At 45.4% G+C, this 71,854-nt stretch overlaps 1 protein-coding gene and 1 long non-coding RNA gene across 3 annotated transcripts; one reads left to right on the forward strand and one right to left on the reverse strand.

The window, feature by feature from the left end:
• Positions 1-30,650: 30,650 nt before the first annotated feature.
• Positions 30,651-39,390, reverse strand: KLF6 (KLF transcription factor 6). 2 transcript variants are annotated; one of them, XM_086331089.1, is made up of 5 exons: positions 37,649-37,687; positions 37,256-37,323; positions 35,687-36,263; positions 34,157-34,280; positions 30,651-33,688 (listed from the first exon to the last, which is right to left on the reverse strand). In XM_086331089.1, the coding sequence occupies exons 2-5, from the start codon at positions 37,304-37,306 to the stop codon at positions 33,637-33,639; spliced, it is 804 nt and encodes a 267-aa protein (XP_086187215.1). In that variant the 5' UTR covers positions 37,307-37,323; positions 37,649-37,687; the 3' UTR covers positions 30,651-33,636. The 2 variants fall into 2 exon arrangements, with proteins under 2 accessions (XP_086187215.1, XP_086187214.1); XM_086331088.1 differs by lacking the exons at positions 37,256-37,323; positions 37,649-37,687 and adding an exon at positions 39,080-39,390.
• Positions 39,391-56,184: 16,794 nt separating this feature from the next.
• Positions 56,185-60,361, forward strand: LOC147360773 (uncharacterized). The gene is made up of 2 exons (XR_015138713.1): positions 56,185-56,317; positions 58,945-60,361. It is a non-coding gene; the product is annotated as an uncharacterized LOC147360773 (long non-coding RNA).
• The last annotated feature ends 11,493 nt before the right edge of the window (positions 60,362-71,854 follow it).

A 71,854-nucleotide genomic window follows, 5' to 3' on the forward strand; every position in this document is an offset into this window, starting at 1 on the left:
CTGGACAAAACGGTTTCAATGTCAGAATCCATCCCTACATTCCAAAAGTAAAAGATAGTGAAGCCTCTGTCCTAAAATCTTTTACAACCTGTTTCAAACATGAGGTTATTTATAGCTACAGGGTCTTACTCTTGCTAAGACCATCAGTAATTTCTCTGTTGCAAAATACAACAAAAAATATTCTGTCCTTGTTTTTACTGGGTTGCCTCTGCAAGATTAGATGAATGTTAGCCTCCCTGTCTGGTATTCCAGTTTCATTCATTCTTGGCGCCTTTTCCTTTACCCAGCCCTGAGGGCTCAGAGTTCCCTGGGTGACCTCACTTTTTCGCCTCGGTGACCTTGGCCATTACTTCAGTGTTGTCACCAACTGTATGCAGATAGCACTCCATCTCCAACTCTCTCCAGGTCTCTCCTAGGAGTCTCCATGCATTTAACCTAATGGCATCTGTGCTTTTTCATCTGAATATTCCCCACCTGGGCTGAGTTATTCTTGCCTCTTTCTATCCCGAAGCCCTGTGTCCACCTGAGCACAGAAACCTGTCAAAATCCCCGTGCAGTATCTCTTTCATCTTTTCATGCCTCTTTCCTGATTTCATGATCCCTTCCTCCGTCTCTCCTGACCACCAGAGAAGCAGCCTTCTGATGTTCTTGCCTTCGATTTTGCCCCCATGTTAAATACTCACTGCAGTATCTTCCTAACGAACCACACACAGTATTACAACTCCCCTCCGCACTTTAGAACATGCCCCAACCATCTTCAAGATAAGGCCCAAACGAGCATGAGAGTCAAAGTATTAGTGACCTGATCCTGCTAGCTCTCTCCCCTTCCCCTTGTCTGCAGGTCCTCATGCTCTATAAACCCTTCCTCCTGCATCCTCACTTTGAATAGGATGCTTCTTCCTTTGTGCCCAAATTCCTTAGGAATTCAATTCCTTAGCCTCCTTTCAACCAGACATCTCCTTTTCTAAAAAAAATTCAAGACTTTGCTGCAATGTCCACACCCCCAGGAAGCTTTCTCTACTGTCTGTGCAGTTTGAAATAGGAGACTTATGAGTCTTTTAGCCCACTCGAGACTAGATCATAGCAGTTATCAACTTGGATTTTTAAAAAATGTTTATTTTTAATTGGCTGTGCTGGATCTTTATTGCCGAATGCAGGACCTTTAGCTGTGGCATGTGGGATCTAATTCCCTGACCAGTGGTGAAACGTGGGCCCTCTGCATGGGGAGCACAGAGTCTTAGCCACTGGACCTCCAGGGAAGTCTTCTCAACTTGGATTTTGATTACCTGTTTCCTTAGTTGTCTGTCACCAACTACCCACTCCTCGACTAGACTATAAGCTCTGTGAAGACAAAAAAAAAAAAAAAAAGGCAGTTTATTTGTTTTATACAACAATACAACAGTTACCTATCAGAGTGTATAATCTACAATAGTGAAAGTGAAAATGTTAGTCACTCAGTCTTGTCCAACTCTTTGGGACCCCATGGATTGTAGCCCACCAGGCTCCTCTGTCCATGGAATTCTCCAGGCAAGAATACTGGAGAGGGTAGCCATTCCCTACTCCAGGGGATCTTACTGAACCAGGAATCGAACCCAGGTCTCCTGCGCTGCAGATGGTCTCTTTACTATCTGAAAGAAAGAAAGAAAGCGAACTCGCTCAGTCGTGTCCGACTCTTTGCGACCCCATGGACTGTAGCCTACCAGGCTTCTCTGTCCATGGGATTTTCCAGGCAAGAATACTGGAGTGGGTTACCATTTCCTTCTCCAGGAGATCTTCCCGACCCAGGGATTGAACCCAAGTCTACTGCATTCCCACCGGGTATATCCTCAGTAAATGTTTGTGGAGTAAACACATGAATAAAAGGGTGAAAGTAGTTTAACTTGCAGAAAAGAAACCAAAAATCTGCAAAACTTTAAAGAAAACTATAAGTGGTTATATATGTCAACAGACAAAAGAAAGTTTGGCAAAGAAGAAAAAAAAAATCCAAGAGTGTGTGTTCTCTTTACCCAAACCAATTTCTGTTGATGTGAAATTTTAGGAAAAAACTAACATTATCATTTGCTTAGAATTTCTCTACTGGTGGCTCAAAATAGCTGAGATGAGCTGAATAGCAATAGTGTATCTAAATGTATTGGTTATATTTAAAAGAATAAATAGCAAACACATAAATATCTTCCTTAATGTAGGCACATAAGAAAAGACAGTAGCTGAATCTAACAAATAACATTTCAAAATAATTTTCGATCAGTAATTTGACAACTTTGCTTTACTGTTCTTTTCATTCAGTACTGCTAATGTAATCCTTTTAATTTTTTTTTCAGTGATTTTCTTTAGTCTTGAACTTTTTAGTAACGTCTTTTAATCTTGGTTACGTAAAAATCCGAAGCACATGTCTAGATGTGTGTCTTTTTTATTTGAGTTGTTTGGTACTTTGGGAATCCTTTTGGTCTAAAGGCTTGTGTTCTTTAGGTATGAGAAACATTTTTGCTTTGTTTCTTTTATTATTTCTTTCTATTCTCTTATTTTTCTTTGGCTGAAATTCCTGCTCTTTTTTTTAAAAATCTTTCCTGAATTGGTTGTCTATATATTTTACTTCTTCCTATCATCTTCATCTTTGTATTTTTCTCAAATTATTCCAGACTTATATAAATAGCTAATTGACATTTTGAAATTCTACTGTCAACACCAAGAGGAGAAAGAAGGTTGAAACAATGACAGTACCTCACAAAATATCTTTATTGATAATGCTGATTGAATTAACTGTGAACTAAGGAGAGCCATAAAGCCTTGAATATCAAGGACGGACGATGGAACTCATTGCTGGTTGGTTCACATTCAAGAAACATCAGGAGACATTGACTGGGCTCGCCAGCTCTGTGCTAGCTCTAGGTGTTGTTGATTTGTGATAAATAAGGCTTTGTCCTTGGCCTCCAGGGTCAAACATTTGACAGTTTCATTATCCTGCCATCTTTTATCATTGTGAAAAAAATCCCAGGCTTGGAATAAAGCTCCTCATTGAAATAAGATGTTAAAAGTATTGTTTTACTCCTAAAAATCTTACCGTCAATACCCATCTTTATAACCCATCAGAACATTACCAGCCAATCAGGGTTTGTGTTCTTTCCTTTCCTCCTGGTTCCCTTTACCATCCTGGGCAGACACATACCTGCATTCATTATCTACCTGTGATGAGAGCTGGCTGCACCTCATCGCTTTCTGCCCACACTTGAAATCAAAGCCCTTTCTTCTGTTGTCACTCAGTCACTCCTGAGAACCAACATTCTCTGTTAATTAGGACTCCATAAGCTGCCAAATTCTCAATCTTGGAAGAAAAGTTAAATTAGTTCCAGAATCTTTTGTTCCTCATGACGCTTTTGTCACTGTACATACATTTTTGACTCTACTTGCATTTTGGAGCAGGTGATGGGGGAGAGGATGAGGGGAGCACCCTCTCCCATCTCTCAGGAGCACTGTTCCCTTTGTCAGTTGTCACAAGAGCAGGAACGCTGGGCAATGAGGCAGGCACAGCTCACACTGAAGAGGTCACAGATATCAGCAAGAACTTAATTCCAAAATCACAAAAATGTATCACACCCCTTCTGAACAAACTCCTAGAGATAATAAAGGACAGGGGAGCCTGGCAGAGACTGCAGTCCATGGGGTTGCCAAGAGTCCAGACTGAGCATGAAATATTACATGTTTCATGTAATATTTCATGAACATGAACATGAAATTTTACAATGTTGCTACCAATCTCAGCAGGATATCCATGACCAAAAAAAAAAGTCTCAGGAAATCATCCACAGTAAGAGAAATACCAATATAAAATTGATGCAGAAAATATTTACCTTAAAAAGATGACGGCAATTGGAAACAGTCTAAATGCCCAACAACATGAAAGTGTTAAAATAAATGACATTATATCTATTTGGTCACAATTCAGACCTGTATGTTTGGGGCTGGGTGGGATTCCACACCCCCCACACACACACCCCTACACACGCAAACCACCACCACTTATAAGCAATTCTCTGTCATCAGCTAGAAGTCCTACAATTGAACTCAATTCTGACACTGTCTACCTGGAGATTCCACAGGTTGAGGACTCAGTCCCACGAGACTGCTTCCCTTCAGTTGTCAATCAGAAGTGTAGGTCATCTCCTGTGTTTCTGATCTACTGGCTATAAAGCACTGGATTCCACCATCCCCTCCTTGGGTTTGATGAATTTGCTAGCATTGCTCACAGAACTCAGAGAAACACTTTACTTAACTGGCTTGCTTGCTTATCATAAAAGGATATAACTCAGTAGCAGGCAAAGGGAAGGGATGTGGAAGGCAAGCTCTGGGGAAGGGCTGGGGCTTCCATGATCTCCAGCTGCCAAGCTCCCCAAACCGCCATGTGTTCAAAATCCTGGAGGCACCCCAAACCCCTCCTTTTGGGGTTTCCTGAAGTCTTCATTAGGGCTTCCCAGGTGGTGCTAGTGGTAATGAACCTGCCTGCCAATGCAGGAGATGTGAGAGACTCAGGTTCAACCCCTGGGTCCGGAAGATCCCCAGGAGGAGGAAATGGAAACCAACTCCAGAATTCTTGCCTGGGAAATTCCATGGACAGAGGAGCCTGGTGGACTACAGTCCATGGGATCACAAAGTGTCAGACAAGACTGAAGCAGCTTAGCACTTAACATGAAGGCTTCATTACAGAGGCAAGATTTTTTAAATCATCGGCCATTGGTGATTGATTCAACCACCAGCCCATCTCCTTCCCTGGAGGTCTGGGTGAGGGAAGACCCTTCCTGAAAGTTCCTCCCTGAAAGTTTTAACCCTTTAATCAAGGTCTCTCCTTTTCTCCTTTGCTTTTCGCTTCTTTTCTTTTCACAGCCATTTGTAAGGCCTCTTCAGAAAGCCATTTTACTTTTTTGCATTTCTTTTTCTTGGGGATGGTCTTGATCCCTGTCTCCTGTACAATGTCATGAACCTGTGTCCATAGTTCATCAGGCACTCTTTCTACCAGATCTAGTCCTTTAAATCTATTTCTCACTTCCACTGTATAATCATAAGGGGTTTGATTTAGGTCATACCTGAATGGTCTAGTGGTTTTCCCTACTTTCATCAATTTAAGTCTGAATTTGGCGATAAGGAGTTCATGATCTGAGCCACAGTCAGCTCCTTGTCTTGTTTTTGCTGACTATATAGAGCTTCTCCATCTTTGGCTGCAAAGAATATAATCAATCTGATTTTGGTGTCGACCATCTGGTGATGTCCATGTGTAGAGTCTTCTCTTGTGTTGTTGGAAGAGGGTGTTTGCTATGACCAGTGCGTTCTTTTGGCAAAACTCTATTAGCCTTTGCCCTGCTTCATTCTGTACTCCAAGGCCAAATTTGCCTGTTATTCCAGGTGTTTCTTGACTTCTTACTTTTGCATTCCAGTCCCCTATAATGAAAAGGACATCTTTTTTGGGTGTTAGTTCTAAAAGGTCTTGTAGGTCTTCATAGAACCGTTTAACTTCAGCTTCTTCAGCATTACTGGTTGGGGCATAGGCTTGGATTACTGTGATACTGAATGGTTTGCCTTGGAAATGAACCGAGATCATTCTGTTGTTTTTGAGATTGCATCCAAGTACTGCATTTCAGGCTCTTTTGTTGACCATGATGGCCACTCCATTTCTTCTAAGGGATTCCTGCCCACAGTAGTAGATATAATGGTCATCTGAGTTGAATTCACCCATTCCAGTCCATTTTAGTTCGCTGATTCCTAGAATGTCGATGTTCACTCTTGCCATCTCCTATTTGACCACTTCCAATTTGCCTTGATTCATGGACCTGACATTCCAGGTTCCTATGCAATATTGCTCTTTACAGCATCAGACCTTGCTTCTATCACCAGTCACATCCACAACTGGATATTGTTTTTGCTTTGGCCCCATCCCTTCATTCTTTCTGGAGTTATTTCTCCACTGATCTCCAAAGAAATAGAGGGAAAAACAGAATTGGAAAAACTAGAGATCTCGTCAAGAAAATTAGAGATACCAAGGGAACATTTCATGCAAAGATAGGCTCGATAAAGGACAGAAATGGTATGGACCTAACAGAAGCAGAAGATATTAAGAAGAGGTGGCAAGAATACACAGAAGAACTGTACAAAAAAGATCTTCATGACCCAGATAATCATGATGGTGTGATCACTCACCTAGAGCCAGACATCCTGAAATGTGAAGTCCAGTGGGCCTTAGAAAGCATCACTACAAACAAAGCTAGTGGAGGTGATGGAATTCCAGTTGAACTATTTCAAATCCTGAAAGATGATGCTGTGAAAGTGCTGCACTCAATATGCCAGCAAATTTGGAAAACTCAGCAGTGGCCACAGGACTGGAAAAGGTCAGTTTTCATTGCAATTCCAAAGAAAGGCAATGTCAAAGAATGCTCAAACTACTACACAATTGTACTCATCTCACACGCTAGTAAAGTAATGCTCAGAATTCTCCAAGCCAGGCTTCACTTATACATGAACTGTGAACTTCCAGATGTTCAAGCTGGTTTTAGAAAAGGCAGAGGAACAAGAGATCAAATTGCCAACACCCGCTGGATCATTGAAAAAGCAAGAGAGTTCCAGAAAAACATCTATTTCTGCTTGATTGACTATGCCAAAGCCTTTGACTGTGTGAATCACAATAAACTGTGGCAAATTCTGAAAGAGATGGGAATACCAGACCACCTGACCTGCCTCTTGAGAAACTTATATGCAGGTCAGGAAGCAACAGTTAGAACTGGACATGGAACAACAGACTGGTTCCAAATAGGAAAAGGAGTACGTCAAGGCTGTATATTGTCACCCTGTTTATTTAACTTCTATGCAGAGTACATGAGAAATGGAGGGCTGGAAGAAGCACAAGCTGGAATCAAGATTGCCGGGAGAAATATCAGTAACCTCAGATATGCAGATGACACCATCCTTATGGCAGAAAGTGAAGAGGAACTAAAGAGCCTCTTGATGAAAGTGAAAGAGGAGAGTGAAAAAGTTGGCTTAAAACTCAACATTAGAAAACTAAGATCATGGCATCTGGTCCCATCACTTCATGGGAAATAGATGGGAAAACAGTGGAAATGGTGTCAGACTTTATTTTTTTGGTCTCCAAAATCACTGCAGATGGTGATTGCAGCCATGAAATTAAAAGATGCTTACTCCTTAGAAGGAAAGTTATGACCAACTCAGGTAGCATATCGAAAAGCAGAGACATTATTTTGCCAACAAAGGTCCGTCTAGTCAAGGCTATGGTTTTTCCTGTGGTCATGTATGGATGTGAGAGTTGGACCATAAAGAAAGCTGAGCGCCTAAGAGTTGATGATTTTGAACTGTGGTGCTGGAGAAGACTCTTGAGAGTCCCTTGGACTGCAAGGAGATCCAACCAGTCCATCCTAAAGGAGATCAGTCCTGGGTGTTCATTGGAAGGACTGATGCTGAAGCTTAAACTCCAATACTTTGGCCACCTCATGTGAAGAGTTGATTCATTGGAAAAGACCCTGATGGTGGGAGGGATTGGGGGCAGGAGGAGAAGGGGATAACAGAGGATGAGATGGCTGGATGGCATCACTGACTCGATGGACATGGGTTTGGGTAGACTCCGGGAGTTGTTGATGGACAGAGAAGCCTGGCGTGCAGCAATTCATGGGGTCGTAAAGAGTTGGACACGACTGAGCCACTGAACGGAACTGACTGAATCAAGGTCAGCTCTCCTGGCCACTACCCTCCAGCCTTAGGTGGTAACTTAGGTGCATTCCAAAAGTCACTTTATTAGCATAACAAACAACATCTTTATCACTCTTATCACTTAGGAAATTCCAAAGGTTTTAGAGCTCTGTGCCAGAACAGGAGAGAAAACCAAGTAAATATTTCTTATTATAGATCACAATTTCACAATATCCATTCTGTAGCATAACATGTCAACCTGAAGTAGCTGTTTAGAGTCCTATCTATTAATGTGAAAAGATATCTGAATATTTGATGAAAAAGAGTCAGGCTTCAAGCAGTAAAATAGGATTCTGTTGTAAAACCAGCAAGAAAAAGAGAAAGACAAGGGACCAGACTCCGCTCAATTTCAGTTTCAGTTTAGTCGCTCAATTGTGTCCAACTCTTGGCGAGTCCGTGGGGTTGCAAAGAGTCGGACACAACTGAACAACTGAACGACAACAAGATTGAACCACATGAGCCTAAGTGTCCCTACCTTGAAAATGAAGAGGTCTTAAAATTCAGTAACACGGGCTTCCCTGGTTGGTCCAGTGGTTAAGAATCCACCTTGCAATGCAGGGGTCTCAGGTTTGATCCCTAGTCGAGGAAGTAAGATCCCACATGCCAAAGAGCTAGAGAGAAGCCTATGAAAGAAAGATCCAGCCCAGCCAAAAAAAAAAAATTCTATAACAACTATAAAATTTGGATTGATGGATTCTTTTTTTAAACTTCTGTATCTCACTATACTATCTATCTATACTATCCATATACTATCTATACTACTGAGCTACTGAACTGTCCATCCACCTAATACACACTGAGCACCCAGCAGAGCCGAGGGCACCACTGTCTCCCAGGCAATACAGCACTGAGCGAAAATGGAGGAAAGTAAGAGTGTTCAGCAAATCGGAATACGATTTTAATGACGTTTGATTTCAGGAGGGCCACTTAATTATATAAACTCAGAACTCTTTTACGTTCAATCCGGGGATGTAATAAAAAGTATCCAGTTCAACCAAGAGTCATGGAAATCGTGAAAATAGGAGCTCCTAACACGTCTGCAGAGAGCTGTGAGCTGAGTGCGCAGCTGGGAGAGATGAAAACACAGCCTTTTCCTGGGTATTGTTTCTCGGGACTGGATCACAGCTTCGAAATGTGTATGTCCCATTCTTAGCACAATGCTCTAACTTACACCCTAGTAAATATTTTTGCAAGATAATATTTAACGATAAAGGTATTTTGCTCACTAGACTTTCCCTGTCAACAACTGGAAATTGACCTCTAACTTGGCCAAAGCTGAACAAACAGTGGAGGTGGCTATTTGCATCTGTGGCTTCTAAAATGCCTTCCTTTTTAAAATCTGGTATGAAAGAGTTTCCTCTAGTAAAAAGAAAAAAAAAAAAAAAGAAGTACCAAAACAAAAGCCTCCTATTATTCTCTTTTTCTTCCTTTTCTTCCCCTCCTCCCATTTTTTTTAATGTGGGCCATTTTTATATCTTTATTGAATTTGTTACAACCTTGTTTCTGTTTCTGTTTTGGTTTTTATGATTGTGAGGTATGTGTGATCTTAGTTCACCCACCAAGGATGGAACCTGCACCCCCTGCATTGAAAGGTGAAGTCTTAACAGTTAGACCGCCAGCGAAGTCCTTCCACTCCTTCCAGTTTTGAAATGTCCCTTAGACCAGTAAAAGAGGAGTCTATTTTGGAAAGCCAAATAGTTAACATTGATGAGCAAAGTGCCATTTGCAACTCCTCACTCGCTTGCCTAATTAAAGATGAGATTATGATGTGTGGAATTATGCCATGTTATCACAGGGAATTTGAATTTTTTCCTCACTATCTTGTCTCCTTTCCTCTCCCTGAAACATCTAGGGAAGTGATGCTGGTAGGTGAATACGCCCACAACTGCGCTGAACTACGCAGAAAAGCCTCCATCTGTGTCAGGCAGAATGTTTTACTACCAAGATATCATTCACTCAGGGGTCCAGACTCTGATGTCGTGATTTTACCACAACTTTCCTAAAAGTCGCTTCCCTTCTCTAAGCCTCAGTTTCCTCTCAGTAAAATGAAGAGTCTAGAAAGACACGTTTTTGGCATTTGGCAATTTTATGAATGGTAAGAGTCAACAACTGGTGGCAGAAATTTTACAGAAGACCTTGCTTTTGCAGATTTAGAACATTCAGGCCAATTCTAAGAGGTCATGTTCTGTCCACATTTGACCTTGACCTTATGGAAGAAAATACAAAGCATATAGTCCAACACAGCATCCCTCTGTTGTGAGTTTGGTGCTGAATAGGGATCTAGGAGACTTAATTTTTTTTAAATTTATTTTTGGATTGTTTTCCAAGCACCTCGGAGCACCACTGAACACCCTACCCCCACCCCCAACTGGGGCAGTTTGGAAGCTTCACCTCAATCCAGAGACCATTAGCTGTGAGCAGCCTTGGAGGCGGGTTTCACTGTGTTTATGGGGATTGAACTGTGTAGGTGGTGGGATGTAGATCCAAGTCCATATGCTGTGGAGAAATACTTCTTCCCAAAGCAGCTCAGGACTATTTTAAAGTCACAGCTAATGATTTACTGTCTGACGCCCTGGGGCTCGCCCGAGTCTAAAAATAGTTGCCCCTCCCCTCCCCTGCTTGGGCAGGGAGAATGGCTGAGAACAGTGAGAAGTAAAACCTGAACCCCCAGGAAACACACAACAAAGTCACATCCAGCCCCTGAGATCTGACTGTCAAAGCGTGGCTGTGACAGTTGATTTCCCATCAGTTACATTTGTAAAGGTGTTTTGAGGGTGGAAATAAAATGAGAGCCAACTGGACACATCCTTTGGGCTTAAGACCAAGTCAAAAATTGTATTACATCACCTCTGTAACAGCAGCTTAGTGACATCTGAGAAACGACTGGAGCAAATGGCCCGCTGAGGGCTGACGATTGCCCCTTGACCCAGCTGGGGTCAGCCCTCAATTCCAAAAGATGGACTTAACGCTGGTGACAAAGAAGCCAGCCTTTCTCTCCCCAGAGCAGACCACAGATTATTTGGCCCTTGTCCAGGGACTGAAAACAACACTTTGTCCTGGAATTTCTGGGAGCTCGTACTTGTGTAAAGGAACTGACACTGCTTTGTGTGTGCGTGTGTGTGCGTGGGGGAAATCTTTAAGGAATATTTGATTAATATACCTATGCTGAGACTTCCCTATGATAACTTAAGTACTGGGAAAGGAAAATTCAGGCCAAATGTTTCTATTATTTTTGCTATTGTTTGGCTTCCCTCTGGCCATTTCCTACTTACCTTACTATACTTCTTTATCCATCCGGCTGTCCATCTATCTGTCATAGGATGGAGAGATTAAACGGGGAAGTTTCAAGTTTCAGATGGACTGTTTCACTTGCATTCCTATTAACATATTGTACAGTGACTGTTTAATCTTTGGGCAAGATATTGAGAGGGGGGTGGGGGGGTGGGAGAGAGACAGAGACCGTACTTGGGTGCTTGACTGACCCAGCTGGACTCAATCCTTATTTCTGTGTGTCTATTATTTCCCTGCCTCAGACTGCAGATAAATTTAGAAAGCACATTTGAATACAGGAAATGGTTTCTGATAAAGAAAAACATGCCTCCCCTCCCCCCCGAAATACACACACACACACAGGAGGACCTCTCCACAACTCAGACATAGTCTGTGAGTCCTGTGTTGCAGGAGGCCCCCTAGTCCGGGAAGGACATGGTCCAGTGTGGCTTGTTTTGCTGCTTCAGTTGAAGTTCAATTCCTCGAGTTAGGTTTCTTTTACCCTTTGAGGTCATTCATGATAGATAGGCTGCAGAGTTCCAGATGGGAAATTCATGGATTCCAAGCATTTTAGTTTCTTTTCATTCAAATGGATAAAAACTAAGGGAACACATGACACTTGCATAGTCACATTGTATGGGAGCAAAAATATGATGCCATATTGTTTCATTTTGTACGAAAATCCTAAAACAGTCTTATGTTTAAGCAAGGTACCAAATGCTTTATGAGGTCTGTTCTATGGCATGATTTACTGTGTAAATATCATGTAGGTGACTAAGGAAAATATGCACTGTGAGTTGTTTAGTACTTAGAAGAGTTTTAAGTGGTGTAGCTGAAAAAGATATTACAGCAATCAATTATCGATGTAGGGGAAAATGCCACATAGTATTGATTGTTTTGCACAAGTGCAAGCTTTTCCATTGCAGTGTATTCCAGTGGCAATATTCCTTGATTTTTATTAATAATAAATTCAGTACAGAATGTTAAGAGAATATTAGGAGCTATTTTAGAATACATATTTTCCCATTAAATTTGCTCATAGTCTTTTCCATAAGAAGAAATACGTTCTTCTGTAAGAAAATACATAGTTGATGATAGAAACTTTTCCTCACCTCACTTAAAAATAAGAATATCTTATTTCAGATTAGTCCTCACTCTAAAAGAGTTTAGAAATCTTAGAAATGTGTAAATCTTTTAGAAATACATCCTGTATCCCCTTTAATTCAATCTCATCTTTTTACCTTAACGTGATTAGACTTCTAAATAGTGGCCTCTCAGCAAACCAAAGACAAGAACAAGAAAGCACTCAGGCTGAGTTCAGGTCTCAGAAATTTGAATCAACTTTCTCAAGGATGTATCAGTGTAGACTCAGAAATGCACTCATTTGGAAGGAGGCAGAAGTTAGCTCAAAAAGTTATATATTAAGGCAGGATCCAGAAGGGAAATTCCTGTACTGTGACTCTACATTATTTGGAAACAGTGATAGGAGTGAAGGAGAAACAGTAGCCAAAGGGGAACAGGTGTTGGAGAAATTCCTGCTCAACCGCCAGGCCTTGGAACGGACCCAGGGGACTCTGCTCCCTGCTGGGCCGAGGTTCTCAGGTCAGTGCCAGTTTTCGGTGGACGCCTGCTGCCCAGAGAGCTGATACAGGACCATTTACCCCGGACTCAACAACAGGGGTTTTTTCTTTTACTTTGGCTACACCACGGGGCTTGCAGGATCTTGGAATTAGAGCTGGAACCTCAGTGAAAGCACCGAGTCCTAACCGTCGGACCACCAGGGAATTCCCAAGCATCGTTTTTAAAGGTGCCATTATGTACTATTACACTGTACTTCCATCATTTATTCAGTAGGTCTCATGACCTATTTATACAGGTGGTCTGTGTGATAAAAACCACATAAGGACTTGAGGAAACCGCCCTATTTCATAGTCAATTTCTTGTGAGAAATTTTTTCAGATATTCTGGAGGAAGAAGCCTGCTTGTATGGCCCAGGAATGATTGGCAAACCAATAATCATACTCTGTTGTTGTTTTTCCAAAGAGAAGAAAAACATCTCATCAGAGAGAAATCTGAAGGCTTAGAACCCAGGTCATGTGGTATTATCAGATGCTGTGTCAGAAGTGACCGTCAAGGAACAGGGACCTGAGGAACACAGGGCAGGGTCAGAGCTGGAGCTGGGCCGCCGATAGGAGGGGCTCCTGCCTGGTCTCAGTGACCAGGGGTGAAAGCCTGGGAAGATCCTCAGGCCCCGGGGTGATGGGGTGAAGGTCGGAGAGAGAGGCCGATTTCCTCCAATCTAATCAGCGACTGTTGGGATATTTGCCAACAACACACTCTATGTTTCAGATTGAGAAGTAGAACCTTGAGGGTAAAACTGTCCTAAAGCATCTAAGCCAGTGGTTCTCAGCTAGGGGTGATTTGGCCCTTCCTCTCGCTGCCTTTGCCAGGGGCCACTGGGCGGTGTCTGGACACATCTTGGGGGTCATAACTGGGGGTGCAGATGCTACTAGTGGATGGGGGCCAGAAGTGTGGCTGGTCTTCCCCCCGTGCTCAAGGTGGCCCCACTCATGGGAATATCTGGGCTGAGATGTCAGTGGAGATGTGGAGACATAGTCTAAAGTGGTTGGAAGGAAGTAGATTTTAATGTGTGTATATACACAATTATTAGCATGTTTCTCATATAACGCAAATTATATATAATCTATGTAGTATATAAGTACATAGTATATATAATTTATATAATAAAATGTAACATGTATTTATATATTTTATTATTTATATATAATAATATATTAAGTGTATTATATATTGTATTTTCACATATTATAATTCATGGGCTTCCCTGGTGGCTCAGATGGTTAAGAATCTGCCTGCAGTGCTGAAGTGAAGTGAAGTACATTCAGTCGTGTCCAACTCTTTGCAGCCCCGTGGACTGTAGCCTACCAGGCTCCTCCGTTCATGGGATTTTCCAGGCAAGAATACTGGAGTGGGTTGCCATTTCCTTCCCCAGGGGATCTTCCCAACCCAGGGATAGAATCCAGGTCTCCCGCATTGTAGGCAGACGCTTTACTGTCTGAGCCACCAGGGAAGTGCTGAAGACCTGGGTTCAATTCCTGGGTTGGGAAGATCCCCTGGAGAAGAAAATGGCAACCACTTCAGTATTCTTGCCTGGAGAATCCCATGGACAGAAGACCCTGGTGGCCTACAGTCCATGAGGTAGCATAGAGTCAGACAAGACTGAGTGACTAACACTTTCACATTATAATATATATATTATATATAATTATAATATATAGTCATATATAACTATATATTATAATTATAGTTATATAATATAATTATAATATACAGTTATATAATATATATTGTATATAATATATAGTATGAGTATATTATAAATGTATTTATGTAGATATATATTATTAATGATATAGCATTGTATGATTGATCATAAATTTTACATAAATTATGATTATAATTTGGTTCTACATGAAAAAATATTAATAGTTATATATGCATGTATTTATAAGTCTATACATACATACATGTGCATAGGCATATGAAACAGAAAGAAAGTGCTGGGTTAGAAAGCTAAACTTGTTGCTTACAGGGGACAATAACAACAGTGTGGTCCATGTGCCTGGCCCCCCATGACCTCACATAGCCCGACAAGCCTCAGTTTCCTCATCTGTAACAGTGTGATAAAAATAATGTCTACTCCAGTGGGCTCAAGAATGTAATTGTATAACACAGGGAACATAACCAATATTTAGTAATAACTGTAAATGGGAAGTAACCTTTAAAAACTGTAAAAAAAAATTTAAAAATAATGTCTACTGCAGAGTTTCCAAGAGTATTAAATAATATAAAACACTTACGTTGGTGTTTTGTGAGTAATAAACCCTGAATAGATATTTGCTCTAATTTTTCAGTTTTTAGCATTGCACCTGAGCCGTTACATGGAAATGAACCTAAGTTTGAGGTGACTCAGAAAAATCATGTATTAACATGGGATCCTTGGTGTTGATTAATAAAGAAATTAAATGTGATTCTCAATAAGAGCTCTTGTTTTCTATCCTTGCCACAGACTGTAAAAGGAGTGAAGTGGTATCTATTGGGAGAATCCCGACTGCAGCAGCAGGACAGGGCATGAACTTCAACCTTTCAACTGGTGGAAGGACCCATGTCCATCGTAACAGGCTCTGGGGCCTTCAGGGAGGAAGCCCGAGAGCCAGTGGTGAAGTGAAAGTCGCTCAATTGTGTCCTACTCTTTGTGACCCCCATGGACTATACAGTCCATGGAATCCTCCAGGCCAGGATACTGACGTGGGTAGCCTTTCCCTTCTCCAGGAGATCTTCCCAACCCAGGGATGGAACCCAGGTCTCCCACATTGCAGGCAATTTCTTTACCAGCTGAGCCACCAGGGAAGTCTGGGGACTAGCCAGCGGGATAGCCACGAAACCAGGGTTCACCATGAGCTCAGTCGCTTCTCGAGCACTTCCAAGGAAAAATTAACTCACTTGCACAGAGGTGTCCTTTCTCACCACTTCTAGTGAAGTGTAACATTTTTAAATGGCCTTGTGGAGCTTTCTGGGCAGTGGTTTATGCAAGAATGTTCCAAGAACCTAACCAGTCCAGGAGCCGCAGACGAGAAGGTGATGGGAGCTGCACACCCTCCCAACACTGTCTGCCTGTCTGGAAAGGGACTTGGGATAGCTGACCCCGAGGAGCCTCGCCGACAAACGTCCCGTGAGTGACTCAGCGGTGCACTGGCCACTGTCCTGTCTGAATTTTCCCACGGGAGGGGATTGGCGTGGAGCAGGGGCAGTGGGCTCCTCTTCTGTATTCACTGTGTCCAAGTACTTGAGGATCTTTACTTTCCCCAGGACCCCACAAGGCTCCCCAACTGGGGATGCTCCAGAAGAGGGAGGGCGAGTCCCGTCCCTTCCACACAGAATGGGGAAACATCCTTCTTTTTTCAATATAAATTATGAAGTTCCAGATTGAAAGAACAAGTGTTTTTTTTTTTAATTTTTCCTATGAGAGAAACAGCCCCTAAAAAGGAGCAAAGAATTCTCTAATATCTTGCATGAACATAACACCCATTTAACTAAGAGACATACCCTGCAGGGGCCACACACACCTTAAAGTAGGTTATAAAGTTCTTAGGGCAGAGTCCCAGAGGTGGGAGAAGGTGCCTGTGTTGCATACAGGCTGTGGTGCCTGGCTCAGCCTGGTGGGTTTGATGAGCTGGGCGTGTCCCCGCCTCCCCCCTACACCCCCTCTTCCCCTCCCCTCCCCGCACCCTCCTCCTTCCTCCACTTTATCCATCACAGCAGAGCTGCTCCCACAGCTGAGCACATTCAGGAACACAGCGCTGAGCTGGCTTTTTAAACCCAGGAACACGAGGACAGTAAAAGAGTGGCTTCAGGGATGCTCAGTTCTGGCTTCACTGAACTTATCTGTTTTCTTTATTCCAATTATTATTCAAGCAAATGGAATCACATGGAAGATCTGACAAGTGGGTGGAAGGGGATGGAGAGCAGAGGACACCGAGTTTTTCAGGCACAAGAACAACTGCAGAGACGTCAGCGGGACGGCTCCATCCTCGGCCACGCTGGCTTGTGCTGTGGAGGTGTCTGGTGGGACCATGATGCTGGGTCACCTGAGACAGGTGTCCTGTGAGGCTGGCCTCTGTCCTGCCCATCGACTTGGGGACAGCTGTGACTTGGGAGCCTGTTGTGCCTTCTTCCCCACCCTCGTGTCCCAGCTCCCCCGGGGTGGTGGGACTCTGTGTGTTGCCCTCCCACCCATCCTAGAAAGAGTTGGTTTGCTCTGGGGTCCTCTGGGTGCTGGGGCACCATGAACCCCCCTCTTTCCTTTCCCAAGATCAAACCCATGATGCACCATGTGGCCTCGAGATGGATTCAAGCTACAAACCTCAAGCCGAAAGGCCCAGAGAACACGTGGTGGACTTCCCCCGACCCCCTCCAAGGTGAGGTCATTGAGACAATGGGCTCCTAAAACAATCAAAGGGGCTTTTTGTTTTCTTCTTCAAATATGTTCCATGTTATCTTCAGAATGATGTAGAGTGACAAGTGTTCTTGAAACTTGGCCTGTGTTGCAGGCCAGGATATGGGGTGATCATGACAAGAACAGTAAGACTGACCAGCATGTTCAGGGGACACCTCTCAGGTCCCCATTTCTCCACCTCTGAGCTCACAGTACTTTTCTTTTAAAACAGTTTTATGCTTAGGAAGGATCCTTATGCTTTATCCTTAGAGAAACTTTAGCTTAACTTTCAGCACCAAGGAGAACACTGAACACTGGTAATGACCAGTCTCTTCTTTTACAAAGTGGCCCCAAAATATGCACACTTCTTTTCTCTCTCTCTCTTTTTTTTTTTTTTGTTTTTGGTACATGTTTAGGAGTGAGAATCTGCATAATATTTAAGATGAAGAGAAGCTGAGCTTTTAATTTCTAAGCATAAGTCCTCAGGTAACTTTCAAGTTCCTCTGAATCTTCTGATTTTTGCTCTGGTTCAAAAACCATAGCTCCACGTGCAGTTGAGAGGGCATTTTCTCCCATTTGTGACTTCTGCATTTGGTATCAAGTCCTTGGTTACGTGCCTGGCTTCGGGAATGAGGCCATGCTCTCTTTCCAAGAGTCCCAGCATCAGAGCACTTCTCTATGATGGGAAGAACAGCTCAGAGTGAGCCAGGGATCTCCAACCCATCCAGGCAGCAGATATCAGTGGGTCCTGGCTTGTCCAAATGCCCATCTGGACGATATAGGGGTGCAGAGAAGCTGTTCTTAGTGATACGCCTGATACAGGAAATGAAAGACGGAACCAATGGTTTCGACCAAGTGACAGCAGAACTGAAAGTCTGCAAATAAAAATTACAGATCCTTAATCACAACTTTCTCTCTGCTCAGACTGTATAAAAGCACACAATTCTATAGGAGACTTGTCTTTTATTTTTTGTCCAAAACCTCTTGAGTCATTTTGACTTCTGTCTCTTGATTTAGATTTGACTCTGAAAGCAAAGCAATAGTAAAAACCTCATTTCCCTGCTCTGCACATTCTGCACTTGGGGGTGTTCTCCACCCAGGGTCCTGCTCGAAGGACCGTCCTTCTGTCACAGCCTCACAGTGCTCAGCTAGATCTACTCTCTGGGCATCCTTGAGACAGCAGAGAAGCACCTCAAACCCTGACTCTTTGTGTCATTTCTAAGCCAAATATTTAGAACTTAGAAAAAAAGCGTATGGAGATAAAGCCATCACTGACTGTGGAAAGGCATGTTAATCCAAAAAAATAAGTTGGACACATCTATTAAAAACTGAAGACTAAATGAGCTGCAATTATAAGCCAAGGTAATCTTTTTGAGACCCCAGCCCCAACTGTGTAAGCTTTTCATCCTTGGGGTTCTTGCTTTTTACTTACTGAATCCGCAGTTAGAAAATGGGACTCATATGCAAACAATTTTGCAATTCTTTGAGCATCTACCTTTGGATCCAGACTCATTCTGCAAAGCGTTAAAAGACCAAATGTGTATGTTTTTTTGCATTTGGGGGGAAAGGGAACTGATCTGAAAGCAGCCTTCAGAATTCTCTTGTGGGCAAATAATGAAGCTCAGATTGCTGACGAGTGACACTGTCCTCCAGCATTTGCCCTCAGGAAACCTTCAGAGACCTGCAGCTCACGAGAACCCCCTCCCACCCATCTACTCATTGGAAGCGACAGTTGAATTAAAATTTGTTTTTCTCTCCGTAAGAACACAGCAAATAGATTCACATGGGAAGTGACTTGCAAACCCAAGCTCTTCTGTTGTGAATACACCACATCAATATATTTTAGTAAGCATGCATTACTTATTGGACCTGAGAGCCTTTAGGCAACACCTTAGAGTCTATTTTTTTTCAGTCTCTAGATTTTATTGTTTTAATGGGAGGTACCTAAGGGCGAGTGGATTCCTCCAAGCTTGTCCTAAGTGTCATTCTTGCTGAAGCAGGAGCATGTGGCAGACAGAAGCATGGAAGCCTGAGAATTCTTAGGCATGACACAAGCTATTTAGCAAATAAGGATAAAAACAGTTTCTTCATTGGGTTAACTATAGGGATAAAGTAACCTTCTATATCAATTAACACAAAATTACCCCAGAAACTAATTATTCTGGAAATAAATTTTTCTAAGCAATCGTCATCTGTAAGGTTAGAACATCCCCCATCTCTGAGTCTACAGCGTACTGCGCCACCTGACTCTACAGGCTGAATTGAACCCACAACCGTGAGGCCGTGAGCTGAGCTGGGCTATGCTTCACCGTCTACTCCCCAGCTTCCTGGACCATTCCTTTCTTGACCTCTAGAAAAGGTAAGTTCCCTTCATTTGAGAAGAAAGGGAATTAATATTTGCAAATGCCTGTTTCATATGATTCCTAGGGATCATATGATCCTTGTATGATTCCTAGAGAGTTTTGCAAGGAAGATGTTGTCCCTTTTTCACAGATGTCGCACTGAAGGCTCAGAGAGGTTGAGTGACTCACACATGGTCACACAGCTCAGGCATGGCAGAACTCAAATGGTTCTAAATCCCCCTGCATTCTATTGTCCCAGGCCTCCTCCCAGGGCACAAGTCACAACCCCACTATCCAGTTTTGTGAGGACACACCTCGAATCTCTTCAGGCATCTCACCCAGGTGCTTCCTTCTGGTCTGAGGCTGAGGGCGCGGTGTCTCTTGGACTCAGGCCCGGGAGATTAAGTCCTGGTGAAATGCGTCAGGCAACCTTCCTAAGCCTGACTGATTTTCCCAGAACAGGTACAGATGGGTGAGGAAAGTGCAGAATCTTGCTCGACAGCCCCACCCCCAGAGCCCCCTCCTGACTCACGGGCCATCTGGGGGCGAGTTGGAAGACCTGAGTCACTGCAGCTGCCAGAGGGCCGCACCCCATGAGCCTGAATAACACCCCAGTTACCCTGCAGTGCTGAGGGGTCACCAACAGTTTAGCCGAATAAAGGTTTGTAGGATGCTTGGGGCTCAGGGACACTGGCTGCTGCAGCCTTAGGGGCCCCTTTCTTAGACAGGGATGGGGGCGCCTGCTCTCATGGGTTTGGGGAGAGTGAAGTGAGACAGTATTCACCATGGATTCGTGGGCACACTCTCTCAGCCCCATGACAGATGTGCCATCTGAAGAGCAGCAGTGGAGTCCGAAAGCCCAGGCTGCAATGGGTGCTGCTGCAACCCATTCTCCATCCACCAGTTGTGGCCGGCCCACGACCTCCAAGGTCAAGGAAGCTGCCATGACTGTGACTCAGCAGGAAGCAGACGGAGTGGGGAGCCAGAAGGCCTGGGTTCTAACAGGCCTAACATTAAGGTCTTGCTACATGAGAGTTCATGGCATTTGTATTTCAGACTCAGGGAGCAACACACAGGGAATAACAGGCAGAGAACAGAAAGCTGCAGCTCTGAAATTGGTCTTGTTGAAGCTACATTCTGTGGGAGTTAGACGTGTGACATTTGAGGAGCCTGGGCTCTGTATCTACAAGACGTTTACAGAATTGAGCTCAAAGCTGAGGCAGATTATACTGTCTGTCATGTTTCAGTTGCTAAGACATATCCAACTCTTTGTGAGCCCATGGTCTGCAGCACGCCAGGCTTACCTGTCCTTCACTATCTCCCAGAGTTTGCTCAAACTCATGTCCATTGAGTCAATGATGCCATCCAACCATCTCATCCTCTCTCACCCCCTTCTCCTCCTGCCCTCAATCTTTCCCAGCATTAGAGTCTTTTCCAATGAGTCAGCTCTTCACATCAGGTGGCCGAAGTATTGGAGCTTCAGTTTTAGGAGCTTCATTCCTTACAATGAATATTCAGGGTTGATTTCCTTCAGGATTGATTGGTTTGATCACCTTGCTGTCCAGGGGACTCTCAAGAGTCCAAAGTATTGGAGCTTCAGTTTTAGGAGCTTCATTCCTTACAATGAATATTCAGGGTTGATTTCCTTCAGGATTGATTGGTTTGATCACCTTGCTGTCCAGGGGACTCTCAAGAGTCTTCTCCAACACCACAGTTAAAAAGCATAAGTTCTTCAGCACTCAGCCTTCTTTATGGTCTTACATCCACACATGACTACTGGAAAAACCATAGCTTTGACTATACAGAACTTTGTCAGCAAAGTGATGTCTCTGCTTTTTAATATGCTGCCTAAGTTTGTCATAGCTTTTATAGGTTTGTTGAGCCCTTGCCAGCAGGTAAATTCCTCCCATCTGGGCTCTGCTTCCTGGGATGGGGGGACCTGAAAGAGAGATGTCCCCCATTTCAGGAGGGGACACTCCAGAGTGTAAGAGACTCCAGGAGATCTCATCTTATGGTTAGAAACGTCCAAAGCTGCCCTTTGGCTCAGGTCTGCTGGATCCTAAAGCACTTCCACCTTCTGATCTAAGGTCTGTGCAGAGACTCGTCCCCAGTGGTTCCTCACTCACTTCATCGCGGTTGTAGAAAGGGGATGGATGGATGGGTTTGGCCATTGACCACTGCATTGTGAGGGGCCTCGGAAAGGATGTCGAGGAATTGAAGGGGAAATTTCACCAAGGTAGTGACCAGCCCGTCTGTTCTGTAGGTGCAAGCCTCAAGTGTGGTCTGTACCCACAGAGCCAATACTGTTTGTTTGTGGCTGTCACTGCTGTTACTTGCTAGGAGTCGGGGCGGGGGCTGAAGTCTGGTCACTGTTCTGTTGTCCTCCAGTCCTGAGCTGACCTTGCTCCCAAAGTTTTCTCTAACCTTGAAGCACAGCAAACGCGAGGCTTCAGGATGACAACGTCAAGTGTAGACAAAGCATGCTCTATCTGAGTTATGCAAATGAGGGTGATCTGACCATTTCATAACCAGGCGGCTGCTAGTTGGTTCAACCAGTGCTTAGCAACACCACCATCTCAGGAAACCTTCTCTCTACCAGCAACGCCTGTCCTCTTTATACAAAGAGAACTCTCAGTAGTGGGCCCATAGCAGAAACTGACTGATCGTTAGGCAAAGATGAATATTATGTACGTGACATGCGTATCCAGGACAGGAAACTACAGCAGCATCTCCTTGTAAGGCAGAAAGCAAGCAGCTGCAGTCTTGATTTCTGCCTTTCATTTAAGTAGCTTGCTGGAGCAGAGCTGGCAAAAGTGTAGGCATATTCAACAAACAGCCTTAACTGCTCAAGTCATACCGAGAATAGTAGCTGTATCTGTATGCGCTATTTTGAACTGACATTTTCCTATATCTGTGAATTTCAGGAGAGTATTTTAAAATTATTTTTCCCGGATGACAAAAAAGAAAGCACAGCGATCATCTGAATCTGAATCGAGCGAACTCTGATGGGAATCACCCCTCTTGGCACCAGGTCCCAAGCTGAGCTCATTCCATGGATCATTTCTAGTCCTAATGACAGTCAGCGTCTTGGCTATTTATTGTCATCCCCAGTGTTACAGGTGAGAAAATCAAAGCAGAAGGAGGTAAGAAAAAGGGAGGTGAGTGGGCTGCAGCATCCTAGTATTTGAGCCCAGTCTTCTAGGGATGCTGAAGCTCCAATACTTTGGTCACCTGATGAGAGGCAACAACTCATTGGAAAAGACCCTGATGCTGGGAAAGATTGAGGGCAGGAGCAGAAGGGGGGTTGCAGAGGATCATATGGTTGGATGGCATCATCAACTCAATGGACTGGAGTTTGAGCAAACTCTGGGAGATATTGAAGGACAGGGGAGCTTGGCATGCTGCAGCCCATCGGGTCTCAAAGAGTCAGACACGACTGAGAGACTGAACAACAACTCCATTTGGGATGTCTTTTCTGTGTGTTTGCTCCTGACGGCTGTGGCACCAGCCTCAGCGATCCAGGGAGACCGGCATCTCTGCCTTGAACACATGGAACATTTTGACTGAAGTGACAGAGCTGGGGTGGACCCTGGCCGGGGACCAACCTTCAGGCACCAGAGCATTTTGTTTGTTGCTGAGATGTCCTGAAAGGATGCTTCCCTGGGGTGGCTCATAAAAATCAATCGACTGGGAAAGTTGCTAAAAAAAATGATGGCATGTGAGAAAATTTTCTACCCAAGGGATGTGAGACAAAAACAGCCTTTTATCTAAGAGAAAAGTGGACGAGGCCTTGTTTCCTCTAGGTCTCCTGGGGCCGGGGACAGAATCAGGAATGTTGATGTGGGTCTTCTAGTCAATGCCTGCAGCCCATGTAGAAAGGGCCCCTTGCTCAGGTGACTAGTCAATACCTGTGGCCCCTGTAGCAGGGCTCCTTCCTCAGGTGAGAGCAGGCTCAGAGCTTCTGGAACTCGTCCTGGTTATACAGATGTTCGTGGGAGTGATTCAAAGTCAATTTTTTCACCTCAAAAGCTCACCGGATCATGTTACTTTCAGCAGGGAAAAAATTGCAAGCCCTTGTAGTGTGTGATCACATCCAACACATGATGAGTCACATGATGATGACAGCTTAGTCACCCACTTGACCTTGAAGGAAAGACGACCCCCCTGGACTGCAAGCAGCAAAACTGATATCCCATGGCAGGATGGAGGAGCAGGCTGTGAGAGAGGAACTTGTAGACATTTTAACTGGTCATCAGGGACTCTATGCCTATTGCTCAGTTGTGTCCAGCTCTTTGTGACCCCATGGATTGTAGCCTGCCAGGCTCCTCTGTCCATGGGGTCCTCTAGGCAAGAATTCTGGAGTGGGTTGCCATTTCCTTCTCTGGAGGATCTTCCCGACCCAAGGATTGAACCCATGTCTCCTGTGTTGGCAAGGGGATTCTTTACCCCTGAGCCATCCTGGAAGCCCACCCATTTATTCCTCCTGTGCCAAAGGCTCATATCCAGAATTAAAAATGCATTGCATTCAGTGTGGAAGTAATACGTCAAAACACTTGAATGTTTAAATTGTACTAACAAGTCCAGAAAGCCAGTTTTCCTACAGCTTTGCTTTCATTTCCCCGAGCAGCTCCAGAGGCATGAGGCTCCTTCTGGAGAGTTCAATGCGCCTCTATTCAATTCACATGAGCTGAAGGCAGGGGCACTTGCTAGGTGACGCCCACTGGCCACAGATCCAGCTGGTGTCATTTACACAGAGCCACGCCCACTGGTGCGTGGATTTCCCCAATGGTTTTCCTCTAATCTTCAGCTACTTCCTCTTCTTGAATAACTTTTCCATCTAAGGCGACAGAGGAGAAGAATGGGCTGAACATAAGGCATGCTCAGCCTTTCTGGCCACTGATGGATAGACATCTATCTAGGGATAGACATCCAGGAATAGATGTACCATAGACACAACTGAAGCGACTTAGCAGCAGCAGCAGCAGCAGAGGCCTCATACAGTGGATAAGTTGGGCAGCTGGATTTTGTTAAGCACTTATCCTAGGAATTAAGGTCTCTGTGCTTTGGACACAGGAAAAAGTCGTGGTAGGGTCATCTTTTCATTCATTCGTTGAAGAGGCATTACTAGAGTACCCTCACCAGGGGCTGGGCTCTCAGAAATGTAAAACTGTGGGTACACAGTCTTGGCCGAAAGGAACTCCTACTCACGGGGAGGGTGGGAGAGAGGGAGGGAAGCAGAGAGAGAGAAAGAGAGGAAAGGGAGACTAAGGAAGCCCAGAGGAAAGGGACACTAAGGAAGCCCAGAGCAGAGGCAGGTGATGGATCCAGATTCTGGAGAGCAGACAAGGCCTGGGGGGTGGGGACACTTTCCTCCCTTTCTGACGATTACCCCTTGGGGAGGATGTGCCAGGTACTCATGCTCTGCAGCACAGATGGAAACAAATACGTCTGCGTCCTGATTGGGAGTTCCCAGGCTGTCAGGTGTACAGGCTCCAGCAGTATTGCAGAAGTCAGGGGGGCATCAGGCGTGACTCCCAACCTCGAGGCTGGGCTGTGTGGTCAGATGGGGGCCCCTGGGGACTGCTTAGCAGGTCTAATGGATCCCTAGTCGAGGGCTGTGAGCTGATGGCGAAGGACCGTGGGTGCAGAGAGCGCACTGTCATCAGCACGGCTTGGTACACACACAGCCAGCTTTGCTCTGAAAGGCTCAGCTCTCTAGCCGAGCATCATGAACGAGAAACCAGGTACCTCTCACTGGTATCAGAGGAGGCAAGCAGGAGGCAAGGGACAGGAGCTTCAGGAAGGGGACCCTCCGTGGCTGGCGTGGCCTGGGAGGCTGGGGGCTAGGTTGGTGTATAAGCTACAGTTTGAAGAGAAGGCTTGGGACTCAGTCTTCTGCTCTGGCAGCCAGAGGGGCTTGTTGCAAGGTGCCCGACAGCCCGTCGACACTCCCCAGTTGAGTGAGTGAATGAATGAATGAATAAATGGGCTTTGCTCCCGATGCTCCATCACTGACTCCTGAGGACTATGGAGGATGCAGACGTGGTCTGCCCCATACTTTACACAGAGGTGGGCACCTGTGATGTCTACAGCATCTAAAAATTGGAGACGTCAACAGGTAGCAAAGCAGAACCTATTATGACAGTGGAGAGAGATGGGCTGGCTTATCTCTCAGGCTGCCTCCCACTGACCATATGGCTTGGTCGACTGGGCCTTGGGTTCATTCCCTGCAAGAGGAGAATGTGGGTTCTGTGTCATTCGTCAAAAGCAATGTAAGTTCAGCTCACTGAGCCTGTTGGTCAGTTCAGTGGTCAGAGTGTTCACAGCTTTTAGCAGGAAAGTGCGTCTCCCTTCCTGCAAGATTGCAGTGCAGCAAGCATTTCAGGAAGAAGCTGCTTTATTGATCATAAAATGCAACGTAAACATGGGCTTGTCCTTCACTGAATTCACTGCAAAATTATGTTGTGGAAATTAAATGTGGCTGACTTTTTCCTAATGCTGTGTGTTAAATTCCACTGCTAGACAAATTCGACAGGAAGACAAAAATTATTTTCCTAATTGAGAGATAAATATCCACCATGGGATATGATCATGACTACTATTGATCCCTATATCCCTTGTCTCTACTCTTTCAATGATCTGAAAAGGGTCTCACTATTCTCATTTCAGAGATGGGGAAAAACAAAGCTGAAAGGGTTTCGAGTAACCATCTCCAAGCCAGGGATTAGCGATTCATTTTGAGAGCAGCAGGTGAGAGCGGTCATCGCTGCCTCCGCGGAACACAATAGGGTAATACCTGCCCAGTCTTTGCAAAATACAATTAATAGAATTCCCTTAAAAACACACACACAATTAGCATAGGATACTGTTAAGGATTTCCAAGGAAAGTCACCATAAAGAAAGGTGAATGACGTTCCCTGAATGACTTTCCCCATCCTTGTCCTGTCTTCATTTCCAGGGGCCATTTGGACTGCTTGCTGGAATTCTCACCTCCTTAAAAGGCGAGTTCCTTGTTACCTACGGGAAGTGCCCAGTGGGTGGGTCATGACTGATTAACGATGAACCAGAAGCTGCCAGTAAGCCTTCCTCTCTCAAACGCCATAAACATTTCTGGCCAAAATGGGACTGAACCTGCTCCCTTGGTCCCCTCCTCCTGACTCACACCAAGTGCGCCCTGCAGCAGGGGCTGGAGAAACCCAGGAGGTGGGTGGTGATCCCCTGGGCCGTCCTTACGGGCTACTCTTCACCTAGCAGAGGCTCCTGTCCCGGCTTTACTGGGGCTCATTCAGGTCGCAGGGGCAGCCTCACCCACACCGGACTCTCAGAGGTCTCAGCTCCAGTCACCTCCTCTCCATCATCTGATGTAGCTGGACGACAGACAGACATTCCAAATCGTTATCATCACAGTTCAGTCCTTAGGAAACAGTGAGGTTCTCTTCCATTTTCTTCAACTAAATATTTTATCTATCTGAATGTTGCCCAAAGGCAAGTTTACCACAAAGAGTTAAATTTTTACAGTTAAAACACTCACACATGTATACATATACGTCTCTTGGGAAGTCAGCACAGCTTTTGAACTTTCAAGTAAATGACCTATTTTGGGGAGGATGGTAAACTGAGTGAACATAGGGGTGACAATCAGTGAAGATTTTGTCAAATTCCTGCTGAAAGGGAAGACAGGGCCCAGTTCACTTATGGCCACTTCACCTGCCCCCACAGGGTCACCACTCTGCCATCTCCGCGGCCATGCAATCGGCAAACGACACCAGGCAGGGCCGCCTGCTTTTACGGTGAGTTAGTTGATAAAGCCCATGCTTGTCATCACCTATCTTGTGCATCTGGAAGCAAGTCTTGCACAACCACAGTGAAATGTGGTAACGTGAAGCTTAAGAAATCGAGGGGAACAGAGCTAGGCTCAATCCATACATGCAAGTCACCGGCATGGGTGCTTGGAAATCAAGCAAGTACAAAGCTTCCCAGATGTGATTTCTGCATCACGGGGAACACCATCCACTGTCAGCAGCTAAGCCTTGTAAAAAGTTACTAATTGTTTGTTCACGTCACCTTTGGATGGGGGCTGTGAATTTAAGGAAGAGTTCTAGATCATGTGACATTTTTTTTTTCTTTTAGTACAATTATGTAAAGGGAAGTCAGCACAAGGTTTAGCAACATGAATGTGAAGGAACTCACAGTGACAAAGGGCATTCTAGTTAAATCTGACTTTTATTGAAAATTCTGTGCTTACTGCTCAGTCCAGCACGGCTCCTGTGAGGACATGTGGTACCCAGACTCCATCTCGTCTTTGTCTCTTACCATTCATAGACATTTAGGGAATTCTCATTAAAATTACTTAGAGTGAAACAGAGAGACCATGTTATAAAATAAATCTGGTTAAATACACTTTGTTGTATTGCCTCATTTATGTGATGCATGGACCTAATTTTCTTCTCTTTGTCTCTTAACTATGTACATTAGGTGATGCTTGCCAATTAATGCAGGATGTCACATCCCCGATTGCTTTCTCAAGCTTCTTAAACATTAAAAATAAATATGTGCCATCTGTCTCATTTCTTGAAAGCAATTCAAAATGGTTACTTTTGTTTGCTTAGGATTACAGCACAGTTTATAGCTTCAGTGCTTCTGAATTATAAAAAAGTTCTGTCTCCCTTTCTTAAACGTAACTTCATTTTAAGGTGAATCCATCAGAAGAGTGGAAGGCTCTGGTGAGACAGAAACTAGTGCCAGATGGTGATTAAACCTTTGGTCTTTGGCATTTGAGAGACGTGGCCTGGATGCCAGGCCTGATGCATCCTACTGAGCCACCTAGAAAAAGCAAGTTCATCTAGTGGTGCCTGAGTAGTCCTCACCTGTGAAATGGGGATAATGTCTGCCATGTGCAGTACACTGGGAAATATGAATAAAGTCACACACAGACACACATATATAACATATTCCCTCCTCAGTTCGTAGTTAAGACACAACAAATGGTAGATACTATCGCTTTCATCATCACCCAGTTTGAGGAGGGGAATATTTCAAGTTGGGAAGGAAAGTTGTTAAAAAAAAAAAAAGCCTAGCTTACCACAAGCCGCAACTACTGAAGCCTGTGTGTCTGAGAGCCTGTGCTCTGTAACAGGAGAAGCCGCCGCAGCGAGGAACTGCAGCGCCACAACTAGAGAAAAGCCTTTGCTGCAGTGAAGACCCAGCGCAGCCAAAGATAAAAAAATAAAATAATACATAAATGCAATTTTTAAAAACTTAGAGAAAAAGAAAAAAAATATCTCATGGGGGCATGAGGTTAAAAACTAAGAAGGAAGTTACATAGGAAAGCTACGTTCTTTCTCTACAGCAATTAAAATGTAAAAGTAAACAACCTGACTCCATCACCTCCCCCACCCTCTGGGAACGCAGGTCAGCTGGGAACCTGTGCCACGGGATTGGTGAGCTGGGAGAACTTAGAGGCTTTGGGTCTGCAGTGGCTACAATGGCTGTTTTCAAAGAGTTGTTTTTTGTTTTTGTTTTTAATTTAAAAAATGGTATGTATTATGGCACCAAATGTCTAAATAACTTAACTATAATTAAAGGGGCAAGGGGATATTTGAGAACATTCCCCTTTCCATTCTAAGTCAGAGCAATTTTCTCAACAATACCGTCTACTGTGGCATGAGAGAACTTTCTAGATCTGAGCGGAGCATTCCGAGGAGGGTGGACATGTAATTTGAAGTCCACCCTATACTCACAGACCACAGAATTGCAGTGCTCTACAAAATGCTAGATACATGTGACCAAGCCCAAAATATTTCAGCAATAAGAAAGCTGAGGTCCAGTGTGGCTCAGCAAATTGTCCAAAAGCACACAGAACAGATCTTTTCTTTTAGCTAAGTTTCAACACTTCTGTTAAGTAGAGTGAAAATTTTTGTCCTTCTATAAATATCCTGGGTTTACAGCTGATTCCTTGCATGGCAGTTCTCCTAGCAGCCTTATTTGAACATAACTGGGCTGTTCGGCATAGTCCTCGCATGACAAAGTGGTCAAGTCTCACTAGTAGCCGAGAATGCATTATCAAGCCTTTATTTAGCGCTACAGTCGGGGCAATCCAACTATTAGTCATCCTGACATGTGCTTTGAACACAACACACCCAAGAGTCCTGGCAAAAACTGCATCTGCTTCCTTCACCCTCCCACACCACACTCCTTTCGAATGGCTGATATTTTTACCGCAGTTCTAGAAAGAAAATTACTTAACATTCCTAATCTGGGGATGCACTTCAGCTTCTCCTCCTCAATTATCAAATTAAAAGGCAGCTCGTGTAAACCCTGCTCACGAGGCAAAATGTAGAACCAGAACCGCTACAGACACAGGGAGCCCTTCCAGCAACAACTAGAGAACTTCCTTAAATTAAGAACGAGCTTAAGAAGCTCAGTCTCTCAGAAATTTCCACCATCCCACTGCCCCCTCCAGCAGGCACATACCAGTTCTACCCTGTCCCCACTAAGGAGCTTAATATGATCTGAACACAAACTCGTTTGCCACTCATCACACAGCAGGACTATGATCTCACGCTGGGAAACATTTCTAGAAAACCAAAAGCTACCCTATTTTCAAAAAAAAAATTTACATTGAATGAATCCCATCTGCCTTAAGGGGAAAAAAAAAAAATTGGGCGATCAGGTAACTAATCTTTCACCTCCTGCCCTATTTTGCTGGTCTGACCAGAGAAGGTGGTGGTGGGGGAGGAGAGGTAAGGGAGGGTGTCCTGAAGGCCAGAGGGATGGTTCTGGGGCCTGCTGTCCCCACTGTGTCTGCCCTCTTGGGTGACAACCCAGCCAGGTGTTCAGGCCAGGTTGGAGGTGGCCCCCAGCTCTGACGGCCTTGGTAACAGGTGCCCAGGAGCATGTGACCTTGAACAGGTCCCCAGGAACATCGGAAGTGAACAGGAGGTGCTTGTTCCACCACGTTCCTCGGATGCCTCTGCAGTTTATTCCCAGGCTGGAGTGACAGCGAAAGCACAGCCAGAGTTTCCTCCTGGGCCCCAAAGCCTAGTGGCCAGGCCCTGGAGGAGAACCCAGTGCGCATCAGGGGACCAACCCCAGGCTCCTATTTCCACCTTTGCTGCCAGGACGGTGAGTGGGAGGGAGACAGGCAAGTGGCTGCTGGGGTTGCATAAGGAAGATTTCCCAAGGAGGAGCCCAGTGATTAATCTGGCAGGAATTTATTTCAACACTCCCTCCCTCCACCTCCACCCCCCACCCCCCCACAAAAACAGCCAGACTCAAGATGCTGATAAGAATTCTTTTATGTTATTCCAATAAAAAATACATTCATACAGAAATATAACAATCTTGCAAAAAACAATTTCAAATAAAATCTTGTAAAACAAAATTTTACAAAAATCTTACAAAGATTTTTTAGATAACAGGGTGCTTCAAAATAAAAAGAAAGAAATTTCACTAATAGAAATTTTCTTTTAATGTCAAGCAAAAAGTTTCTGCTTGATTGAGGCTCAGTTATCACCTGAACAGAATTGTAATTCTTTATGTACTTGCTTATTATGAAAATTACAGGCATTGACATACATGGCACCCAGCCCCACCCAATCAAACCACTCCACGGTGTTTCATAAGTGAGACAAGCCAGTGCAAGTTTTTTATTTTTTGTCTTTTGTTTACCTTCTTGCTTAATGGAACTATTATGGCTAAGCACACAGCAGGGCCAAAAAAGGAATTTTTTCCCCCCAAAATCCAGCAAATCAAGTGTCTGGATTTGGAACTGCCAAAAGAAAAAAGTGCATTTTCCCCCTCAGCAAAATAATTTCTTTAGGTAAGTGTATCCATCAGCCCAGATTTAAAAAAAAAAAAAAAAAAAAACCAGTTATATGAGCTTTTACCATTGCTCATTTTCAGGAAGATCAAACAAAATACCAGCCCAGCCAGACTTATGTGTATATATATATGTATATATATATATATAAATAAATATATATAAAGAGAAGATCCACACCCTTGACCAGCAGCTGCATGGAGGATCAGTTGTCCATGCTGCAGTATGCCAATTCGGGGAAATTACTTGTTGGAAAAACTGGAAGAATCTATGTGCTGGAAAAAAAGTAGCTTCATCTGCATAAAAAATGCTCTCAAAAAGAATCTCTGTGATTAGCTTTCTTTTAGGTTAGATCTTCAATAAGGCTGACGTTTGAAATCAAAACCTTAGTGTGTCTGAGACCAAACAACCAGCGGGCTAGTATTCCGTTCATGGCAGTTCTGAATGGCCAAGGGACCCTATCCCAGACCCACCTATGATGATGAGTGACTTGGCAGTCTGGAAGAGATCTGATGCCAAAGGCCTGTGGCAAATTGTTAAATGAAAGATAAAGCCTTTATAAAAGTTACAGTTTTCATTTTTACCTCCTTTATGGCCATTTTGAAATAGGTCTTCACAGGCTGTGGAATTTTCTAGCTATACATTCTAATTTCTCCTTAAAAAAATATTTATATATTATTCATATATATGTATATATATATACACACACACATACACATATTATACACACAAATGTACATACACAAGAATTTCGCCCACTTTTTAAAAAAGTAATATACCTTCTGTGTTACCAACAGATAGCTAGATAGATACGCGAGAAACTTGTGCCTTTTAAGCAAATACATTGTTTTTTAATACTTCTGTATCTTTAATACGTGTGAAAATGTTACATATTAAACACAGCCGGTGTATGATCTGTACAAGTGTTGTGCAAAGTCTATATTGAAGTCTCACCCTCACGGTGGCAGAAATGGTCTGATTTTCCAATTATCATGTGTTTCCCACTTGAACACTGACAGTCAAGTTGTCTAAGCTATTGAGTAAATACTGACTTGTTTGGGGAGTTTTCATCTATTTGACTTGTGAAGTAGGACCTTAAAGAGTTTTGTTTTTTTTTCTGTATTAAATATTGATACAGTACAAAGCCAGGTGAAAAAAGAGCCTTAATAAAGCATGCATCACCCATTCCCCTGTATGAGACCCCCACAGGAGGGGCCACTTGCGTAAGGCACCATTATTAAGATCTACAGTGCATTAACAGCTAGAAAACCAGAAATGAGTCCTCAAGGCATAAATAAGAGAAACTTAGCTGCATGAGAAAACAGTTTCTAAGCTTTAGTGGTTTCATCCACCCAACTGAGAAAAATTTTAGGTTCTGAGTCTAGTGGGACGTTAGACCAGCGATTCCCAGCCTTGGTGTCCCGGATACCCAACTCGTGCCCAATGTCTCCCAAGGGCAACTTGAAATTCTCCAAAAAGGTAATACGAATTCGGAACCACTGACAAAATAGTCCTACACTGCACAACGCCTCTCTAGAAGGGGAGTGTTACGAATAAATCCAAGGGGCGGGAGTTGGGGGGGGTGGAGCATCATGTATTGCCAGGCCCAGATGGCTAGGGGGTCACCTGATTCGACCAATTGTTATCTTAGCTGCTCAGTGAACTTGGAACCAAAACGGTAGTCCTGATTTAAAAATGGAAAAGCAGATAATTCCCCAGACCATGCATTACTTTTGTCTTAGAAGGAAAAGTTATCCACGTGTTATGTTTGTAGGTACACAGCGTATACAACAGGTAACAAATGAACTCTGTCACAGCAAGCAGCGCCAGCTACTCACTTCACACAGCTGAACCGAACACCGAACGCTCCCGTCACACACCACGGGGGAAGGGGCTCTCCCCACCAACACCCACTCGTCACTCGGGGTCCTGACTCCCACGCCTGCCCTCCACATCTTCCCTTCTTCTTGTCTTTTTTTTTTTCTCTCCTCTAAGGCGCAGACACCCCCTCAGGAAATGAAGGATGGTCATCTCGTCTCACGGAACACGCCTCACACACAGAACATTCAAACTCTGTTTTTTTTTTTCTGTCTCTTGCAGTCTCGCCAGGGAAAGGATGTGCCTCGTTACCCAGTCCGTAGGAGACCCTCCACATACAGCCCACCCACCACTAACATTCTCAGTGCACATGCTCACGGCAAAGGCTTAGGGACCACTCAGAGGACAGGTAACCAGTGGCGAGCCAGGGCCACCCAGACACCACACACCCCGGGTGCCCTGCCGCTTCGGACGTGACTGTTCTCGCCCTCGAAAGACCTTCCCAGTAGGTCCTGGAGGTGACCGGGCAGGGTGCAAAATGGCTTTGGCTGGAACACGCACCCTCCTTCCGCGGCCGTCTCAGCCTGGAAGCCTTTTTAGCCCGCAGGAGTTGTCGCTCTGCCCCCTCAGAGGTGTCTCTTCATGTGCAGGGCCAGGTGGTCGGACCTGGAGAAACACCTGTGGAGAGAATCGGGGTCCCAGACATCAGTTCTCCTGCCCTGCAGGTCACAGACCTCTGCCCCGAGCTCCCCAACCTCAGCCTCTCCCCAGGAGGGTGCACTCCCCCAGCTGAGTCACCCCATCCTCATTTGGGGCAGGAAATTCCAACTGACAGAAGTATCTACATCAAAGAGGCCACCAGTGAGTTCTTGGGAATGTCACTAGACTTTACTACCTGGCCTTCAAATCTGAAAACTGATCAAGGGTTGTTCCTCGGAAAGTATGAACGAAATCACCCGATTCTCAGGCACTCAAATACCTGGGGCTACCTAACCCGGAGGACTGGCAAACAAGAGCCTTTTTAAAAAAGTCCTGGGCTGAAAAGAGAAATGCCACTACAGGCCCGGAGGATGGCTGCCCGCTGCGGGGTGACGGCATGCCTGCTCCCGGGGATGGCACCCCCGCCCCTGTGGTTCATGCACGTACCTGTCACAGTGAGAACATTTAAAAGGCTTGGCACCAGTGTGCTTTCTGAAGTGTCTGGTTAACTCATCGCTTCTTGCAAAACGCCACTCACACCCTTCCCATGAGCATCTGTAAGGCTTTTCTCCTGGGAAGAGAGCACATGACAGGCACGCCATTACTTCACTGAGCAGTGAGGGAGGGGCCCCGCGACCCCAGCACACGGCCGGGGAGTCCTCTCAGGAGCAGGCTAGGGGGTCACTGCCCTCAGGAACTCAGAACACACACCCGTTAGGGCTGGGAGCCGGTCCTCCCGAGGTACCAGGCAGGGGCTCTTTTCTGACCTAGCCTGGGGACTCCCAGTGCTGGGGGACGGACCCAGGCTTGGCAGGGCCGCATGACCGTGACCAGAGCCAACATGGAAGAATGACAATTACTCAGACCGGAGAAATACTTCCGAGGTGATGTGTCAGGCCACTGGACCCACAGCCTTGGCCAGGGCTGGGTTTTTACTGCTTTCTCCATGGAAACGGTTTCTCTCAAGCACTTATTTTGTTCCTTACTCACTTCCCCGTGGAATGAGGCTCTGTAGTTTCCTCCGGGAAACTACATTTCTCCAAAACCGAGGTCATGAGTTTCTGGGAAGCCCCATTCCAAAGCCTTCAAAGCACTTTCTAAAGGACCAGCAAGACACCCAGTTGACTTCATCCCTTGGCCATTTTACAAATAGGATTTCACTAAAGGTGCTATCTGAGAAATTAAAAAATTCCCACAGCTAGTCCTGAGTGTGCTGCTGGGACCACTGGGAGCCGGTCCGGGGCACCCGGGTCCTGATTCCAGCTCTGCCGTGAGCTGCTTCAGGGATCCCCGTCTCCTCTCATTACTGGCAGCATGAGATTCTGTGTGACGTGACCCTTAAGACTCCTCTCAGGTCTAAGATGTCTGTGACGTTCCAGCAGTTATCCTAGGCTGTCATGGTAACTTGAAACCAAACTATTCTCCAGATTGTGATATTTCATTAGGAAGATATTGTGTTAAAAACTGGCATCAGAAAGCAAAGGCAGCATGACATGCAGAGAAATCCTTACTAGGCACCCGCCGACGATACCGCTTCAGTCGATAGGGTCAGCTAAGAAGACCCCCCCATGGTGACTGACACCCATGTGTGCCACACGGCCGGGCCACCCCCTCTCAACCCTCGAACTCCGTGCCCACAAGTCAGAGGCAACTCCATGTAACATGATGCATGGACACTGCCAGCTGGGCACAGTGGGGTCTCTGTAACCCGGGTGCTTGGGAGTGGGCAGGGGACTGGGTGTAGACAAAGAATGTGATTTACCTCTTGTGTGTTTAATCAGAAAGCGATAGACCATTCATCGGGCACATAAGTCCAGTCTTTCAGCGACTACTCTGTCCTCCCCAGAGACCCAACTTTTTCGGGGGGGAAGAAAGGAGGTGAGGATGTGTCTGCTCCGAGAGCCTCCTGCCCAGCCCCCTCCCAGGGCGGGTGAAATTCAGCAGCGCCCCACCGCCCAGGTCGCAGGAGGGACTGACCTGTGTGGGTGCGCTGGTGTGCTTTCAAGTGGGAGCTTTTGGTGTAAACTTTCCTGCAGCCATTAAAGTGGCAGCGATGCACCCGCCTGCGGCCGTCGGGGGAGGCGTCCCCGCTGCCCTTGTCGCCCGGCTTCCCTGAGGTCCCGCCCCGCGCCTTCCCGGGGGGGTGCAGCTCGCCAGGCACACAGCCCCACAGGTGCGAGGGCTCCCTGCTCAGTTCTGGGGAGGACGGAGGCGTGGAGGTGACCGAGGAACTCAGATTCCCCGAATTGACCAAGACTTCGCTGATGGGGTCGGAGGTAAACTTGGTGGTGGGCGAGAGCTCCTCGGAGCTGTCAGAGGACTCGCTGCTCACATCCGAGTTCAGGCTGTTGGTCTCCAGGTTGTAGCTGAAGCCAGGGCTGTGGAGCGCGTCCTCGGGCGGGCCAGAGGAGGACACCTTCAGGTCCGCGTCCTCCTTTTTCTCCCGAGCCAAGATGATTTTGGTCCACAGATCTTCCTGGCTGTCGAATTTGATCTCGGAGGCTGACACGTAGCAGGGCTCGCTCTGCAGGTAACGTTCCAACTCCAGGCAGGTCTGTGCGAAAGAATCACAGGGAGGCACGTGATTGTGACCACACTGAAAACGGAACCGAAAGCACAATTCCAAAAAAAACCACCAAAACATGCAGGAGCCAAGGGCAGATCAACTGTGGCCTTGCCTCTATAGGACTCCGTGTCTGCAGCAGAGCAAGAGGAGAGCTATCTCTAAGAACGGGACACGTTCAGAAGGAAAACCAGGGCGAAGCCTCTCCCCGCTTCCCCGAGGTGGACCACAATGGCCACAAATGGCTGATGGCCACAGAGGAGCTAGTTTCTGTTAAGAGTTACAGTGTTGACGTTTCTAATGAGTTTCTGTTAGCCACACAAAGGACACCAGCCTCCGACACCCCCACCCCCACCCCCACCCGACAGGTTTAACCAGATTATCAGACAGCCTCCAGAACCCTGTGCATGAAGGACACCCAGGCAGCCTGCTGCTGCGGGCCTGCTGCCCGCAGCACGGTGAGCTCTGACATGGCCATGCGTCCCCTCTGGAGAACCGCTGACAGCACAGGCCGCGCCCAGCCGGGGCAGACGCAGCCAGGGGGACGTCTAGGGTCAGGAACATCAACCGAGCTGCCCAGAAGCTACCCGTTTCCTGTGGAGGAGCCCAGACCTTAGTAGGCTTTCAAAGAATGCCATTCCCAAGTGCAGGGCCATGTGCGCACACAACTTAAATGACTTCCACAGTGGTCAGAGGAAAACAACAACAGGAGTGGAAAAATGGTTCCAGAATGGCCATCTGCTTTTGTAAAGGATGCGGGAGGGGAAATTCCTTTCCCGGCCCTGCTGGGAGTCCCACAATGGACTAGAACTTTATCTGCTGGCCAAGAGTACAACTGTATGAGTCATCACTCTATTTCTTTCACGCAATGCCAAAGGAGACTTCCTTTTGAAATTCTGACCAGCGGCCAAAAAAAGGACCCGGTTCAAATATACATGCAGTGTGTCAGGGACAGAGTGCCCCCCCCCAGCCCCACAACCAACCTTTCCAGAAGCTACAACTGCCGAGACACCAGCATCCCCTCTCCCCACCATCTCAAACTTTCTAGCCACTGGAAAAGAAAAACGGTAGGAAACATTTTAGGATTAAATTATGTCTGCCTTATCTTCACTAGGATCAACTGCCTACATGTCCATATAAGGCTGTCTATACAACTGCAAGTCTACAGATTTACATTGCTACAGCAAACGCCGCTCTCTTTTTTTAAGCAAATCATTTTCAGGGCTAGCCAAGCCCACCCAAAGGGCTCAGGCTTGCTTATTTAGCACAGTGCCTGCTATCAGAATATATCCTTCCCCCTCCCCGCCACCAGACTCTTCACACCGCAAGCAGGAGCAAGCAGAGGGGGAAAAAAACAATCATTGTTTTCTTGTTACCCCTAAAATTAGACGTCTAGGTTACAAAGCACCCTCCAGTGTTCTGAGGAGAGACTGGCGAGATAGCTTATGGATGTTCCAAAGAAAAAGGAAAGCATGTTTACTGAGACCTTGTTAAACTTTAATAATCTGGCTAATTTAAAATCCCCATTATGCCGAGGAGCACTGGGGACCAGAATGAAGCTCTTGGGGAGAGTTTAAAAGCCTCTGAAGGCAACCCAGAGCTCAGCCTGGCTTGTGGCCCAAATCCCAAATGCCCAAGGAAACTACTTAGATCGATTTCAATCACATCCTAGGAAGCTTCAGTAGGAAAAGCTGGGAGGGGAGAGGGAAGGGAGGACTGTGAACAATGAGGCAGGCATGTGAAGGTTGTTCCACTTTGCATTTCATCCCCCTTAAAAGCCTTCTAAGCTTTGAAACCCGCAGAATATATGCGATCTGCTAATTCACTTTGTGACAAAAAGCAAACAGCCTAGTAGGGCAGAGACAACCCCAAACCCTCCTATCTTTTAAAGACAATGGGACAAGTGTCAGAATCTCTCTCCCTTCAGGCAATCCTAACGTAGGAGAAGGGGGAAAAATTAAGTTTTTTAAATGTCCAATGCCCAGAATTCCAATTTCACTAAAAAATGCCGGAAACAGAGACTCCTCTTCCCAAACTGAGACTAGAAGCAATTCGGACAGGCTCATTGTCATATGACTGATAAGTCACTGGTTGTGCAAACATTGGTTTCCCCCCCCCCACACCTTTTTTTTCTGGTCAACAAAAGAAGGAGGTAAGAAAAACAAGGCAGATGGAGGCAAATCTTAAGGATTCCAAAGGTAAAGAAACTGAAAATGGCCTGGTAGAGAAAAGGAGCTTGTGGGTGTTTCGCTGGTGAAATTCTTAAGTAAAAAAGAAAGAAAGAAAAACCTGTATGTACAAACACCAAAAAAAAAAACGGAAAACAAAATACCTTAAAAATAAAAAAGAAGAAAAAATAACCTTGGCACTCCATGCAGGTTCATATGACTAGGTCCAGCTGTGGAGAGCCTGGAGCTGGAACAAGCACCAAACTTCTGCCAAGGGCTGGGGCCGAGATCAGGCCGCGGAGCTGGGTCTACGCTCGGGAAGACGGTTCAGCAGCCCCAGAAAACGGCAAGAACACGGGGAGCGCCCGGCGCCGCTGCGCCCCACTCAGATGACAACTCCGCTCCACGCTCTGAAAGGCCCCTTTGAAGTGCCTTCTGCGCCGGTGCCACAAGTACGTCTTAACAATAACTATTTTAATTTTTTTTAAAAAATTTACCCAAACCATTAAAAAAAAGGAAGAAGAAAAAGAACAAAATAAAAAAGAATTGCACCTCCAAGCACACACCGTCCTGCGGGTGCATGCACGCACTCCCTGCTCGGCGCACCGGGGCACCTGGCCCACGAAAATCCCTATTTACCTGTTGCCAGTATTCCTCCAGGGAGGGCAGCGCCGAGAAGTAACCAGTCTCGTGCACAATCTGGAGTTCCTGGAAGATGCTGCACATTGGGAGCACATCCATGTCGGGTTGGAAGAGACCGTCTCCGCTGCTGTAAAAACAGGGAGGCTTGCGGTCTGCAGTCGGGAGCGCGGCGGCCGTGCCTGCAGCGCCGGGGAAGTTCATGCAAACTCAAGTGCGCAGCGATTAGGCGCCGCGGGTTCGGGTCCTGGCCGGAGCCCGGAGACGCGCTCGCGAGCCCGCACAATATTTGCAAACACCGGACTGACTGCAAACGTAACCCCTGCAAAACTTCCCTATTCAAAGCTCCGCTGCCAGCCTCCCCTCCTCCCCGCCCAGCTCCCCCCGCCGCCGCCTCCCCACGTGACTCGCCCGCGCCCGCCCCGCGCGCCGCCCAATCACGCCGCTCCCGGCCCGGGGGCTGCACGGAGATGATGTCAGCTCCGGCCAATCGCGGGCGGCGGCTCACCGCGGCCCCGCCTGGCGTGACCGAGCCTCTCCATCACCGCCCTCGCCATTGGCAGAATTCGAACTTCGGCCGGTTCTGATTGGGAGGCGGTTTCGCAGGCTATTTTTAGCAGGGTATATAAGGCGCGGGCCGTCTCGCGCCGGAGGAGTCGGAGCTGGGAGGTGCGCGGCCGAAAGGCTGCGTGCGCCGCGGCCGGCCGGGCCGAGGGGACCCGGTGTCCCTGCCCTTCCCGTCCCGGTTTCGGTCCCGGCCCGGGTCTTCCCGTCCTCGTCCCCGCAGCTCTGGTCCCCGTCCGTCGGGCCGATCGCCTGGTCCCGGCCCTGGTTTCCCCGTCGTCCCGTCCCTGTCCCCGTCCTTGTCCCCTCAGCCCTGGTCCACGTTCGTCGGGTCGGTCGCCCGGGCCCTGGTCCCCTGACCCTCCGCCGAGCTGAGGGGAGCGCGGCTGGGTCCACTCTGTCCCTCCCTCCGACCTCGGGCTGGCCGGCCGTTCTCTAGCCCCCTCGGTCCTTCCACCCTCTCGGTGCCCCCTCCTGCCCCAGCTGTAGATTCCCGTCTCCATCCCCGTCTGTCCCCCTCTTTCCCCCCTCCTTTTCGCTCCGTTATCCCTCTGTACCTGCCCTGTTTCCGTTTGCACCCCCCCCCCCCCCGCCCCGCGCGCTGTGTCCCCTTCCCTCCCTGTTCCATCCCCCTCTGTCCCCAGGTGGCACCTGTGACCCCGGGGTGGGGGGCTGACCAGCCCCAGAGGTGTGCTGAGGGACAGGAGGGCCCTAGTCGACGGGCTGTGTTGTATATGAATCTGAGTTTCCCCCTTCAGCCTCCTTCACAAGGACAGGGCACTTAACTCAGGGACCACGGCTGTGCCACATCCTCACCCCTCTGCCTGCGTAACCTGCAAGAGCAGAGTGGCCTGGAAGACCCAAGTTCAATCTGGCTCTTGAGAGGCTTATGTACACTCTTGATTCTATCAAACACACTTTTATTTTTGAAAAGAGGACATCTTGTTGGGGCAGGTGGGGTTATAAATAGAGGGAGCCTATAACCTATCTTGGTAGGGTTCCCCATCCACACCAGCTGTGTATATTTTATAAACCCAGGGTCTGATCCCAAACCTACAGAGTCCCAGCCGTTGTTTAACCAAGCTCTCCAGATGAATCTGTTGCCACTGAAGTCTGGGAAATGGGGGTTCTAGACACTGTCCTTGTACTTGTTGCCTACCATATAGACAATTGTCATTGTACTTGTTGCCTACCACAGAGCAGCCCTCATTCCAAGACCCATTTGGAGACCCTCACGAAGATTAACAACTAGACTTGTCCCTAGTGAATGTGAAAACAATTCAAGTTACGTTGAGCTGACATTTAATGTGTGTGTGTGTGTTTTGCTATATGAATTATCTCCTGAAATATACCATAATGTTCATTTTCTAGCAAAATGCCAAGACCAAGAAGAATATGCCTTTTAAAATTCGAAATGGAAAACTGAATTATAGCTACTACCTCCATTTTTATTTCAAAATAGAGTTTAATGAGACATCTTTTAAATAAAAATTTTTTAATGAAGTATGTAAAAGACTTTTGAGAGGATTTTGTATGTTAGATTTTAGCAAACTTGAGTTTGCCTATGACCCTGTAAGATTCTAGGCAGGGACCTTTGTCAATCAAAAGTTAGGGAAGGATATTATCTTATTGTATCTATTGTATTAAAAAGTCTATAAAGATGATTCATGGTGAGCTGATTACAATGATCACTGGCTTGTGTTCAGTGGTCCTCTATCCTGGAAACAGTGTCATGACTGGCCCTCCATAGAGAAGACATGGATTGGGACTGGCTTGCCTTGAACCAGCTTCAGGTTGTGCCCACCCATTGTTGCCTAGCAGCTGGTTGTATCTGGAAGGTGGGTCTGAGAGTAAGCTTATATCAGGGAGTAGGTTTTCTCAGTAATTGGAGGCAATGATCCAGGGAAGCAAGGATCCAGGGAAGCAAGGATCCAGTAAATATGCAAAGGAAACAGCATCCTGAACTGTAAGGAGGAGAGTTAGGTCAAGGGAGAGAGACACTGTCCAAGGGAAGGTGCCATGATAACTCTCTGTGCAGTGCATGTGGGTGTCATGGTTACAGTATTCTTATTCACCTTTTGGACAATTTTGCTTTCCTGTAATATTGTATATTTTATTGAAGTATAGCTGATTTAAAACATATAAATTTCAGGTGTACTATATAATGATTCACAATTTTTCAAGATTTTATTATGATGTATTGACTATATTTCCTATGTTGTACACTATATCCTTGTAGCTTATTTTTTGTACATAATAGTTGGTACTTCTTAATCTCCTACCCCTATCTTACCCCTCCCTCCATCCCTCTCCCCACTGGTAACCACTAGTTTGTTCTCATCATCTGTGAGTCAGTTTCTGCTATATTCATTTGTTTGTTTTACTTTTTTGAGATTCCATATATAAGTCATAATATATTTATTTATTTTTCTCCATCTGACTTATTTCACTGGGCATAATATAGTCCAGGTCCATCCATGTTGTTGGCAAATTTTCATTCTTTTTTATGGCTGAGTAGTATTCCAGTGTGTGTGTGTGTGTTTTCATATCTTGGCTATTGTAAATAATGCTGCTATAAATGTTGGGGTGCATGAATCTTTTCAAATTAGTGTTTTCGTTTTTTTTTCATATATATGCCCAGAAGCAGAATCACTGGATCATATGATAGTCCTATGTTTTGGTTCTTGAGCAACTTCCATTTTGTTTTCCATAGTGGCCGCATCAAGTTACAGTTCCACTGACCATGTCAGAGGGTTCCCTTTTGCCTACACTCCGACCAACATTTATCGTTTGTGAATTTTTTAAAATTAAAGTATAGTTGATTTACAGCCTTGTGTTTCAGGTGTACAGCACAGGGATATAATTATATATATGTATGTGTGTGTGTGTGTGTGTGTATATTCCTTTTCAGATTCTATTTCCTTATAGGTTATTACAAAGTATTGAGTATAGATCCCTGTGCTCTATACTAAGTCCTTATTAGTTATCTGTTTTATATACAGTAGTGTTTGTGGACGTTTTAATGATAGCCATTCTAACCAGGATGTGCTTAGTCTCTCAGTTGTGTCTGACTCTTTGCGACCCCATAGACTGCAACCTGGCAGGCTCCTCTGTCCATGGGATTCTACAGGTAAGAATACGGGAGTGGGTTGCCATGCCCTCCTCCAGGGGATCTTCCCAACCCAGGGATAGAACCCAGGTCTCCCATATTGCAGGCAGATTCTTGACCATCTGAGCCACCAGGGAAGCCTCCCTAACTAGGATGAGGAGATTTCTTATTGAGGTTTTGATTTGCATTTCCCTGGTGGTTAGTGATATTGAGCATCTCTTCATGGTAATTATTTATTGTTTTTAATGCATTTCTCTCTCTACTTTCCTGTAGAATGTAAGTTTGTCATTGTCTTGTACGTGCACTTCTCAGTGCTTAGATTATATAGTTTATTTTTAAAATAGTCAGCTGAATTGGACACAATACAGATACACTCAAAATGGTAATTTTTAGGGGGGAAGAAAAGGTGTAGAAACAGAATACATAGGTTGAATTTCAAAGAGAATAACTGTCATGACTTCCCTCTGTATCCATTAGCCCTTCAGCACATGCTACTCACGTCCTATGGACTGGCTAGGTATTTGGGATTCATACCATTCACAGAACAGGCAAAACTCCCCCAGACAGAGGACGGTGCAGGAGATGCATGGGGAGGTCGTTATCTTGAAGCAGTGGCATTACCACTCCTGGTACACATGACTTCTTGGTGGGAAATAATGTCAGCTTCCTACATGAAAAATGGTATGCATGGGTTCTAAGCAATACTACAGCTGATTTAAAAAAAAAAAAAAAAACAAGGAAGAATCATAGAAGGTGAAAGTCATTCAGAGAGTGGAAGCATGGCACCATATGAAAGATGGATTGTAGACTCTAGTAGTACTGGGTGTGCAACCTTGATCGTGTCCTTTAAATGGAGATAAAAATTAGTTTGGTAGAACTGAAGATTATGCATCACAGTCCCTGGTTCGTGGCAGAGAGTGGTCGTTCAGTAAGCTGAAGGCAGTCAGCATTCAGACATTTATCCATTCATGAATTCAGAACCCGTCCATGTTCACGCCTGCTGTGTGCTGCTGTCCTTTGCCGAGTGTTGAGACTCTGAGATTCAGCACATGTGGTGGCTGCTGCCTCCGCTCTTTAACAGGCCAAAGAAAATGAGGATTTTATAGATGGTCTGGCTTTTTATTGTTATTGAGGGGAATAAGCAACATGGAAAACATAGATGTACAACAGTTTTTTAAAAGAACATAAAAAAATAGGCAGAATATTTGAACAGATACCTCACAAGAAATATATATATATATATATATATATATATATATATAAATACATAAGAATGTGTTTGACATTGTTCATCATCAGGAAAATGTGAAATACAGCCCACTGAAATAGCTACAGTTAAGAAGCCCTGAGACCCGGAGAGTTGGTGCGGAGGTATGATGAGCAACCAGAACTTTGCTACAATTTGGTGAGGATGTAAAATGCTACAACCACTTGTGTAAATGGTCTGACTGTTTTTAATAAAGTGCAACATACACGTATTCTGTGACTCAGCTCTTCCATCTTCCATGTGTTTAAGGAAAAGCTCTGAAAGAATGTGTTCACTAAGAGATTTGTACAAGATCATTCATAGCAGTTTATCCTTAATAGTCAAACGCTGGATGCTGCCCTGGTGTCCATCACAGGAGATGTGGTATTCTTGTCCATGGTGGTACTGCTTGTCAGCAAACAGAGCAAACTATGGCACGTGTGGCAATGCCAACACATCTCAGGAATGTTAGAATAAGTGAAAGAAGCCTTATACAGATGAATACCTACTGCAAGATTCAGGTTACATGAAGGTTTACATGAACATGTAAAATTGGTGTTTGCTCGCTTCTGGCCAGCAGGACCGGAGTTTAACTGGGAAGGGGCATGAGGAAGCTGTCTTGGTGATGAGTGATGGGTCATGGGTCATGGTCATGGGTGACGGGTTTGTTCTATGTTTGGATGGAGGTGCAGGTTATGCAAGTGATTGCATTTGTCCCCACTGATCCATATGTAACTGTCTGTAAATTTCACATGCACACATACACACATGCACACAAAGAACCATAAACAAATTTGAGCTAGTTAACAATGGGGAAGCTGCAGAGGGGAAGTGTACTAAGGTATGCAGTCTTCTTGGAACAGAGAAAGACAAAGAGACAGAAAGGATGTTGGTTTAAAGCATCCAGTGAGTCAGAATATAAAATTCATATTTGTCTATCATGTATTAGTTTAGTATAGATGTAGTATGGATATGTTTGTACTTAGTTCAGTAAGTGCAAACATGGATGCTTGAAACAACTGAAATTTATTCTTTCCTGGTTCTGGAGCCACAAGTCTAAACGAAGCTGCTGGCAGAGCCCGGTCCCTCTGGGTGCTCTGACAGGGGGTCCTCCCGCTCTAACAGCTGCTGGTGGCTCCCGGCTTCCTTGGTTTGTGGCCGCATCCCTCTCACCTCACCTCCCTGGTACATGGCCTCTTCCTCTTCTGTCTAAGATATCCCTCTTCCATCTCTTCTAAAAACACATGTCATTGGATTTAGGGCCCACCTGCATAATCCAGGATGATCTCATCTCAGGAAACGTAATTTAACTACATCTGCAAAACCCCATTTTCCAAATAAGATCATGCTAATAGTTTCCAGGGTCTTAATGTGATTATCTTCTGGGAGGTCTTTTTTTGTGTGTGCAGTCTATACAACAATATAAATTAACTTGTATTAAATAGTATCTAGTAGTAGAATAATGGAATATGATGGACTCCACCTAGTTTCCTAGATGACGAACACTAAACATTTTTGGATAGTAAAGAATACGTTACTTAAAATTTTAGAGTTTTTAAAAGATAATATGGTCACTTTTAGAGCTTAATGTGGGTCCCTGGTAAGACAGGAAAGAATCTGCCCACAGTGCAGAAGACCTGGGTTCGATCCCTGGGTCAGGAAGATCCCCTGGAGAAGGGCATGGCAACCCACTCCAGTATTCTTGCATGGAGAATCCCATGGACAGAGGAGCCTGGCAGGCTGCATTGCATGGGTACACAAAGAGTCGGACATGACTGAGTGACTACACACACACACACGCAGAGCTTAATCCTTTTGTTCTAAAAAATAAAACCTAGTATCCATCAGCCCTTTTGGGCACAAGTCTCAGTGTTCCCATAAAAACTTGATAGACACAGGGGCCACCCATGTTGAGTGTGGTATGTCCAGGATGCAGGGCTGGCCTATGCTGAAAGCAGAGGAAAACAGAACTTCTGGCCAGTGGATGAGGGATATGGAATAAGGCCCCCTTCCTTCCAGCATTTCAGAATCAAGTCATCAGCCTGGAGAAGGCAGAGGAGACCTTTTGTAGAGGCGGGCGGTGCAGCGGAAATGTGGGAGGGAGGTGTTGATTTCACTTAGGAATGGGGAGCGTCCTGATGATGGTCTTGACAGTGGTGACAAGCAGATTGAAGGACCAGAAGCGATGCTGGCCTGCTGCCCAGTGTTACGAGGAGGTGAGCACTGGGAGGGTGACACTGGAGGACACGAGGGGAATTTTTCTTGGAAAGCAGTTCCAGCAGGAGTGTGGACCAGCAGATGGAAGATGGCACAACAGGCAGGCAAGAGGGAAGAAGGACACGAGGGGAATTTTTCTTGGAAAGCAGTTCCAGCAGGAGTGTGGACCAGCAGATGGAAGATGGCACAACAGGCAGGCAAGAGGGAAGAAGAAGCTGGGCAGTGATGATAACCAGGAAGTGGCTTTTGTGAGGTGGGCCGAACAGAAACAGTTGGACACCGCATCCTTTACCAATGACTATGCTTGGGGATTTCTGTGGATCATCCACATGAATCTTTACCATCACGCCACTGCTGAGGAGTCAAGTGAAGAAGAAATCAAGGCACAAGAGTTTATATAACATGCTCAAACTTATCCAGGAGCAATAAGGAGACGTGACATTTTGTATGGGCTTCCCTCATAGTTCAGTTGATAAAGAATCCACCCGTGATGCAGGAGACCCCGGTTCAATTCCTGGGTTGGGAAGATCCCCTGGAGAAGGGATAGGCTACCCACTCCAGTATTCTGGACTGGAGAATTCAATGGACTAAGTCCATGGGGTTGCAAAGAGTCAGACATGACTGAGCGACTTTCACGCAGTGAAATGTTTAGCAGCCCAAGCTTGGCTATCATTATCCCGTTTTATAGACCTGGAAACTGAAGTGAGCAGAGGTGAAATGCTCCCTTCCCCGGGGTTGCTTGGCTGTGTATTGTGGCCCATGGTGAAAGGTGGGGAGAGCTGGGTTGGGGGATGCCCCAGAGTGATGGGTCTGGGAACTGGGCCAGGGCAGTCTGAGCGCCGTGGTGCTAGTGATGGGGATGAGAGAAAAGAAGGCAGGTTTCGTTCTGAGGATAACAGGATTTGGTACCAGGGAAATAAAGCAACTTGTAATCCATCTCAAGTCTGGAGTGATGAGCTGGGGGCCTGCAGACTGGCCTTGATTGCATTATCTCGCCTGGGTCCTGGCTGCTGAAACTGTGGCTGTCACATTGCTGCCCCTGCTTCCTCCAGCCCTCCCAGATTTGGTCAGCCAGGTGTGTGTCCAGTCTTTGAATATTGAGAGCCTAGTGCGCCTGTCCTTTGGGACTCAGCCCCAGTGCACCCCTGGAAGGCTTCCTCATCAGTCCATCTCGGTGCCAGGCCCCTCGCCATTCCCCCGTCACCTCTGTGTTGTGCTCTTCCCCTCCCTGAGACCTGTGAGCTCCCTAAACAGAGGCCCTGACTCCCATCTTCACATCTTATCACCACAACACGGCATTCAAAGATGGATAGGGTTTATGGTTCCAGTCAGATGCTTCATCAACTCAGTTAACTTCCTGCAAAGTGGTGCCTGGGAGGCCAACTTTCCACATGTTCCCCTGTTTGGAGGTTGCTGCAGTCTTGTGTAACTTGTGAATCCCAGTCTTCCTTATTAGACTGTCCACTTCGAGGAACTTGTATCTGAATCTTCAGCCACCCTTCCTTCCTTGGAAACATCAGTGGGCACCCATCTCAGGAGAATTTTCTAAAGGAGGTAATGTTGCTGACTAGCATGTAAGGCAGCCTCTAATAATTAAGATTCAGAGCTACAGTTTACAAGAAGGCAAAAAGAAGAGGGAAGATTGCCAAAGATTAATGATTGATACACTTGGTATGAATGCAAAACCTGTCATCGGGCACTAAATTGTTAAAAAGAACATGAAAAAATTATGATTGAGTAAAACAACGGAAGATCTGCAAAAGTAAGTAAGGCTAATGTCTGCATTTGTAAATTAAATGTTATGTTTATTTTTGCTGGTGAAGGCCTTTTGTGTTATTTTGATCAACTATGTCCTATATAAAAATGAACCACCAATCATGCCATCTTAAAATTTAGCAATCAGTAGAAATTTCCCTTGGAAATTAAATTTCAAAGGAGGAAAATAGTAGAGATGATCAGGTTTTCAGCACCTGCACTGCTTTGTATACACTGCACCGATTGATCCTTCCAGGATGTCTGTACCTACCTTGAGCAGTAGAATACTCACTTCAGTTCAGTTCAGCCGCTCACTTGTGTCCAATTCTTTGCAACCCCACGGACCGCAGCACAGCAGGCCTCCCTGTCCATCACCAACTCCTGGAGTCTACCCAAACTCATGTCCATTGAGGCGGTAATGCCATTCAACCATCTCATCCTCTGTCATCCCCTTCTCCTTCTGCCTTCAATCTTTCCCAGCATCAGGGTCTTTTCAGGAGTCAGCTCTTCACATCAGGTGGCCAAAGTATTGGAGTTTCAGCTTCAACATCAGTCCTTCCAATGAACACTCAGGACTGATCTCCTTTAGGATGGACTGGTTGGATCTCCCTGCTGTCCAAGGGACTCTCAAGAGTCTTCTCAAACACCACAGTTCAAAAACATCAAGTCTTCGGCACTCAGCTTTCTTTATAGTCCAACTCTCACGTCCATACATGACTACTGGAAAAACCATAGGTTTGATTAGATGGTCCTTTGTTGGCAAAGTAATGTCTCTGCTTTTCAATAAGCTGTCTAGGTTGGTCCTAGCTTTTCTTCCAAGGGGCAAGCATCTTTTAATTTCATGGCTGCAGTCACCATCTGAAGTAATTTTGGAGCCCCCAAAAATAAAGTCAGCCACTGGTTCCATCTATTTCCCATGAAGTGATGGGACCAGATGCCATGATCTTAGTTTTCTGAATGTTGAGCTTTAAGCCAACTTTTTACCTCTCCTCTTTCACTTTCATCAAGATGCTCTTTAGTCCTTCTTCACTTTCTGCCGTAAGGGTGGTGTCATCTGCATATCTGAGGGTATTGATATTTCTACCAGCAATCTTGATATCAGCTTGTGCTTCATCCAGCCTGGCATTTTGCATGATGTACTCTGCATATAAGTTAAAGAAGCAGGGTGAAAATATACAGCCTTGACGTACTCCTTTCCCTATTTGGAACCAGTCTATTGTTCCATGTCCAGTTCTAACTGTTGCTTCCTGACCTGCATATAGGTTTCTCAAGAGGCAGGTCAGGTGGTCTGGTATTCCCATTTCTTTCAGAATTTTCCACAGTTGTTGTGATCCACACAGTCCAAGGCTTTGGTATAGTTAATAAAGTAGGAGTAGATGTTTTTCTGGAACTCTCTTGCTCTTTTGATGATCCATCTGGTTTGATATCTGGTTCCTCTGCCTTTTCTAAAACCAGCTTGAACATCTGGAAGTTCACAGTTCATGTACAAGTGAAGCCTGGCTTGGAGAATTTTGAACATTACTGCGTGTGAAAGTGAAAGTGAAGTCGCTCAGTCATGTCCAACTCTTTGCAGTCCCATGGACTGCAGCCCAACAAGCTCCTCTGTCCATGGGACTTTCCAGGCATGAATACTGGAGTGGGTTGCCATTCCCTTCTCCAGGGGATCGTCCTGACTCAGGGATCGAACCCGGGTCTCCCGCATTGCAGGAAGACGCTTTACCATCTGAGCTACCAGGGAAGTGCCCTGGTTTACTGCATGTGAGATGAGTGCAATTGTGCTGTAGTTTGAGCATTCTTTGGCATTGCCTTTCTTTGGGATTGGAATGAAAACTGACCTTTTCCAGTCCTGTGGCCACTGCTGAGTTTTCCAAATTTGCTGGCATATTGAGTGCAGCACTTTCACAGCATCATCTTTCAGGATTTGAAATAGCTTAGCTGGAATTCCGTCACCTCTACTAGCTTTGTTCATAGGGATGCTTCCTAAGGCCCACTTGACTTCACATTCCAGGATGTCTGACTCCAGGTGAGTGACCACACCATCGTGATTATCTGGGTCATGAAGATCTTTTTTGTACAGTTCTTCTGTGTATTCTTGCCACCTCTTCTTAATAGCTTCTGTTAGGTCCATACCATTTCTGTCGTTTATTGAGCCCATCTTTGCATGAAATGTTCCCTTGGTGTCTCTAATTTTCTTAAAGAGATCTCTAGACTTTCCCATTCTGTTGTTTTCCTCTATTTCTTTGCATTGATCCCTGAGGAAGGCTTTCTTATCCTCTCCTTACTATTCTTTGGAACTCTGCATTCAGATGCTTATATCTTTCCTTTTCTCCTTTGCTTTTCGCTTCTCTTCTTTTCTCAGGTATTTGTAAGGCCTCCTCAGACAGCCATTTTGCTTTTTTTTTGCATTTCTTTTTATTGTAGTGGTCTTGATCCCTGTCTCCTGTACAATATCACGAACCTCCGTCCATAGTTCATCAGGCACTCTGTCTACCAGATCTAGTCCCTTAAATCTATTTCTCACTTCCACTGTATAATCATAAGGGATTTGATTTAGGTCATACCTGAATGGTCTAGTGGTTTTCCCTACTTTCTTCAATTTAAGTCTGAATTTGGCAATAAGGAGTTCATGATCTGAGCCACAGTCAGCTCCTGGTCTTGTTTTTGCTGACTATATGAAGCTTCTCCATCTTTGGCTGCAAAGAATATAATCAATCTGATTTCGGTGTTGACCATCTGGTGATGTCCATGTGTAGAGTCTTCTCTTGTGTTGTTAGAAGAGGGTGTTTGCTATGACCAGTGCGTTCTCTTGGCAAAACTCTATTAGCTTTTGCCCTGCTTCATTCCATACTCCAAGGCCAAATTTGCCTGTTACTCCAAGTGTTTCTTGACTTCTTACTTTTGCATTCCAGTCCCCTGTAATGAAAAGGACATGTTTTTTGGGTGTTAGTTCTAAAATGTCTCGTAGGTCTTCATAGAACTGTTCAAATTCAGCTTCTTCAGCGTAACTGGTTGTGGCATAGACTTGGATTACCGTGATATTGAATAGTTTGCCTTGGAAACGAACAGAGATCATTCTGTCATTTTTGAGATTGCCTCCAAGTACTGCATTTCGGACTCCTTTGTTGACCATGATGGCTACTTCATTTCTTCTAAGAGATTCCTGCCCACAGTAGTAGATATAATGGTCATCTGAGTTAAATTCACCCATTCCAGTCCATTTTAGTTTGCTGATTCCTAAAGTGTCGACGTTCACTCTTGCCATCTCTTGTTTGACCACTTCCAATTTGCCTTGATTCATGGACCTAACATTCCAGGTTCCTAGTCAATATTGCTCTTTACAGCATTGGACCTTGCTTCTATCACCAGTCACATCCACAACTGGGTATTGTTTTTGCTTTGGCTCCATCCCTTCATTCTTTCTGGAGTTATTTCTCCACTGATCTCCAGTACTATTGGGCACCTACTGACCTGGGGAGTTTCTCTTTCAGTATCCTATCATTTTGCCTTTTCATACTGTTCATGGGGTTCTCAAGGCAAGAATACTGAAGTGGTTTGCCATTCCTTTCTCCAGTGGACCATATTTTGTCAGAACTCTCCACCATGACCTGTCCATCTTGGGTGGCCCTACATGGCATGGTTTAGTTTCGTTGAGTTAGACAAGGCTGAGGTCCATGTGATTAGATTGGTTAGTTTTCTGTGATTGTGGTTTCAGTCTGTCTCAGGGCTTTACATACTGGTTGATGTCTTTGTCTGTAGTGTTTAGCACAAAGCCTAGAATCTAGCAGCTGCTCAATAAATACTTTTTGAAGGCTGATAACCTGAGTGACCTTTGCATACACAAGGGATTTATCTACAGGTTAATGCTGTAGTATATTCTAATATTAGGAAACAAACATAAAATTGGCTTTTTAATTCAATTGACTAATGATTTTGCTTTACACTTCTGCTCCCAGCAGAACATCTCCGTTTGCTGATCTGATTAAGAATGTGGAACACCCCACAGTGGTCATTCTCCATGATTTAATTCCTGTGATGCCAAAGCTGCTGACAGTGGGGTAAATGCACGCTTCACTTTCGGTAAAAAATCTTTGCTTGGGTCCCTTGTGTAATTGAGCCATTTGTATGAGTGCATCATTTGCACGATTGGTTTTCTGGAGGGGTTTCTTTTCTGTTTTAGTAAGGGGTCCTCTCCTTCTCTCTGACTCCAGGATCCCACAGGAGCTCTGGGCAGTGTAGGGGCCTTGTGGCATCCCCAGCCCAACTGCCGTCTTGCGCACCGAGGCTTCACCAGTCAGGAGGCATCACCCAGGGGCCCTGGGTACATGCAAAGGCTCTGGGAAGGGGTGTCTGAGGTGAGAGATGTAGGTGTCAGGGCCCAACTGGAATTCTAACAACAAAGGCTGTTAACAACATGCTTCAGTTAAAAACATGCTTCCTTTCCAGGACTGGTTGGCAATGAAATGAGCTCATGTATGCTTAGCTCATAGTAGAAGTTCTGCTAATTATAAATAAGATTTTGTCTACGGCCCAGGGACAAATTCAGCCTGACTCCTAGGAGGATTCTGCAGAGAGAAGATGGGGGTCATGTCAACCGGCGACCATAGAGTCCCTTCCTCCCGGTAAGCACAGTGGTGGGCATGGGGAGAAGGGCAAGATGGTGGAGGGTGACCGTCTCCCCTCTACTCGGTGACAGAGGCATCAGGCCACACTCCACCTTCCTTCCCTGCCCTCTTCCCATCCTCAGACTGCAGGACTGTTCCAGAGTGGCCCCAAGTTGGGATGTCTTCTTGGTTCTTGATGGCCAGTGTGCAGTGGGCAGAGCCGGGGGCACCTCGTTGCTGCCTGCCCTGTGACTCTGGTCCCAGCACAATCAGTCTTCCTTAATTTCTTTGTTTGCTTGGCTTTTATTTCCCTCCAAAAGTCTTGGTTGGGAATAGACACACCCTGACACTAGGATATTCAGAGATACTCACATTTGCAGACACACTCAGAAACACATATTCCCACCCACAAAAACACAGACATTCACAGGCACGTGTATTCACAGGCATGCTTACACAGAGATACACACACACACACACACACACACACACACACACACACGATGGTCACCTGGCTGTACTGTGGAGAGTTCTCTCTTGGGATGTTCTTATTCCAGTTGGCTTAGGGCAAATTACAACCTGAGTATCTTTAGACTATTTTCAAAATATAGTATTGTTGTGATAAACCAATTCATAAAAACATGCCAAGTTTAAGAGTGTTTCGATAATTAATTTTAGGGTCTGAGTCGGTTGCAAACATTTGTCTAGAATTACCTATCCTCAGACACCTCGCTATGGAAAGAAAACCCTCTGGACGATGAGCTATTTATAGAACTATTTTAAAAGTTTACCTTCTTGAAAGGCAACATCTCTTTGGGAGTTAAGTCCTGGAGCTGCCTGGCAGAAAAATTGGTACTTGGAAATCACATGTTGTCATGGTAGCGAGAAAACCTTACGGTGTGACTGTTTCTTTGTGCAGTGAGCATACGATCGCAAAGCCTTGAACTTCTGGGGTGAGAAATCGTGTCGCTCTCCTGAGCCCAGGAGCCCTTATAGATGTCAGAGCAGAGAGATGTTTTCTTAATGCTTTAAGGTAAAATATTACATGACAGAGCCCAAGAAAACACGGGACTCTAAAAAGCAAATTGACAAAATCTGTCATTTTAGAAAAACCGAATTTATTCAGGACTCCTCGTCTCCAGGAAAATCATGGAGAGGGAATGTCAGGAGCTGTGGTTTTCCTGAATAGGTCTTGGCTTGTGTACTTCATGAGCCATTCTTGAGAAAAGTCAATTTTTCACACATTTACAGAAATAATTTGCTTCAGATCTGCAATGACGGCTTGAAACCGCATGTGTTTCTGAAACTGCCAATCCAGTATAATGTCTGGGGTATCTTTTTTTTTTTTTTTAATACTACTTAAATTAGATCTATGCAGAGTGTGGAAACAGCAGATCTCTGGCAATCCACAGACCAGTCAAGAAAAATTAAAAAAGGAACTTTCTTTGAGCAGACGAAGTGACAGTCTTGGGCCATTATCAGCAGAGTTGTGTGTAGCGAATGCACGAATCATTTCAGAGATAATGAGACATTAAGTTTCTTGGTTCACTATTTAAAAATATAAAACCAACAATTACAGATGGAAACTATTCATTCTGAGATTTAAGGAGGGAAAAGAAGAAAAAAAAGAGAGAGGGCTTATGTCTTTTGAACACTTGAGCATGCTATAGAGAATTGAACCAGGGCAGTCCTGATTGTCCCACAAGGGGAGATGGCAAGGCTTTGAGAGAAAGGATGAGCAGGGCCCATGTGCCCTGGCTCTGGGTCTGCTTGTGACCCAGGCCGGGCCTCCAGCCAACCCTCCGTCTCCTGAGCAGTAGGAGGCCCACAGTGGGACTGAAGGTCCCCCGCTGAGCCATCCATTCTCCCCACACAGTCCCAAGGTGGGAGAAAGTGAAAGTGTGAGTCTGACTCTTTGTGACCCAGTTGACTGTAACCCACCAGGCTCCTCTGTCCATGAGATTCTCCAGACAAGAATCCTGGAGTGGGTTTTCATTCCCTTCTCCAGAGGATCTTCCGGACCCAGGGATGGAAAGTGGGTCTCCTGCACTGCAGCAGATACTCTACTGTCTGAGCCGCCAGGGAAGCCTCAAAGCAGGAGGAGTTTATAGAAAATACATAATGCACAGGTGGAAGTTTGGCTTACTAGATTCATCAGTGATTGACAAGAAATGTCAGGCATCTAACTCCATTGTCAGCGAAGCTTTTCTATTTGAATCACTTGAGGGCTGGGTGGGGGACTTCGTGAACAACTAAAGATCAAAATTTTTTAAATCCTTCATTCCTCATTTGAAGCACATTTCAGTAGAAAATGCATGGTTCTTGAACACCCCCATGAACTATCACACACGCTCAGTATTTAATAGGCAATCAGATTCAGTCGTTTATTTGGCAATTTTTTAAAATGTCTTATACTTTGAAACACATTTTTTAATATTATTCATTTGCACTGTGTAGATGCAAAACTGTATTGGACAAAGGCAAACTTCACTTCAACCCTGGTCGTAGTGAAATTAGTAAAAGCTAAAAATGCAGTACCTTCCAATGTCTGCGAGGGTGTCCCTAACCATTTTTAAGTTTGCAGTTAGTAGCAGTCATATACTATTCAGAGGTGTAAAAGCTTTTACAACTGAATGGCAAATACCAGATTCCATATCCTTAAAAGTATTAAGCATATATTTCCTTTAATTAAAAAATACTCATTTGATTCTGTATGATACTTGTGAAGGTTATTTTGCAATAGTTTGATGATGATATATTGATTGAGGAACTCTCCCCTAATTTCCTAGAAAACGTTCATTAAAATCTCAAAGCGGTCTCTGATGCATTTTTTCCCTCAAAGAGAGTGTATTATTTGGAAAACAAACACTGTTGCCTTGCGATAGGTTTTTTTTTTTTTTTTAAGTGAGCCAACACAACGGAATAAAATATATGATTGGTCGTGGCTGACTCACTTCCTGTTTCAATAACAAGCATGTCATTAGCAAAACTGTAAGCAGCACAGTTTGTCACCGTGTGTGTGGCTTTGTTTGTACATGTTGCCAGAAACAAGTTCTTAGGGAAAACACACTCATTGCTCTATTACCAAGAAAGAAAGTTTCGGCGAGTGGTTTTGGCAGCAGCTGTTGCCTTGTTTATTATTTATCTATAACTGAAGCTTCCCTAACGGAAGGGACAGTGTTTGCCCAGCAGCCTAAGTGGAGCTGCAGTTTTGCCCAGGGAAATCATAATTCACTCCTATCACCAAAGCCCTAACACGAATGCACACTGGCTTCCGAAGACAGAGTTGCGCTCTAGCCGTGTGGCAGAGGGACTGGACATCAGGGAACCAAACTTTTGCCTGGCTTGGCTACCAAGTGACCATTTGAGCTTGGATTTGCATTTCCAGTTCTACAAAACAGCAGTGTTGAATTGTATAGTCTCAGAGCCTCCTTCCAGCAAAAACGTCTCTTTTCCTGAAATCAGGAAATTGAGCTGGCATTCTTCACACATGGGTGTCTGATGCTTGCTGAGTTTAGAACCTGCCCCCGCCCCACTCCCGACCCCTGAGATTCCCCACCCCCACCCCTGGGGCTCATTAAAGTGATTCGTCTGTGATTCATCACCATGCTACCTCCAGGGCAGGATGGCTCCTGCCTTGGTGCTACCACTTGTGAAAATTGCTGTAACTCGGCAGCTGGAGGAGTCCAGACCTGGCTCCGAGTCAGATCAGGTAGATGACATCGTCTGGAGCTCTGAGAGCAAAGGTGAGGTTGGGAGGGGAACAGAGGCCTCTAGTCCCCATGCTTCTGAAATCCTGCCCAGGGCTGTCTTGGACGCTGACGTGATTAGGCTCAGATTCACGGAGACCCACTTCAAGGATCTGCCGGGTTTATCTGCTGGGAACCACCTGGCCGAGCCATGTGTGTCTACCCCTTCGAGTGAGGGTGACCCAGCATCTTATCAGAGGGAGCCTCAGACCAACGCCCAGTCATGGCTGTGCCCCAGTTAAGAATCCCGTTGCCTGTTAGGGAACGTCTGGACTCACCATTTCTCTTTCAAACCCCTCCAAGAGAATTCGTTCATGACCACATGGCTGTCTTGAATGCAGGCTAAAAATGCATCCTGAGTTTCCTTCTAAAGGCACCATGAAGCTGTAATAATTAACATCTTATTTTCATTCACTAGAATTCTACACTGACCTCTAATCTGGTGGGAGGTATTCTATAAGTGCTAAGTCAATATTTGTTCTCGGTTGTAAAAAATGAGTAAAATGGGCAAGACCTTGCTTTCCTGTCACTGATAACCCTGTGTGTGAGCAATGCTTGTACATGGCTGGGTCGGACTTGGCTGTAACCGCCAGCCTGGTGCCTCCTGCACAGACCCCACTTATCTCTGATCCATGTGTACTCCTTATTCCCTCTGTGCTCCATGTGGGACTTGGCCACATGCACACTGTTTAAGATGCTGCTGAAAATGTCTTAATACTTTTTCCTTGGAAGCCTGGTATTCCTGGGGAGGGGGTGAACTATGGGAAAGTGTGTAATCCTCAGGAGCTGGGCCAACGGAGTGTTTATGGGCCATGGGTCCTGGTTCTGGTTCTGATCAGACACTGTGGAGAGCCTCAAGTGGGCTTATTCAGGGTTTTCATCCATTCAGGAGTGATGTGGTCCACCCCTTGAGTTTAGAAGTAATTTGGATCTCTGGGTCCTGGGCAGAATCTAGGAAATACAAAGTCCGCTCCTCAGTTGCTTCTGCTTATCAAGAGTTTGTGGGCTGTGCAAGAACTGGGGCTGTAATTTCCTGCTTCCGCTCATGTTAAAGCAATAGTTGGGTCATCGATGATCTCCGGCCTGTCCACTGCGGGCAGTGTCATGGGGATGTGGATCCTCCTACCTGGGAGGGACAGAATCCACCTGGTCTCTCACTCCCCATTTGACCATCTCAGAATCATTCCTCCAGGCTTTCCCTTAGCTGGGGATCTAGCTGCAAGCTTCCCAGTCCCCAGCCCCTGGGGGTTTTCTTAGTGGCTTCTCACCACTTTACTTCCCAGCTCAGGACATGGTAAAGAGCTGCAAGCCCGCCTCCTCTCCCTTGGCTTATTTCCACCATGAACCTTCTCCCCTAAGGCCCTGGCTTTGCTCAGGCTACTCTTACCTCCTGGAAGTTTCCTGCCTCTTCCTGACCGCATCGTCCCCCATCTGTGGTATGACGGCTCTTCTTCTGTGCGTTTGCTGTGCCCTGTGTCCCCATGAGATACTAGAGTGTTTCTTTTCAACTATGGTTTCATTTGCACAGCATCTTCAGTTAAGGATGAGGGTCAGGGATGTCTTTTTTCCTGGCTCCCAGCCCACCATAGATGCACGGTTTCTAGACAGCTTCTAGCTGTGGGACTGCGTGCCAGTCTTGCCTTGGTCTCAGTTCCCTCACTTATGGTCTGGGGATGCTCTGACTTGTCTCAGGGCATCTCCTGGTCCTGTGGACAGAGGCTATCTCCTTCTAGCTCCCAGTGACCCTGGGGAAGTCAGCTTATTCATTCTCCTTGGAAAGCTCCTCAGAAGGATGGTTCCGCCCCAGGTCTGTTAACAGTGTTTCAGATTTGAGGCTCAGAACAGAGTGCTGTCAGCTGGCTTGCTGGTGGGCCCCATGTCCCCTGTGCCCCCTCCCCCCTCCCAGGGAGAGAGGCCAGGGTCAGAGCTGTTGGCAGGCGATGAGCAGACGTTCCTGCTGCTGTGGTTGTCAACCCTGCTGCTATTTTGGGGCCTGTATTGTTCACTCAGGGTTTCGTTTTCCTTTGCCGTCTATTTTGGCACGGCCTTGCTCCCAAAGGGCAGGCTCTGTTGTGGCCGAGGGTTCGTCCACATCTTTGTCCAAGTTTACGTGGTGACATGTCACCTCCAGAAGGAAAAAAAAATGAGAGCACGAGAACACGATCTTCCATGCAGAATTGTTTTTAAACACTTCAAAGCAAAAGAGACATCTTAGAACATTTTCATTTTCATGAAAGTTGAGGAAGTCAGATTTACCCAGTGCTGTGAATTGGGGGAACGGGATGGGCTGTGAGGACCAGTCTACAGTGTGTGCATGCGTGTGCACCTCTGTGTATGTGTGTGTGTGCACCTGTGTGTATGTGTGTTGTGTGTTCTGTGTGCGTGCATAAAATCCTTCATCTACTCTTGTTTTCTGAATGACATGCTTCTTGGGCCCCCAGGACCAAGGCTCTCTAGTCTCACTGAAACAGCCTGTAGATATGAGTGTCCCTGAAAACTTCAGTGTGTGACTGTATAGTCGTGGAGGGGCCGGCAACAACGAGCTCCAGCTGCGCGTATGTAACACGCACTTGACAGCATGTGCTGTGCTCACAAGGGTCACAGTATTTTGTGTTGATCTTCAGCTTAATTCTGAGTGCCGGACCCAGGTACTCGAAGAGGACAAGGGCCAGCCAGGAGGTGTGAAGACTCTACGTGGCCATGCTCTGGGGACAACTGAGGAATTAGCCTTGACACTGAGGCTTGTACGAACTGAAGAGTCTTGTCTCGCTCCCAGATCTGGCAGCTCTGCATGCCTGGTTAACTGGGCTTACAGGAAAAACACTCACAGGTGAAAGACCTTTGGCATCCACTCCTAACTTTCAGTTCCGAGGACGGTGAGTTCCCGGTACAAGGGAGTGGAAGCTGACGTCACCGAAAAGATATTGCCTTGCTTTGAAATCTGCAAGTGCTTTCAAAGTCCTCCTGTACACAGGGCTGAAAACGTGTTTCCCAATTGTCATGGGCAACTTATAAACAGATGTTCCAGAAACAAATAAACCAAATACAAAAACACATTGGTTTGTGTTCAAGAATGCAACATGGTATTTACATGTGCCTTACTATGCTGTTTTCACTGACAAAGTTCCCAGAAGAGATTGTTAGGACTGAAAGTCCAAAATTAGCTCTAGGACAAGAGTGAAAAATTTCGACAGGCGCTCTGAAATGGTTTGTGTGTTTGAAGCCATATATGGGTGAAAGTAGCCATTTCAACAGGAAGTAAAAAAAAATAAGGAAAACATTTTGCACACAACAGAAAAATGCTTACACTTTCATCCGTGAAAAGGAGTTCATATTCCCAAGGTATGCTGAATGAGACTCCAGGTAGGTTTTAAATTTGCTTTTATAAAACTTATTTGAAATGCTTCACTAACTTTCAGGGTGGAATCAGGAAATGTTGCTTCCACTAATTATTATTTAACAGTTGGCTAGCATTTCACTTCTGTATATGTGCTCCTTCTCATAACTAAAAACTAGTGAACATTTAATTGAATTTTGATGATAATCTTAATAGCATCATCGTACATTTATTCCTTAAAGCCATTTCATGTTTGCAAATTGCTTTTGCATTCCTTTTAGCTAGTTACATAACTTACTTTGCTCAAAGAGTAAAATTGAATTCCTACGAATATAATGTGTTTTTGATGCTTCAGTGTAAATACAAATATGTCAAGGAAAGCACGGAAATGATCTCATTTCAAGAGGGGTTCATCAGTGCTCGTCACCAAGTGTCTCTCCACGGCATTGCTGTTGGATCACATGCTGCCATCCTCACAGGTCTAGGAGTGGCCTTGAGATTAAGTTCTAGAATATGGCAAAACTAATGAGAACTTCCTGTATAGCACAGGGAACTTTGGCCAATGCTCTGTGGTGACAAAGAGGGGTGTATGTATATGTGTAGCTGACTCAGTTTGCTGTACAGCAGAAACTAGCATCACATTGTAAAACAACCATACTCCAATAACAGAAATTTTTAATAATAAAAATAAATAAAATATGGCATTTCCTGGCATGTGGTCAATTGATTCAATCATCTAAACTCTCATCCGCTGACATCCTTGATTGTCAGGCCTGGAGCTGGTTAGACTCCAGAAGCGGTTCTAAATTTGGTGTTCTGAAGGAGGGGTCCCTGCTGTTCAATGGTCACCCTGAAGGGCTCGTCGATTTCCACTGTGGAAGAGCAGCCAAGGGAAGCCCCTAAAGCAGGTGCTCTCTTTATCGGAAATTCTTTGTAAGAAAATCCTAATGTTGGATAGCCATCAAGGAACAGTCCAATCTGAGTAACCTCAGAATGCTAAACTGGGTGAAGAATGGCTCCGCAAGAGAGTTGCTGTTATTCTTACTCTTAAAAAATAAAAATCTTTCTACAGGGCTTGTGTGTTCAGGCTCAGCCTCCAGACAGCCAGTGGACCTACAGGGGCTGGAGTGGGGGGTGGGAAGGTGAGGAGGTGGCTGTGCCTTGGGAAGTTGTGTTTCAGGGAGAGCTGGGTTTCACAGTCTAGGTGTGCTGTAGGGCTATGCCATTCAGCACCCAGCTGTTGTCCATGCCATCAGTTTAGTCAAAATATTGCAGGGTCATCTGCTTGGAGGCACCCCAGGTGGAAGAGAGAGGGGTGGACTTTGGGCAGTTAGGAGTGTTTCCCTAACTCACTCAGCAACCTTTCCCTTAGAAGATCAACCTCCTGCCCCCTTGGAAATGCCTCCAGGGCTACGGTTCTGATAACATCAGGAAGCCTGAGGATGTTTTGAGGACTTTAATCTCCAACCTGTGTCCTCTGCCCACACCTGCTGTCTTCACCTGGAGTCAGGAGAAGGGCCTTAGGCTAGTCTAGTCTGAAGCCGCCTGGCTCCCCAACCTCTTCTCTCTGGAGAATCCTCCACTAGTCCCCTCTCTGCTGACACTTTCCCCAGTTGTGTCGGCTGTGGCTACCAGAACAGTCTACCTCCAAAGATCATGCTTCCCCGGGCCCCCAACACACCTTCTAATTAAACCACATCTCCTGCTTGGAGCATCCCAGATGGTGGCAGGTCAAGTGGCTGGTGAGGTCTGTCCTGGGTAAAATGTACAACTTACAGAACAAAAAACCTCCTTGTTAACAAAAGAGAAATTTCCCTCATATTCTTGGATTCTACAAGAGGCAGGGCCTTTAAACATTTTTCTGAGAATTGGAGTTTTTCTTTTATTCCTGCTTAAAATTTTAAAAAATTGAGATATAATGAGCATATATACTCTATTATATATTAGTTACATGTGTACAACATTACAATTCAATACATGTATATACTGTGAAATGATGGCTCCAATTAAGTCTAGTTAATATCTGTCACCATCCCTAGCTACAAAAATTTTTTTTCATGTGATGAGAGCTCTTAAACTCTACTTTCTAAGCAACTGTCAAATACACATCGCAGTATTGTTAACCACAGTCACCATGTTGCGTATTACATGTGTAATACAGTAAGAAGTTTTACTCCTTAATGTAGAAATAAGCGGTTTTGAAATTTGAGTCACAAGGCGATCAGTTTGGACCTTTTTAGTAGATATGTATTATATACTTTCAAAAGCATTGCTCACTTATTGATAATGCTTGTGAGAATTAACAGAGTACAGTATAACCTCATCAATTTTTCCACCTGGAGAGGAAAGACAAAAACCAATCACACTGACCCATCAGCAGACACAACCTGGGCATTTTTGAATGAGTGAAAATTGCAGATCCGAAAGGGCCCCTGAGTACCTGCGAGGCCGTGGAGGTCGTGCTGGTAAACGCTGCAGTCCTCAGGTGCTGGTCACTGGGCCATTGTGCAGATGGCTATCAGGGGATCCAAATACCATCTTCCTCTCCATCAGGGCTTTGTGTTCGCTTTATTGACGCACATCCCATATCACCATAGTAACACTGCTCATTCCTGCCATAATTCCCCTCCAAGATAGTATGGCACTTCAGGAGGGCCGAACAGAATCCACAGGGACTTAGGTTGGGATGTGAGAAGGCACCCCTCCCCCAAATTCTGTCAGGCTGAGATTCTACTCCATAGGATATAGTACTTCATATTCCTCACATTTATTTCTGTGCTTTATGATAAATATATTTTAGACATTAATTAAAAAAAAAAAATTTTCCCTAAATCTAAAACTTACAGGTATAAGAGCTAACATTTCTTTCCATTTTTAGTTAAGCCCTAAATGTTTCTGAGCTCTTCATTTCCAGAATGGGCACAAGGTTGATACAAAACCCAAAGACGGATTCTCTAGGACACCTGTTTTATGACTTTGATGTGCTTACCTGTGGTTTGGACCCATGACTAAGCTCTAAGCTCTCTCCTCCCCCAACTCACACTGGGTGCTTCCCGGCGGTCAGTGTGTTCCTTGTAGATGGCGTTGATTTCATAAACACTCATAATCCACCATGCTGGGTTCCGTTTCAGTGACCATTCATCATCCTTCTTGGATTAGAGCGTGTATCAAAATAACTCCCCCAAAGATATCTACCTCTGCCACTATCTCTCATAATTCACATGGAACCGCCAGAAAATACTGTGCGGGGGGCTAAAAAGAATAGTTGTGTCCACATGTGCTGCATGGGGGCAGGTTTTCCTTTCTGGCTGTGGCCCTGACTTCTCCTTCCATAGCTGGCCACCCGGTCTGTCCTCCCACACCCATCGCCTGTGCTGCCTCCATCTGATCATTATGTCTCCACTCCAGGTTTTGAGCAGTTGGAAGGTGCACACCACAGTGTTCATCAAGTCACAGCTTCCCTGGGATTGGGTAGAGACATCCTCTGTTGGCACGAAATGACATTCTCACCTTGTCTGGTGTGGTTCCTTTGTATGTGAGGGAAACCAAGGTCTTAACTAATGAAATTTGGTCAATCTCCAAACCACATAGCTGGTAACTTTCAAAGCCAGAATTCAGGTCTAAGTTGAGTTGACTCCCAGTCTGGGAGGCTAATGTCATGTCTCATCCCTGACATTTTCCTGCCCCCAGGACACATCAGGAACTGCCTGCTGCTCCCGCATGGAGACGGGGGCCACCTGCCCTTCATGGTTGTGCAGACTCCACCCACTTGATTTGGTTCCGTTAACTAGACTCACGGACAACTTAAAACACTATCATGAGTTCACTTTCTACGTGAGGAGCATCACAGGCTTCCGAACGCGAACATTCTCCAGTACTCTAGAGGAAGTGAAATCCACCAGTCTTTCTGAATATGGCTTTAGGTCCACATTTCAGGCATCCCCGGGGATCCTCTGATACCTTCTTCACAGTGACATCTTATCTTCTGCTGCCTGAGAGTCTTCTCGTATATAACAAGTGAACAGAAGACTTTCCTTTGTTGCCCCTTCTGGCTCTGCAAAGATACAGAGCGAGGGAAAGGGGACTATTTTACAGTACTGATGAATTTGGTTTTTAATCTGTGCTTCCTCACTTGGGTGCAGTGTGGCTCACATGGTGAAACAGGTACATCTGTGTGAATGTCGTGAGCCTCTGTAGGCAAGCCATCTCAGAAGACTGAGGTGACTGAGTTTACTATTACACCTTCAGGAGTGGGCTTCCCCAACTGTCACCCTTGGGATAGAGAGAGCTCCCCACCCCACATGTGACAAATCACTCTGACCCTGATGTGTGGCTGTGGAATTAAACCTGGGTCAGGCTGTCACTTCCTAGTAACAGCACCTCATCCACTGCCTTTACTTTTATCCCCTCATCCCCTATTCCTAGGATCCTTTAAAAGACATCTAGGAGTTGGATGCTCCAGCAGCCTCCCCAGGGCTCTGGACTCACCTCGGGTCAAGGCGCTCCCTTCCTGTGCTCCTGGTTGTGCATCCATCTGATGGTACATATGCATCTCTGCTGCTGTATGCACGTTACTACCACCTTTAGCTACTTTTCCTGGTGACCTTGCGGGCCAGGACTTGGGACCATGGGGCCCCTCATGCCATTGCAGCTGGACCTTGTCCAGAGCTGCTGTCCCCCGAAGGCTGCCTGGGCTGGAGGTTGGGGTGGCTCGGTGCTGTTGGCTATGAGCTTGGCCGAGGTACCGCCTGGAGTGCCCATGACGCCAGACTCTGTGGAGCTCGATGTACAAGCATCTTGAGAGAACCACATCGGGGTGCACAGACCACACTTCAAGAGCACTGCAGCTTCACGTTCACCATAAGCTGTGGTTGAAGCTGACGCATCTCCAACCAGAGTCAACGGGGAGGGACATAGGCCCCATCCCACAAAGGGAGAAAACCGAAAACATGAGGTGCCATTTGTCATCTATGTTAGGCTCGTCCCTAATTCAATCACGCATTTTTGGGAGCAAGTTGACACTGGGTCCTTCGTGCTCTCACTGGCCTGCTTAGACATGACACAGTGCAACATGGGGCATCGTGTTCAAAGAACAGCAACACAGCAGTATCTTGACGTGACAAGCATGTCAGACTGGGGGTCAGTATTTGCTGATCACAATTAAATTTTGTGTAGCTTATTTCTGACTGCATATATAAATAGATTAGCTATGTAGAAGGTTCTAATGGTGCCCTAGCCTCGTTTTCTGTGGAGATATAACCTTGGAAGTGGGACCTGCCAGCCCTACAGGTCTTCTGATACATCCATTTAAGACTGTTCTGGCCCTGAGGTTCACTTATTTGTCCAGTGCTAGTCTTGAGTTCTGAGGAAGGAAGCAGTTGGTCGCCTGCTCTCTGTCCTCCTCCAACACCAAGGAAGGAAGGAGCTGGGTGTCTGAACTCCACCAGCCCAGAGCGCTTCACTCGATGCTTCTTGCTAAGAAGCGCATGCTTGTGGCTGCATCTGGAGAATCTTGTTTTCCAGGAAGCTTGTGAGAAAAACAACAGAGCTAAAGTAAGCCCAGGGGAAAATGCATTTGGGGCAGGCTTCTGACCCAGGAGAAGGGTTCATCTGTGTTTGTATTAAGCACGGCCCCACCCCCAAGCCAAGCTTCCTAAGCGGAAGGTAGACAAGCAGGCTGAGGCCATGTGACATCATTTTCCATCCTGGAGACTCCTCCCTATTTCAGTGCAGGAATGAGTCCAAATGAACCCAACAGAAACCTGGACCTGCACACAGGGGACTTCACCATTTACTGTCCTCATTTGTCTGTGACCTCAAAGGTTCAGGACATAAAGAGTGACTGCTCCCCATTGAAATCAGTAGGCCCATCTGTAAACACACAGCAAGGTAACAGATTCCACTGCTCAGTGAAAGAACACGGCTCAAGGGACACTTCCGTTGGCTGGGGAAATAGCCAGCCTTCTTGTGGAAGTTACACTCGTGACCACATTGCTCGTACTCCTACATAGGAGTGTGGCTGAAGTGTGTTCTCATCCTTGTCTTTTGCACTTGCTTATGAACTTCTTCACAAGTAGGTCCAACGTCCCTCTTCAAGCTTTTGTATCCTTAGGGGGAAATATACACTACAGCTCATTGCTGCTGCTGCTGCTGCCAAGTCACTTCAGTCGTGTCCGACTCTGTGCAACCCCATAGATGGCAGCCCACCAGGCTCCCTCGTCCCTGGGATTCTCTAGGCAAGAACACTGGAGTGGGTTACAGCTCACTGCTGCTGCTGCTGCTAAGTCGCTTCAGTCGTGTCCGACTCTGTGCGACCCCATAGATAGCAGCCCACCAGGCTCTGCCATCCCTGGGATTCTCCAGGCAAGAACACTGGAGTGGGTTGCCATTCCCTTCTCCAGGGGATCTTCCTGGCCCAGGGATCGAACCCAGGTCTCCCTCATTGCAAGCGGATTCTTTACCAGCTGAGCCACCAGGGAAGCCCTCATTCATATATGTTATTATATATATATATATATACATATATATATATATATATATATATATATATACAAATGCCACAATGGCAACTTTGGTAAACAAAAATTTTACAATAAGCTTTCAATAAATAAGATAAAGATGTTTTTCCCATGACTAATCTTTGGACATTCTCCAAGAACATGTTCAGATAGTGTAACATGTGAATGCTGACATGATGTTTTTGTAAATCAACTTCCTTTTGTAAGGAAAACACAGAATCAGGATGTACCCACACAGACGAGCTTTAGTCATAGGACCAATGATTTCACACTCACATGAAGATAATTTACTGCAGCACTTTTTATTCTAAAGAAGGATATCACCTTAGACTATTTAGAAAGATGGCATTCTGCAATTTTGTGATGTCTTCAGCATCCATTGCACTTTACAGAAAAAAATGCATTTATTTCAAGAATTCTACTAAAAGTTTCTAAGGATGGCACCTTTTCCAAGGAATACACGTATGTCATCCAGATGTCGCTAAGGAGGGTGGCCTCTCTGTTTTCTATGATGGTGCAGTCAGAGGTGGTAGAGATGTCAGCTATTTAAATTAAATGAAAATACATGAGTCTTTTCCATCCCCTACAACAACAAAAAAATACATTCTTTTTTTCTGAAATCATCAGAAGTTATTGGAAAACATGTGAAGTTAACTGAATTCCTTGTTCATTTCATTTTCTCCCTCAAATAGCACCTCTGTTCCCTGATCTACATTCGGTGAGTTAAACACAGTATTCAGTGTGAATTGAAATCTACAAGGCCCTTAATCACGGCATCATTAAGACTGAAACATGGAAAAGAATACCATTTCAGTCAGGAATGACATTATTGCTACTACCTTCTCCATTTATCCCACTCTGTCCCTCCCCCACTGTGTCCACAAGCCCATTCTCTACACCCAGGTCTCCATTCCTTCCCTGCACATAGATTCATCAAACAACTGTTCAGATTATATTTATATGTGTTAATATACAACATTTGTTCTTCTTTTTCGGACTTACTTCATTCTGTATAAATCACGTGTGAAGCGGATGCCTGCTAAGAGGTGGCTGTGTAACACAGGAAGTCCAGTCTGGCACTCTGTGATGACCTAGAGGGGTGGGATTGGGGAAGAGAGGGGGGCTCAAGAGGGAGGGGTTATATGTACAATTATGGCTGATTATACATACATATATTGGGTTTCCTCAGGTAGTAAAGAATCTACCTGCAATGCCAGAGACTTGGGTTTAACCCCTGGATCAGGAAGATCCCTTGGAGAAGGAAATGGCTGCCCTCTCCAGTATTCTTGTCTGGAGAATCCCATGGACAGAGGAGCCTGATGGGCTACAGTCCATGGGTGGCAAAGAGTTGGGCATGACTGAGTGACTAACACTTTCACTTTCATACATATATCATTTATGGCTGATAAAGACCCTGGTGCTGGGAAAGATTGAAGGCAGGAGGAGAAGGGGACGACAGAGGATGAGATGGTTGGATGGCATCACCAACTCAATGGACATGAGTTTGAGTAAGCTCTGGAAGATGGTGAAGGACAGGGAAGCCTGACATGCTGCAGTGCATGGGGTTGCAAAGATTTGGACATGACTGAGAGACTGAACAACAATGACAAATGACTGATTTGCATTGTTGTATGGCAGAAACCAACATAATATTGTAAAAATTAAAGAAAAAAAAGAATAATGTTGTGTTGTAGGAAGCACATGAGACATGATGTGACTTCTCTCCCTAAGGACACTGTTTCTTTGGCTAGCTCTTTTGTTTAAGAAGGAAATGGCACCCCACTCCAGTACTCTTGCCTGGGAAATCCCATGGATGGAGAAGCGTGGTAGGCTATAGTCCATGGGGTTGCAAAGAGTCGGACGCAACTGAGAGACTTCACTTCACTTCACTTCTTTGTTTAAGGAGGAAGAAAGTGAAGCGCTTTCATTTTGGTTTCTGGGAAATTCGGCTATTCTTCCCTCCTGTTTATCAACAAGATGAGTAAGCGCTATCAGCTACACTGATTAGATACTTGGCAAATGTGCCTAAGACCAGCCAAGCTATGCCCCATGATCTTCAAAGAGAAAGAAAACCTGGATGAAAAATAACGTAGACTGGGGATAAGATACAGCCATAGAATTGAAGGAGAAAGTAGGTGACAATGGAGAGTCTTAACAGATACTGAGAATTACCTTTTGTCTGTAACCCATCTGATTTCCACTGATACTAACTTATATTAGGCAAGGAAAGGAAAAGCCTGTAGTTCTTGTCCATATAGATTCCCCTGTTCTAGGTATGGCATTAAGGTTTGTGGGAATGAAAGTGAAATGTTAGAATACAATGATCAGGGTGCTTTCAAGCACTTTATCTCACTGACATTCCCAAGCCTACTGTGGCCTTTGTAGAGATATCAGTGTCTCTATAAAACAGAAGAAGACTCAGAACTTGATGAAATGTAATAGCTTCCTTGGGGAGCCACTTGGCTAGTGAAGTACAGATTTGAGGGTTAGAGCTAGTCAGTATGCCAATTCTCTCTTCTCTGAGTGGCAGAAGGAACAAATACTTTTAAAGTGTATATTCTACCTGTTTCTATGCAGTATCAGAAGAAAAGGCAATTTCCTTTTCACTTTGGTAAATTAAGAATGAAACATTTGAAATGCATGCTTAAAAAATGAAATATATGCTTAGTATGATTATCTCACATGGTGGATCTCAATGACTATGAGTCTGTAGTATTCCTGGGATCCAAATCACAATTTTAGATGCTTAGATATTCTACATAAGAACAATATCCAGAGTAGTCATTTAGTATGTTTAGGTTTTTTTCAATCAATTTTACAACAACTCTGAACACCATTACCAAAACAACTTTACTGTTCAGCTAAGGTGAAGAAGTCTTCAGAATGAGTGAAATACTGCTTTGTGGTTCTCATGACCTCCCCACAAGTCTATTTTCACTTGATAACAATCTCTCAGAAGAGATTTTGGCTAAAAATGTGATCATTTTTGTTCGACTTTTTGTTGTTTAGTTCAGAAAAAATATTAAGTGAAAGACATATACCAGCAACATAGATATATGGGTTTGCTATAAGTCATATACACACAAAGCATTTTCCTGTGTTGTTTCTGGGCTGGAAATATTGCCATATTGGTATCGGAACCCCAAGCAATTAAAAAAAAAATAACACTGGATTTTTTAAAGAAAACTCCATATTGTTTTTCATAGTGGCTGTATCAATTTGCGTTTCCACCAACAGTGTAGGAGGGTCCCCTTTTCTCCAAGCCCTCTCCAACATTTATTGTTTGTAGATTTTTTAATGATGGCCATTCTGACTGGTGTGAGGTGTTATCTCATTGTAGTTTTGATTTGCATTTCTCTAATAATTAGTGATACTGAGCATCTTTCTGTGTGCCTCTTGGCCATCTGTATGAAAAGCCTATTGAGGTTTCTGGCCAGGTTTTGATTGGGTTACTTGCGTCATTTTTTTTTTTTTTTTTTTTTATTGAGCTGCATGAGCTGTTTGAATATTTTGGAGATTAATCCCTTGTCAGCTGCTTCATTTGCAAATATTTTTTTCCCATTCTGAAGGTTGACTTTTTGTCTTGTTTTATGGTTTCCTTTACTATGCAAAAGCTAAAAAGCATTTAAAAAAATAACTGGAGAGGGAAGTCTGACTGTGAGTACACCTGTATTTAGGGTCAACAGTTACGGGTCAGCAGAGGCTTGAATAGTGTGTCCAGAGCCCAAGGGGCAGAATGCACAGCAGAGGTAATGGGGAAGACTCTGCTCTGAAAATAAGAAACTGGTTACTTGGAGGAGAGATAAGGTTGCAGATTGTGTGGTATGAGATGATGAGAAACCTTGGAATTTAGCCTAAGCACTGAAACATCAGTAAACTTCTAACTTCAGGCTACATCAGGACAGCTCAGTTTAACCTTAAATAAAGTGGATAAAACCAAGTGGATATTGGAGAAAACTTGCAAATTGAAACAGCCTTCCAGAAGGAGCTGAAGAAACTGTCCCAACTCCCTGGTCTTACAAAGAGAAGAGTACACTTGTTTGGGGGGTAGGGGGTACCTAAAACACTTAAAAGCTGAGAACAGAATAATTTAATGTTAGGAAAGTTACACTGAGTCAGTGACATCTGAAGTATATAGATTTATGTAAATGGTCTTGTCAATAGATTTTTACAGGGTACTGAGGTCCCAAACTGTCAGCAAGGGTCAGCCTGCCCTGGCGCCCCTGGTATCACAGATCTTACGGAAAATCAAAAACTTCATAGGCCCCCCGAGGACAGGTCCTGCCCCAACAGGATCCTGAAAAATAAGGGAAAGAATGTTTGGAACCGGCTGCGATTTTGAGGACAATAATGAGGAAGAGGACAAAGGGGCATTTCCAGAATGTTCTCTTGAGATGGCCGCAAGAAGAGCACCCTCTCATTCCACCCTTTGCTGCCCCAGTGCCTGCGCACACGTGCATGTGCACACATGCATGCACACACATACACACACACACACACACAGACTCCGTCCCTCCATCTGCCCTGGTGTATGGGACAGTGTCACAGGAGAGGCCGGATGGTGGCTGCGCTGGAGAAGCTGGGTTCAACTGGACACTTGGCAGGGGGTGTGGGGGGCCTCCCCGGGAAGCGGTGTGGGCAGAAGCTACAGTCCTCTCTCTTGCAAACGAGGGGCTCCGTGTGCCTCTGGGGGAGGTGGCCTCGGGGATGCGCCTCTCCCATGGGAGGAAAGCGCCAGCCTGCTCTGTGTCAGGTCACAGCCTCCTAACTGACCAGCCTTGGCTCTGTGGCTCCAGATGGATTCCTGTAAAATCTGGGCAGGTTTCCAGGAGTCTGGGCCAGAGGAGACCTGGGGGCTGGGCTCGCACCTTTATATGATGCCCGAGCCCGGCTCCTCATGCCTGCCCAGGGTTGTCTCGCTGCTGGTCCAACACGCTGGCCCAGGGGCCTCGTCCAGACCCTGACCAGTGGTCCTCCCACCTGGGGTAGGGCCTGGGTGAGCCGTGGCTGGAGTATGGGGAGGGGAGATGGAAGAAGGAGAGGCTACTTCCTCTGCCCGCACCTAGACCCAGAAAACAATCCGTGTGTCTGTGTGCTTGTGTGTGCCCATAGGTATGTGTATCTCTGTGTGTACATGGATGTGTATGTGAGTGCATGTGTGTATATTTATGCATGTGTATGTCTGTGTAGGAGTATATATGTATCTATGTGTGCATTTGTGTGTATATGTCTCTGTGTACATGTCTACACATGTGTATTTGTGTGTGTGTGTATGTGTGCCCATATGTATATGTATCTGTATCTGTGTGTGCATGTGAGTGTGTGTGTGTGTAAGCACACAGGGTAGGGGAGGAGGTACAGGCTGGAGCGAGGTTATGCGGTTTGCTGCCTGAGTACTAGTATGTTCCCAGCAAACACACACACATACACACACAATACACACACACACACACACATTCCGCATACTGGCCACAAAGCTCTCTGACCCTCCAGGGTATCTGCCCCACCCTGTGTTTCAGCACAAACACGTGAAAGCTGGGCCCACTCAGGTCCATGGGCACAGATCTTCCCATGGCATAAAGATCCACCACTTTGACTAAAGAATGAGTTTGTGAACATTCACAAAACCTGTTCTGAAATGACTTCGAAAACAGTTAACAGGCACAGCTGGAAAGGATG

The sequence above is a fragment of the Bos grunniens genome, chromosome 13, assembly GCF_055505025.1.
Source record: "Bos grunniens cultivar Pamir isolate PY7600 chromosome 13, Bosgru_T2T1.0, whole genome shotgun sequence".
NCBI lineage: Eukaryota > Metazoa > Chordata > Mammalia > Artiodactyla > Bovidae > Bos > Bos grunniens.

What these genes read in the sequence shown, in the direction of transcription:
- KLF6 (XM_086331088.1), bottom strand. Translation starts at nt 39,283, where the DNA reads ATGAACTTCCCCGGCGCTGCAGGCACGGCCGCCGCGCTCCCGACTGCA. An exon ending in TGGAGGAATACTGGCAACAG is followed by an intron (nt 36,264 to 39,079) that starts GTAAATAGGGAT and finishes TCTTTCGCACAG; the next exon opens with ACCTGCCTGGAGTTGGAACG. An exon ending in ACACCAGCGCACCCACACAG is followed by an intron (nt 34,281 to 35,686) that starts GTCAGTCCCTCC and finishes CTCTCTTCCCAG; the next exon opens with GAGAAAAGCCTTACAGATGC.